This window comes from Dendrobates tinctorius, unplaced genomic scaffold (genome assembly GCF_039654945.1).
Source record: "Dendrobates tinctorius isolate UK_male_01 unplaced genomic scaffold, ASM3965494v1 ptg000011l, whole genome shotgun sequence".
In the NCBI taxonomy this organism is placed as follows: domain Eukaryota; kingdom Metazoa; phylum Chordata; class Amphibia; order Anura; family Dendrobatidae; genus Dendrobates; species Dendrobates tinctorius.
In genome coordinates, this window is record NW_027361679.1 from 22,679,398 (window position 1) to 22,751,486 (window position 72,089).

Here is a 72,089-nt window from a genome sequence, read left to right on the forward strand (position 1 = left end):
TAATTACTATGTTACTATGTTACTATGTTAAATGCTCTGGTACTGACCCCAGGCTCTCTTAAAGGGATCTCCTGTATGGAAGTTAGGGCAAATCTCTCAGCGCTCTGAATCTGACCCCAGGATTCCATTAAAAAGATCATTGGTATGCAAGTCAGGGCAAATCCACTCAGCGCCCTGGTTCTGACCCCAGGCCCCTCTTAAAGGGATCCTCGGTATGGAAGTGAGGGCAAATCCACTCTGCGCTTTGGTACTGACCCTAGGCCTCTCCTCAAGGGATTTCTGGTATGGAAGTTAGGGTGAATCCCTCAGCACTCTGATTCTCACCCCAGGCTTCTATAAAAGGGATCATTGGTATGGAAGTCAGGGCAAATCCACTCAGTGCTCTGGTTCTGACGCCATGCCTCTCTTAAAGGGATCCCCAATATGGAAGTTAAGGCTATTCCACTCAGTGCTCTGGTTCTGACTATTAGGGGAAGTAGTCCAGTGGCTCTGGCTGACGGGATGATGTGGGATATTAGGGGTAGTAGTCAGGTGGCTTTGACGGGATGATGTGGGATATTAGTAGTCTGGTGGCTCTGGCTGATGGGACGATGTGGAATATTAGGGGTAGTAGTCCTGTAGCTCTGGCTGACGGGATGATGTGGGATATTATAGTGAATGTGACTATGCGGAGTGGGCGGGGCTCTACACTCAGCTTTATATATATAGATGTAATCATTGTAGTTTGTTATAACTAACTGTAGTTAGTTACTATGCCCAGGCAACGCCGGGCTCTTCAACTAGTAATACATATTCCCTGGGGTTTATATAATATGTGCAGGGGTCTCAATCACACAGACCCTTTGCCCCATATCAAAAGACTATTACTATGAAAGACCTGTGTTGGTTGGGAGTCCTGTTAGGCTACATTCAGACTAGCATTCTGAGGCGCAGCGCAGGGCCACCGCTAAGCTCTGCCCCGGCCGCGCCTCTTCTGGTCAGCTCCTCCTATGATCGCATGACACTGCATGCGATCAGCGTACCCTATATTTAGCATTGGGTATGTTGGCCATGCGCTGATATGATTTTGCCAGCGCTGTGCTGAGCGCACAAGAACGCACGGTGTTGCATTTTTGTGCCAAATTGGCTCAAGCGCCGGCAAAATCATACCAGCGCACGGCCAGCGTACCCAACGCTAAATATAGGGTACACTGATCGCATGCAGCGTCATGCAATTGTAGGAGGAGCTGAAAGGAGGAGGCGCGGCCAGGGGCAGAGCTTAGTGGCAGCCCTGCGCTGCGCCTCAGAATGCTAGTCTGAAAGTAGCCTTAGAGATTTTGCTTGGTCGCTCACAAACTTCAAGTTACATCACCACATACAACCCTTACACTTGGAGCACTGCATCAGTACAACACTGTACTGATCTGGCAGCACAGTGGCTTGGTGGTTAGCACTGTTGTTTGCAGCACTGGGGTCCTATGTTCATATCCCACCAAGGACAATATCTTCCACTAGTTTGTATTTTTTCCCCGTGTTTGCGTGGGTTTTCTCCGGGTACTCCGGTTTCCTCTCACACTCCAAAGATATACTGATAGGGAACATAGATTGTGAGCCCCATTGGGGTTTTATCAGTGATGATAATGTATGTAAAGTGCTGCGGAATAAGATAGCGCTATATAAGCAAATGCATAATAATAACATTGGTGATTTATGATCCGGCATTTGCGTGGTTACAGGAAGACACTTAGATATGAATTATTTATTAAAAGAGCAGCGTCTTACAAATTCAGGGTCTTCAAATAGGAAGCAGATGAAATATTCTAATAATGCATCCGAGCAATAAGAAAAATGTAGGTAAATCTTTCAAAACGTGCCTGAGGCATTACCTTCAAGCAACACAACTGCAAAGTTAGTAAGTTCTCATTTTCACATTTACTCACCAACATAAGAGAATTACAATCCTAATTTATAAACCTTGTAAGTAGCACGGTGGCTCAGTGGTTAGCGCTGGGGTCCTGGGTTCAAGCCCACCAAGGACAACATCTTCAAGGAGTTTGTGTGGGTTTCCTCCAGGTATTATGCTTTTCTCGCACTACACTTCAAAGACATACTGATCGGGAACTTGGATTGTGAAAGGACAGTGACGATGAAGTCTGTAAAGTGCTGCGGAATATGATGGCGCTATAAGAGAACAAATAGTAAAACAAAATATTATTTTGGGCATAAGACCAGTGTCATACCAGTGACGGAGATAAATGCCTGTAAAAGAATGTGGAAAAAGTTATGACCAACTAAATGCTTAAGAAGGTCTCTGTCTGATGTCTGTATTTCTGGCCTCCACACTGTTGTATCTGGCAGTATGGATTCGCTATTGCACTATTCTGGAAAAAGGGTCAAAAGTAGTCATAGATCATTGCAGCGCTCAGATGGAGAAAACTAAGCATTGTGGCAGAATAAGAATAAGCTCCCGAGCTAGGAGACCTCTAAATCTTCTGAAACATATATCATTGAGGTGCTCCAGAAGGAGAGGCGCGGCCAAGATTCTAGAAGTGGTGGAAAGCACAGCTGGTGCAGAGAAGTAAAAAGGCTTCTGCAATCTGCAAGGAAAATCCAACCAATGTAAGAGAATATTATCACCTAGGGGAGATAATTAGCTACCAAAATATAATTAATAGCTTTAATTAAAATAGTGTTAATGATGTAAATAGTTGTTAGTTGGCATAGGGCTGTAAGCTCCTTACTTTAGCAATATGTAAATAGCTATAGTTTCTAATGAGAAATGTAGGTACTCTCATTAAAAGGGGTTCTAATAGTTTTGTTAATTATGAAAATCGGGTTTTCGTTATGGCTGGTAAAGCCAGTATGATCTTCACTCTAGTATTATGTTAACGTAGATAGTTACTGCAGTTCCAATGTTAATTTTGAAGATTTAGCACTAATGCAGAGGTCAGATGATTTCCTATAATAACAGTCTTGTAAACTCTCTGTTGAAATGGTATTTTTTTAACAATATTTTGTATTCATATTTTTTCAATATTGATAAAAGAAATTCCCTATTTTAAGTAAGCCAAAAAAAAAAACAGAGAGAAAACAAAGAAAATCAAAATGCAATTATTGCTATTACACTAGTTTTGGAACAATTTCAAGGGTGCCAGGTGCCATCACTTTTGGACATGATTGTATGTATATGTACAGTGGCCTGTAAAAGTTATGGCACTCCTGGTCAAAATTACTGTTATTTTAAACATGTAAACAAGTTGAAGATGAAATGATCCATAAAAAATGATCTCTAAAAGTCATAAATATAAAGATGACAAATTTCCTTTGTATAGCAATAATAAAAATATATATTTATATATATATATATATATATATATATATATATATATATATATATATATATATACAGTACAGTCCAAAAGTTTGGACACACCTTCTCATTCAAAGAGTTTTCTTTATTTTCATAACTATGAAAACTGTAGATTCACTCTGAAGGCATCAAAACTATGAATTGACACATGGCGAATTATATAATTAACAAAAAAGTGTGAAACAACTGAAAATATGTCTTATATTCTAGGTTCTTCAAAGTAGCCACCTTTTGCTTTGATTACTGCTTTGCACACTCTTGGCATTCTCTTGATGAGCTTCAAGAGGTAGTCACCGGAAATGGTCTTCCAACAGTCTTGAAGACTGCTTAGCACTTGTTGGCCCTTTTCCTTTCACTCTGCGGTCCAGCTCACCCCAAACCATCTCGATTGTGTTCAGGTCTGGTGACTGTGAAGGCCAGGTCATCTGGCCTAGCACCCCATCACTCTCCTTCTTGGTCAATTAGCCCTTACGCAGCCTGGAGGTGTGTTTGGGGTCATTGTCCTGTTGAAAAATAAATGATGGTCCAACTAAACGCAAACCGGATGGAATAGCATGCCGCTGTAAGATGCTGTGGTAGCCATGCTGGTTCAGTATGCCTTCAATTTTGAATAAATCCCCAACAGTGTCACCAGTAAAGCACCCCCACACCATCACACCTCCTCCTCCATGCTTCACTGTGGGAACCAGGCATGTAGAGTCCATCCATTCATCTTTTCTGTGTCTCACAAAGGGTGGTTGGAACCAAAGATCTCAAATTTGGACTCATCAGACCAAAGCACAGATTTCCACTGGTCTTATGTCCATTCCTTGTGTTCTTTAGCCCAAACAAGTCTCTTATGCTTGTTGCCTGTCCTTAGCAGTGGTTTCCTAGCAGCTATTTTACCATGAAGGCCTGCTGCACAATGTCTCCTCTTAACAGTTGTTGTACTGTAGAGATGTGTCTGCTTCTAGAATTCTGTGTGCAATTGACCTGGTCTCTAATCCGAGCTGCTGTTAACCTGCGATTTCTGAGGCTGGTGACTCGGATGAACTTATCCTCCTCAGCAGAGGTGACTCTTGGTCTTCCTTTCCTGGGGCGGTCCTCATGTGAGCCAGTTTCTTTGTAGCGCTTGATGGTTTTTGCCACTGCATTTGGGGACACTTTCAAAGTTTTCCCAATTTTTTGGACTGACTGACCTTCATTTCTTAAAGTAATGATGGCCACTCGTTTTAATTTACTTAGCTGCTTTTTTCTTGCCATAGTACAAATTCTAACAGTCTATTCTGTAGGACTGTCAGCTGTGTATCCACCAGACTTCTGCACAACACAACTGATCGTCCCAACCCTATTTATTAGGCAAGAAATCCCTCTTATTAAACCTGACAGGGCACACCTGTGAAGTGAAAACCATTTCCGGTGACTACCTCTTGAAGCTCATCAAGAGAATGCCAAGAGTGTGCAAAGCAGTAATCAAAGCAAAAGGTGGCTACTTTGAAGAACCTAGAATATAAGACATACAGTATTTTCAGTTGCATCACACTTTTTTGTTAATTACATAATTTCACATGTGTTAATTCATAGTTTTGATTCCTTCAGAGTGAATCTACAATTTTCATAGTCATGAAAATAAAGAAAACTCTTTGAATGAGAAGGTGTGTCCAAACTTTTGGTCTGTACTGTACATAAAAATGAGTGTATGTATGTGTGTGTGTGTTTGTGTGTATCAAGCCACGCCACTCCACGTAGCCCGGCCCACTCCACCCGCAAAGCCCCGTATAATAAATATCTTATATATATCTAATATATTCTTACCTTGTAATGTCTTCACATCCTGTTCCGTCCAGATGTGTCCGGATCTCAGAATTCCAAGTGGCGTAAGTTCACCGACCACCATATTGGGACACCCAAGAGATGGGTGTCTCAATATGGAAACTGCTGGTGGTACCAGCCTCTTGTGTTGTACCACCAGCGGAACACCGTTGCACCACATACACACACATTGTATACGCCATATGCACCACACACACACATACACACACACTGTATATGTGGCACTCCTGAGGGTTCAGTCGCCAAAGAGGTACTGCACCTCATCCAGAGATGTGGTACCCCATTCTCAGGTAAGGAGGGAGCACATCTCGGAACTCTATCACCTGCATCCCAACACACATTACACAGCAGTTTCTTCCATCTCTTCCTGCTGGGTAGGAAAGAATGTTGGTGGAGGGTAACGGGTGGAAAGCGGGAAGGATAGTGCAGAGTGAGGTAGAACGTCAGGAGGAAGTGAAAGGGAGCAGATGAGCTGACAAGCAGTTCCCTGGAAAGTTGGAGGAAACAGACAGAAAGAAGCTCCTGGAGGGGAGCAGAAGGGGTCTTAGGGGCACAAGACGAGTGGATGCCACCCGTGGGGCCCGATCCAGTAGTGGAGTCCAGGTCACAGTGGGGTACCAGCCCCAGAGTCCAGTGGAATAATCATCAGACTCAGCTGGCAAGCCGGAGGCAGAGGCATCTGTAGGTGCTTCAGTCACAAGCCACAGTTATAGAGGAGCGGTCTGATTTACTGCGGCTGCGCAGACAATTGTCTGTGTCTGACTGTGTACAGAGCATACCATTTCTCCTGGGCAGGGGAGGAATCAAAAGACAATACAGACATTACAGCAGGGGATCACAGAGAATTCATGTTGTGAGGTAAAATATTTCACTGACTGTTTTTAAACAACATTTTACCTTGTAAAAGAGAGAGGTTAGTTGGATGCAGTGTAAGGCAGAGAAGGCCTTAACAGGATTTACTGAGCAGGCAATTAAGTATTACTCCATGCAGGGAGGCAAGATTAGTACGGCAATGACGAGAATGGTACACAAACACAATACTTAAGAATAAGATATACAAAAACAAGGTAACTTATCGCTTGCAGTTCTTGCAGGGGAAAGGCTGGAAAATCTCCCGGCGGCGACGCAAATTGTGGACAATGTCACTGGCTCTGCTATGGAGGAACGAGAAGCACTGTCTCCCGATGGTGCTAATGGATACGATCTTGCTTGACTTGAGTGCGCTGGAATGTGGAAACAGTCCGTTATGAGGATTCCTCAGAAGTGGCCCTGAGCATGAGCCATGTGAATGCTCACAGATCATGGCAGCTGGTGGTTCTTTGGAGTAGTCTCTAGGCAATTTATCTGTTACCACAGACAGGACAGGGCTGTCCAAAAGAACAGAGTCAAATGATAATTTAATAGTGTCAAAGTCAATCTTATAGTCAGCACACTGAGGGATGAGTGGCGTGGAGTTGCCAGTTAGAACAGTAGAAAGGGAGTCAACCTTCTCCTGTCGCTTTACCGCCAAGTCTGACCCATTCCCGCGCTCACTCCTCCTTATATTCCCCAATCCCCCTGCTGTCCAGCATGAAGGTTCTTCCCTCCCAGAAGAAACCTCCCCTGGCAACAGTGGTGACAGTCCCGATAGTTCCAGCCTTAAAGGGCATCGGAAACCGCTAACTCTGTCTATGCTCATCTTCTTACAATCTCACAAAATGTATTCTCTGTGATCTCCTGCTGTAATGTCAGTATTGTCTTTTTCTTCCTCCCCAACGAAAGAACACATGAGGGAAGAAGACAGCACAGCGGTGGAGAGAGAGAGAGCAGTCAAGGGGGAGAGCACATGGGGTACACAGGTCAAAGAAGAGATGACATGAGAAGAGAAGACATCAGATGGGGAGAGAGAAAGTGCACAGGGGTGAGAGAGAAAGAGCACAAGATGGAGACAGCTCAAACGGGACAGCACATAAGGGGAGAGCACAGCACAGGAAGAAGAGAGACAGGAGACAAGGGGGATAGCACATGGGGTAGACAGGTCAAGGAAGAGAGCACAGATGGGAGAAGTCAGCACATGGGGAAAGAGAGAGTGGATAGGTGGGTAAGCACATGGGGGAGAGATTCCCAACGCTGCAAAGCCTGCCCCCATCGTGACATTACCGCCCTCCCGATGCAATAGCATTGGGCCTCCAACTAGTATATAATAAATATCTATTCTAGTATATATAATATACACACATGAAGGAGACCAATGTGGAATCTACACTTTTACAAAAATTAGCGTCAGACACGAACAAAGTGGCATCAATTTAACCAAAGTAGAAATAGTATAATAGGGACCGACAGGTCTTCCACTACACCCAACCCAGCAGATGGACACCCAAGGAGGACTGTTCACATTTCCACAATTTATTGTTAACATCTCCAACAGCAGCAACAGCAGGCACATAATCCGACTAAAGATATCAGTGACTACAACTATGCAAGAACAATGCAGCTCACTAAAAACTACAGCATCCAGTAACAGAAGTTGTCAGTTGTCTTTGGATAGGACATCAGGTTAGCGCTTCACTAGTGCTTTCGGAAACATTCACACCTACCCCACATACAACTCGAACACCAAGCCTAATTCCTCTTCCTCCATGATTTCGCTTTTCCCCAGTCATGTTGCTCAGATAATGTGCTAGGAGCACTCTATTAACAACTAAATATAGATTTTTTACTCTGCATAACCTCTGCACACAGCTGAATTTCAGTGGCACAAAATTAGAAGGTGAAATAGGACGTCATTGATCATGTTACTCACAGTAGAAATAATTGTTTCAGTATAGATGACGTCTGTATGACAAAGAAGATCTTCTCCAAACAATTTCAAAGGGAGATGTCCCCTACTGTATGACATTAGTAATAGAAGAATTTTTTTGGGCCTGTCGATAAAGGCCTGTGTAACATTGACTAGATGCTCCAAACAATTTTAAACTAAGATGTCCCCTTCTGCATTCGGTTATTAACTCTTGACTAGTGTTGAGCATTCCGATACCGCAAGTATCGGGTATCGGCCGATACTTGCTGTATCGGAATTCCGATACCGACTTCCGATATTTTTTCAATATCGGAAGTCGGCATCGGAATCGGAAGTTCAAAGTTGATTGACAGCCTGACGTCATCATGATGCGCGGTGTGTGCGCATCATGATGCGCCGTCATTTCGGGCCTTCCGGGGGTCTCTGCCGGCCTGCCAGGGGGCTGTGTGGACTGCCCGGGGTCTGTACCGGCCTGCCGGGGGGCTGTGCCGGCCTGCCGGTGGTCTGTGCACCCTGTGGGGGTCTGTACCGGCCTGCCGGGGGGCTGTGCCGGCCTGCCGGTGTTCTGTGCACCCTGTGGGGGTCTGTACCGGCCTGCCGGGGGGGCTGTGCTGATGTCCGGGGGTCTGTGCAAGCATCGTCCGATGGGACTACAAGTCCCATCTGGCTATGCCTGCTACCATGACAGTGATTGACACATTAGCCAATGATGGGACAGTAGTAGTCCCATCATCCGGCTAATGTGTTAAATGTTAAAAAAAAAATACTACATACATACTACATGCATGCTACATACATACTACATACATACCACATACATACTACATATATACCACATACATACTACATACATACTACATACATAACACATATATACTACATGCATGCTACATACATACTACATGCTACATATATACTACATACATACTACATATATACTACATGCATGCTACATACATACTACATGCTACATACATACTACATATATACTACATACATACTACATACATACTACATGCATGCTACATACATACTACATGCTACATACATACCAAATACATACTACATACATACTACATACATACTACATGCTACATACATACTACATATATACTACATGTATGCTACATACATACTACATGCTACATACATACTACATATATACTACATGCATGCTACATACATACTACATGCTACATACATACTACATATATACTACATACATACTACATGCATGCTACATACATACTACATGCTACATACATACTACATATATACTACATGCATGCTACATACATACTACATGCTACATACATACTACATATATACTACATGCATGCTACATACATACTACATGCTACATACATACTACATATATACTACATGCATGCTACATACATACTACATGCTACATATATACTACATACATACTACATATATACTACATGCATGCTACATACATACTACATATATACTACATACATACTACATGCATGCTACATACATACTACATGCTACATACATACCACATACATACTACATACATACTACATGCTACATACATACTACATATATACTACATGCATGCTACATACATACTGCATGCTACATGCATGCTACATACATACTACATACATACTACATGCTACATACATACCACATATATACTACATACATACTACATACAATACATTCATACAATACATACATAGACATACAGTACATATAACATAGAGTAACATACTTACCAATACTTGTCACATTGTTCCCCGAAGCCATTGTCTTTTACGGAATAAATATTAACATAACAAACCACAAAAATACTCACCCACGATCCGAAGCAGTCCACGAGTGTGTCCCACGACGATCTTGGGTAGAGAACTGCAGCATCAGCTGTTGCTGCCGTTCTCTACGGGCTGCAGGAATCCAATGACGGAAGGTAGGTATCCTTCTGCACTGTATTCCTCGGCCACTTAAAAAAAAAAAGTCCCTAGTCTCACTTTATGCCATTGCTGTGTGGGAATCGATAGGGTGCGCCGATCGCAGGCGCCGCTGTCCGCTAGTAGGCGGCGCTACAAGCAAGGGGCGGGCACGCCGGGCAGAGAGCCGGCTCGGGGGCAGAGCTACCCCCGGCCGTGCGTGCGCTTAAAAAGCGCTAAAGTGAAACCGGCCAAACAGGAAGTTGATATCACCAACCATTCCCATTTTATTTACAGTAGGTGTATCCATATAAATGGCCCACCCTGTGTTGGCTCTTTTCTTGTCATCTACAACCATTCTTTCCTCACAATTTTTTAAGCAGGCTACACTTTCACTTATGATTCTTTTACTACTGATATATTTGAAGAACAGTTTGGGATTAGTTTTACTCTCCTTAGCAATGTGCTTCTCTATTTCCTTTTTGGCAGCTTTAATTAGTTTTTTAGATAAAGTATTTTTCTCCTTATATTTTCTCCTTATATTTTTTAGAGCTTCAAGTGTGCCATCCTGCTTTAGTAGTTTAAATCCTTTCTTTTTACTGTTAATTGCCCCTCTTACGTCTTTGTTTAGCCACATTGGGTTTTTCGTATTTCTTGTCCTTTTGCTCCCACAAGGTAAAAACCACTTACAGTGCCTACTTAGGATGTTCTTAAACATTTCCCAGTTATTATCTGTATTCTTATTTCTGAGGACATTTTCCCAGTCAACCAGATTAAGGGCATCTCTAAGCTTGTCAAATTTTACCTTCTTAAAGTGTTTTTGTGACTCCCTGACATGTCCCGATAGCGAAAGACAAGTGAAACTGTACAATATTGTGGTCGCTATTTCCTAGATATCCGACAACATGCAGATTTGTTATACTGTCAGGTCTGTTAGGCCTCTTTCACACTTCAGTTTTTTGTGTCAGTTAAAGCGTATCCGTTCCTAACTGATGTGAACGGATGCCACAGGATCCGTTTTGTGACGGATCCGCAGAATTAAGAATTTTAAAGGAACCGCTGGCCGGGAAGGAGAGAGAGAGAGAGAGAGAGAATTTTTTTTTCGTCTGCCAGAAAGGATTTCGGGGTTAATTTTCTCCCTGAGTTCCTTTCTCCGGGCATGCGCAATGGAAAATGCGGATCCAACAAAAAAAAAACGTTGCAAGGTCCGTCCAGGCATGCCGGCGGACAAAAAATTTTTGGCGGATACTCACAAAAATGGATCCAACGGATGGCCATCCGTCAAGATCCGCCAGTAATGCAACTCAATGGGGAAAAAAATGGATCCGCAAAAAAAAATGGCGGATCCGTTTTTTTCAAAACCTGGCGGATTTTGACTGATGGTCAAAAACGGAAGTGTGAAAGAGGCCTTAGATAGTATTAGGTCTAAAAGTGCTGCTCCTGGTTGGATTCTGCACCAATTGTGAAAGATAATTTTTCTTGGTTGTTAGCAGAAACCTGTTGCGCTTATGGGTTTTGCAGGTCTCTGTTTCCCTGTTAATATCCGGGTAATGCAAGTCTCCAATAAGAAGGACCTCATTATGGGTTGCAGCTTCATCTATCTGCCTTAGTAGTAGACTTTCCATGATTTCTGTTATATTTGGGGGTTTGTAACAGACCCCAATGAGAATTTTGCTACTATTTTTCCCTCCATGTATTTCGACTTATATGGACTCCACATCCTCATTCCCTTCACTAATATCCTCCCTTAAAGTGGACTTTAGACAAGGCTTTACATAAAGACAAACCCCTCCTCCTCTATGATTTTTACGATCCTTTTTATTATTATTATTAATATTTATTTATATAGCACCATTGATTCCATGGTGCTGTAAATGAGAAGGGATTACATACAAATTACAGATAAACAAACTAACAATCACAGACTGATATAGAGGGGAGAGAGGACCCTGTCCTTTCGGGCTTACATTCTACAGGATGGTGGGGAAGGAGACAGTAGGTTGGGGGAGTTGCAGCAGCTCCAGTGATGGTGAGGCGGCAGCTCCAGTAGTGGTGAGGAGGCAGCGGGGATCATTGCAGGCTTTAGGCTTTCCTGAAGAGATGGGTTTTCAGGTTCTGTCTGAAAAAACTGAGTGTGGTTGATAGCCGGACGTGTTGGGGCAAAGAATTCCAAAGGATGGGGGCTATCCGGAAGAAGTCTTGGATGCAGTTGGGTGAGGAGCGAATAAGTGTGGAGAGGAGGTCTTGGGAGGATCGGAGATTACGTGAGGGAAGATATCGGGAGATTAGTTCAAAGATATATGGAGGAGACAGGTTATAGATGGTCTTGTAGGTCAGTATTAGTAATTTGAATTGGATACACTGAGGGATTGGGAGCCAGTGAAGAGATTTGCAGAGGGGAGAAGTGGAGGAGTAGAGAGGAGAGAGGTGAATTAGTCGGGCAGCAGAGTTAATGATGGACTGGAGAGGTGCGAGGGTGTTAGCAGGGAGGCCACAGAAAAGGATGTTTCAGTAGTCGAGATGGGAGATGATGAGAGCATGCACAAGCATTTTAGTAGAGTGAGGGTTGAGGAAAGGACAGATTCTGGAAATCTTTTTGAGCTGTAGGCGACAGCAGGTGGAGAGAGCTTGGTAATAAAGACTTGCTGTGTTTGGTCTATCTTGTTTTTGAAGTGTGTGGCAAAGTCCTCAGCAGAGATTAGGGAAGTTGGAGGGGGCAGCGGTGGGAGGAGGGAGTTAAAAATGTTGAACAACTGTTTAGGGTTGTGGGATAAGGAAGATACAAGGGATGTAAAGTAGGCATGTTTAGCAGAGGTGAGAGCTGATTTCAATGCAAGTGCTTGTTTGATTGCAGTGAAGTCGTCTTGTGAATGCTTTTTCTTCCAGCGCCGTTCAGCAATTCTGGATGCTTGCTGAAGCTTTTTAGTGGTGCTATTGTGCCAGGGTTGTCTATTGATTCGTCACACTCTGTTATGCATAAGGGCGGCCGAGTCGATGGCTGATGCAAAAGTGGCATTGTAGAAACAAGTGGCAGTGTCTGTGTCATGGAGTGAAGATATGGAGGACAGTGGTAGGATAGAGTCAGAGAGTGTGTGAGTGTGTAGATGTGCAAGGTTTCTGCGGTTGTGCGCGTGTTGCTGGACATGGGTGACAGGTGAGGAGGACAGGGATGAGAAAGTGAGTAGATGGTGGTCAGATAGAGGGTGAGGGGAGGTTGTGAAGTTAGATAGGGAGCAGAGATGGGTGAAGACCAGGTCTAATATGTGTCTGTCTGTGTGGGTGGTTGAGGAGGACCACTGAGTAAGTCCAAAGGATGAAGTAAGGGACAGGAGTTTTGGAAGCTGCTGACTGGTGGGTGTCAATGGGGATGTTGAAGTCACCCATGATGATGGTGGGAATGTCAGCAGAGATAAAGTAATGGAGCCAGGTAGAAAATTGGTCAATGAAGGCAGTGGTTGGGCCTGGAGGTCGGTATATGATGGCCACTTGGAGGTTGTAGGGAGAGTAGATGCGGACAGAGTGGACTTCAAAGGAGGGGAGGACAAGGGACGGAAGAGGTGGGATTGCGTTGAAGGTGCAGTTGGAAGAAAAGAGAACGCCCACTCCTCCACCATGTCTGTTGCCAGGGCGAGAAGTGTGGGTGAAGTGGAGGACGCCATAGTATAGCGCAGCAGAGGAGGTGGTGTCGGAGGGTGTCAGCCATGTTTCAGTGAGGCCAAGGAAGGAAAAATTCCGAGAGGTAAAGAGGTCGTGAATCACATGGAGTTTATTGCAGGCGGAGCGGGCATTCCAGAGTGCTCGAGAGAGAGAGAGGGAGCAGGGTGGTGGGCGTTAAGGGCATGAGTTTGAGGTTGGAAAGATTTCGGATGTTTATATTGGATTGGGAGTGGTAGAAGGGGGTAATAATGGAAGGTATGAGCTGTGGGGTTCCAGGATCAGGAGATATGTTGCCAGCAGTGAGGAGAAGCAGAGAGAGGCAGAGCAGGTGGGAGGAGGAGAGTGGGCAATTTGTTTTGTGTGCTATTAGGAGAGATCTGAGGTTGAGGAGAAGGTCAGCAGAGGAGGTCATGTGGGGTGGCAAGAGAGATTATTACTTGGTTAGAGGGTGCTGGGGTCTGTGGATAGCGAAGGAAAGTCAGGAGAAATGGAGGCAAAACCATTAGAGCATATGTCAGCATGGTAAGGGTAAGTGTGGAGGTAACAGAATGAAATTTAGTATATTGAAACAGATTTTAGGCGTACCTTCTGGTCACTTCTGGCTCATTTCTGGCATATTTCTATTGTTATCCTTAAAATGACATCCTTGTAATGACAGCTCTAGACAGACCAATGGCTCAGAATTTATAACAGTTCAAATGCGCATCAAACAGGCCAGGTGTGATCAGGAGGGAGGGGCAGCAGGGACACTGGTTACAGACACAGGATGGGATTACTTAGAAGTCAGGAAGGAAAAAAAAAGCATAGATCCAAAAGGACAGATGAAGCATTGATAGCAGACAGATACAGGGGTGATTGAGGTTCAGGAAAGATGGGTGATGATGGTATTGCGGCCAGGAGACATACCATTGATAGCAGACAGATACAGGGGTGATTGGGATTCAGGAAAGATGGATGATGATGGTATTGCAGCCAGGGGACATAACATGGATAGCAGATAGATACAGTGGTGATTGATGTTCAGGAAAGATGGGTGATGATGGTATTGCAGCAAGGGGACATACCTGAGGATGAAGCAGATCAATTGTCAGATTGATACCAATAGTGAAGCATAGTGACAACAACAATGAAGCATCTATAGCAGGGAGTTATTCTTCTGGCATATTTCTATTGTTATCCTTAAAATGACATCCTTGTAATGACAGATTGTAACCCTGTAAGTTAACTGCCCAGTCATAGCTTTCATCTAACCATGTCTCGGTTATTCACGCTATGTTATAGTTACCTGTACATAATTCTGCTTCTAGTTCATCTATCTTGTTTGTCAGGCTCCTGGAATTTGTGAGCATGCAGTTTAGAGGATTTGTTTTGTTCCAATCTCCCCCTGTGGATTGTTTTAGAAATGTTCTTACATCCCTTCTGAGTATGTTGCATCGGGTCTTCTTTGCCGCACCTCATATCCTTCATCTCTATATTTTCTGGCTTGTTGTTCAACTCTAATGTTTTTCTTCCCATCCCCTCTTGTTCTAGTTTAATGCCCTCCTGATGAGTGTAGCGAGTCTTCTGGTGAATGTGTGTTTCCCAGGTTTGCATAGGTCTAGTCTGTCTCTGGCGAGGAGCCCATCGAACAGGTAATTCACACAGTGGTCCAGGAATCCAAATCCTTGTTGACGGCACCATTGTCTTAGCCAGTTGTTCCCATCAAGGATCCTGTTCCATCTCCTGGTATCATGCCCATCTATTGGAAGGATAGAAGAAAAAACTACCTGTGCATCCAGTTCCTTTACTTTCTTCTCCAACTCTTCAAAGTCCTTGCAGATTGTCGGTAGGTCCATCCTTGCCTTGTCATTGTTGCCAACTAGGGATGAGCGAGTACTTTAGTATTCGGACTCGCTGTACTCGTTATGAGTACCTCCTAATACTCGGGTACTCGTAACCATGGTCGTCTTGCTTTTTTTGGTCACATGCTTCCACTTGTCTGCTTTTAGAGGTTCTGTGACACATTCTTCACATTCTGTGACCAATAGAGATGCTTATGTTCTGTCTAGGAAGTCTTCATTTTCTTTGATGAGTTTCAAAGTTGCAATTCTTTCTTCCAGACCCTGCATCTTTTCTGCTAAAAGGGCCAGTAGTCTACACTTCTGGCAGGTGAAGTCCAGGCTCCCAGGTCCTACTGACTAGAATTCAGGAAATCCTACAACTTACCCAAATTTGGCCCCTCCTAATTTAACTAGTTGCTATCCTTTTATTATTTAGTCCTAATGTGCCCCCTCTAGTGGGCTAACTTGAGTACTGCACTCTTCTATATATAATTGACCCATAGCACAATTAAGATATCTAACCATATACTGTATACAGAGTAGAATATTTATATTTACCCACATTTAACCGAGACGGTTGTGAGTCATAAAACAGTCTTTATAACCCCCTACATATGCAACAGGCTGCGCGGGCAGTATGCACGAGGGTTTACGGGCAGTGTGCCTCAGTCTGTACAGGCAGTATACACGATGCTGTAAGGGTAGTATGCACCAGGCTGTAAGGGCATTATGTACCGGGATGTTATGGCACTATGCACCAGGAAGTATATGCAGTATGCACCATGATGTTAGGCCACTGTCAGGTAATAGCCTTCTTTATCATACCGTTATTTGATTGTCTGTGGTCGGAATGTTCTGACCCTATTTCCTTATTCTAAACCATAACCTGTAGGACTTAGCATTAAGAAATCAGCCAGCAGAGGTATGATTGAATCTGTACCAGCCTGCGGTCAATTGCTAATTACCCTTTCCTCATTATAGGTATTGAAACCTAAATATTTTACCTATCACAGATCCCACCATATGCATTATAGGCATTTAGATTCCACCATATGAACTCTATGACACCAAATTTTGAATTAATAGCGATGTTAATCAATCATTTGTCTCAGTATCCTCCATTCAATACAAAAACAATACCATGAATTTTTAAAACATATTGTAATAATGGATTGAATCGCATGAATTTAATCATCAGGGATTATTTTTTGATCACATGGCACTTTATTTGCATGAAATTACTTAACTGAATGTTATTGCCAGGTGAAATTCTTATACCTCTTATTAATATCTTTATTATATTGTTATGTGCAACCCCGTCCGGGCCGCTGCATTAACGGTACTGGGTCACGTCGGTTCCAAGTGCTGGTCGATTCTGACCAGATGCACGTGACAGTCTTTGTCAATTGGGGTTAATAATAAAAATAATTAAAAGGTTCATGATGTCAGTTGGGATGTTTGGCCTGGTATGGTCATGCACTGATGAAGGTCCCTGGGAGTTAGGTGGTGATGGACAGTGCCAGATGATTAATCCCTTCCCAACTGTGGCTGGCTCCCAGGAGAGTTGAAGCAGGAATATAGCAGCAGAGAATAATCAGCATTAGATAGGATTATGATCAGATGGCACCTTTTACTGAAATTCTGCAAACAATTCCAGAAGCTTCCATAAGATTCACATACAGGGTTTTGGTCAGGCGTGCATGGTGAGAGTTCAGTTTCTTTGCAGAGAGGTTGTGTAGCCTTTCTGCTGCTAATTATACCTCTGGTAAAAGATTCTTTGGATCCCCAGGGGTCCAAGGTAATAAGATCCTGAATCTGTGATCCCTTCCAGTGAGAAGACAACATGAATCATGTCAGAACATTTACTTCCTCTTACAGTGTCCCTTATTCCATGCAGTTGCTGTGCTCCTGGGGAAAAACACTGTTTTGCTAGTTATATAAAAGACCGAACAGACTGTTTAGCTTAAGGCCCCATTCCACATAGCGACGCACCAGCGATCACAACATCGACACGACCTGGCAAAGGTCGTTGGTGCGTCGCTACATGGTCGCTAGTTAACTGCCAAACAGGCAGATTTACTCAATGACGCAGCAACGATCAGCGATCTGTATAACGACCTCGGCGGTCGTTGGGACCTTGTCACACAGCATCAATTGTAACGATACAGACCTCAATAGGCGTGATTGAACGTTACCTTTTCCACGCCTCTCTGCACCGATTGGTGGCCACTGCTAAGCTCTCACTTTTCGATTGGGTGACCTCATCATAAAAGACGATGTATTAGTGCTCCCATCCATTGTTCTCGAGCACTGTGGTTATATCATACGGCATTCCTGCAGCGTTCCAGTGCGAGTCCATATTGCGTTCTACGAGCCTTTTGCTTGCCTGCTCCTGCGATCCAGTGTGAGTCGCTATTGCGTTTTTCTTGGATTTATTCCTTCTGGATTTTTATACTCTGTCTTGCAAGGTAGGCATTGTTTGTGATGTTGAATGATCTTTGTGGCATTTCACTTTTCATAACTGTATTCTACATTTTTATATGCTTTTACATACAGCAGCAATTGTACTTTTCCAGCTGCGCCCGCCGCCATCGTACGCTCTGTATTGCATTTCCATTTATAGAACAGCTATCATTTATATGTAATTATTACTGTGTTCTACAATTATTTCACATAGGCATTTTATGCTTTTACATAGGCATGTTTAGCCATTTCAGTTTTCCTTCCGCGCCCACCCCCGCCATAACTCTATTATACATCGAGGTCATGCTAAAACACAAGCTAATGGAGGGCTGCTTTGGCATGGGCAGCCATTTTAGTTTTCCTGCCGCGCCTACCCCCGCCATAACTCTATTCTCCCTTGAGGTTATGCTAACACAAGCTAATGGAGGGCCGCTTTGGCATGGGGAGCCATTTTAGCTTTCCTGCCACGCCCACCCCCCGCCATTTTAGGATCTTAGCTGCGTTTACATTTGTAGGTCATCTGTGTACTATATTTAATCGTAATTCGATTATACTTTTTTGTAATGCTGTTACATAGGAATGTTTGGCCATTTCAGTTTTCCTGACGCGTCCACCCCCCACCATTTTAGGATCTTTGTTGTGTTTCCTTGTATAGGTCAGCTATCTATAATATGTAATCCTAACTGTATTCTACATTCTGGTCAAGCTAAAACACTTACAAGCTAATGGAGGGCCGCTGTGGCATGGGCAGCCATTTTAGTTTTCCTGCTGCGCCCACCCCCGCCATAACTCTATTCTATATTGATGTCTTGCTAAAACACAAGCTAATGGCGGGCAGCTTGGCTTCTAAGTGTGTACATACGCTTTTGCATGGTCAGCGATAGTAGTTTTAAATTTAAAAAATGTTACATGTATTGGGCCGTTCTCACTGTTTCCTTTTTATTATTTCAGATGTCCGAGAAGCAAGACTTTTTGAGGGATTTCATTGTACCGCTCCCTGCCTTGCTTGTGGAAAATCAAGTCGGCTGATTACAGCAACAAGATTAAAAAAAAGGAGGCATATCAGCAGCTGGTTGAACTGTCCAAAAAGCACAATCTAACTGAGGTGGTGGATGAGGCAGTGGTGAATAAAAAGATACAGGGCCTCTGCACAGTTTTTAAAAAAGAACTGAACAAGGTGGAGAAACCTAGCAAGTCTGGTGCCGGAACGGAAGACATGTATGTGCCCAAACTTTGGTACTATGATCTTCTGGCCTTCACAAGGGACCAAGAAGTACCCAGAAAAATGATATCAATGTTGGCACCAGACCCAGAGATCCAGCCGGACTCCCCTGTCGGAGATGTAAGTACCTTATTTTCTAGTAATTAACATTGTAATGTTGGATGTACATGCCATATTTGAATAGAAAATTTCAATTTTACATGATAAATTTAGCAGATTGCAAAACTTATCCCTTCCTGTACAGATAAGTATACTACTTAACCTGTTTAGGCCTACTCATTTTTCATACCGTGGAATGACATTTAATATCCATTAATACTAGTCCCGTCCTCACATTTTCCAGTTAACAAGAACGCTTGTGACTGATGATCGTGATATCCTATGCAAACGCTTTGCTGTATTTGGGTGATCTTGTGTGATGAACAATAGGTTTTGGTTTGTGATTTAACAAGCGTTTTCTGTTCACGCAGGAGCCTGAAGAAGCTGTCTCAACACCTCCGTCAGTCACACATGACGATGACAGCATGGCAACAATACAAGAGGAGGAAACTATAGAGCCACCATCTACATCGGTACCGCGACGACTAACATATTCTGGATGCGAAAGGAAGGCCCCCACCTCGGCTACACCTGAGTTTCTACAACTGGCCAAAAAAGTACTAACAGCGCCGCAGACCCAACCACAAATTAGCGGCTTTGCTCACTATGTAAGATGAAAAGCTACAGACAATAGAGGCAACACAACATGTTCATGCTGAACGCGTAATGCTTGAGGCCTTGAGTCAAGCAGCTACAGGAAAACTTTGTGACATGTCTGGTGTCGTGGACAGACATCATTATCCGCTGTACTCATGGGCACACAATCAAGAGCCTCTAGAAACAACTATGAGGAGGGGGATAGACCCTCAGAAAAACACGAACCTTGCTCCCCCTCCTTTTTTTATACTCCACCAAGACAACGTTGTAATGACAATGAAACATGTTATTAACAGTTGTAGTGGTGGTAATATTTTGTTTAGTTTTATGTTGTGTTGTGTATATTTTTTTTTACATATTTTTTAGTCTAATAAAAATGTTATTTTTCTTCAAAATTGTGGTCTGCTTCGTCAATAATGGTTACACTTATATGCTGCCCAAGTAAGCCATTATTTTGAAATAACACGACACTGCTGCGTTTATAAACTTGAAATATATATATATAATTTTTAAATAAATATATAATACTAGATTATGGCCCGATGCTATTGCATCGGGAGGTTGCGATAGCATCACACCCAGAGGCGTATCTAGGCTTTCTGGCACCCGGGGCAAGAATTTGGTTCGGCGCCCCCCCCCCCCAAAAAAAAAGTACATATGTGACTTACACACTTAGCCATGTACCCACGAGCTGCTCTCCCTAATGCTCTCAATGTTCAGTAAAAAACTGAAAGCAGGAAGAGAAGCTCGTTGTCACAAGACCACATCTATGAAAATCGCATATGAGTGAAGTGTCCGTGTGATGACACTGGAACCTGCAGAGCTGAATCCTGACATTGGAGCTTCTGAATTCTCACAATGAATGCACTGCACACTTTTAGGATTCTCCCTTGCCGATGTACAGTCATGTCAGCACAAGTATGTGATTTGTATACTTCTGGCCACATTCCAACTAGACGTGCCCGGCCTCGCTCCGTTCATTTTCATTGAGTGAGGCCACACATGTCTAGTCAGCATGTGACCGCATGTATGTAAATTACCAGCACGAGAGAATCCTGACAGCGTTCAGTGAGCACTGTGAGAATTCAGACGTCTGCAGTCACATAGAATGACTGCAGACTCAGCACAAACCTGGACATCCCCTTTAATGTTCCTAACAAATAAAAACATGAGAATTAGTCAGTATCACTAATAATATTTACATCCAGGTACCTTATAGATGACATCGTCTCTGCAGTCGTTCTCCTTTTCTTCTTCTTGTCCAGACCCCATGATGAGTTTTCTCATCCACATCTCGTCTCTGCAGACTTCCATCTTCTCCGGTCTTCTGCAGCAAATCTTCACACGATGCCCTTAAAGATAGAAGTGTCATTATAATGCTCCCAAATAAAAATATCTGCAATATACTGTCACCTCACACTATTCCCCTCCCTCCTCATACTGTCTCCTCTATCATCCTCCTGTTCACCATACTGTCTCCTCATATATTTACCCCCTCACTCTCTATACTGTCTGCTCACACATACTCCTTGACTCCCCATACTGTGTCTGCACACATCCCATCACCCTCACTCCCCATACTGTGCCCACATAAATTCATCCGTTCGCACCCCTTACTGTCTGCACCCATCCCCCATACTGCTTCCTCATATATGCCCTCATACATACTCTTCATTTTGTGTCCTCAAATCTCCCCACACACGTTAAATACCATCCCCACTCCAAATCCACCACACACATTAAGTATCCCCCATCCCCACTCAATAATCCCTTGTCCCTACTCCCAAATCCACCACACACATTAAGTACCCCCCATCCCCACTCCAAATCCCCCCACACATTAAGTATCCCCATCCCCACTCAATAATCCCTTGTCCCTACTCCCAAATCCCCCCACACATTAAGTATCCCCCATCCCCACTCCCAAATCCCCCCACACATTATGTACCCCCACCCCCACTAATTAACCCCATCTCCACTCATTAAACCCCATACATTAACCCCCCTACACATTAACCCCCCCACTTATTAACTCCCATCCCCACATTAACCCCCATAGCCACTCATTAACCCCCACACTCATTAACGCCCCACTCATTAACCCCCATACCATGGGCAGCACGGTGGCTCAGTGGTTAGCGCTGCAGCCTTGCAGCGCTGGGGTTCTGGGTTCGAATCCCACCAAGGACAACATCTGCAAGGAGTTTGCGTGGGTTTCCTCCGGGCACTCCGGTTTCCTCCCACACTCCAAAAGACATACTGATAGGGAATTTAGATTGTGAGCCCCGTCGGGGACAGTGATGAAAATGTGTGCAAACTGTAAAGCGCTGCGGAATATGTTAGCGCTATATAAAAATAGAAATTATTATTATACTTTAACCCCCCCACTCATTAACCTCATCCCTACATTAACCCCCATCTCCACTCATTAACCCCCATCTTCACTCATTAACCCCCTCACTTTAACCCCCATCTCCACTCAATAACCCCCCACTCATTAACCCCCATCCCCACATTAACCCCCTCACTTTAACCCCCATCTCCACTCATTAACCCCTGACTCATTAACCCCCATCCCCACTCATTAACCCCCCACTCATTAACCCCCATCTTCACTCATTAACCCCCCCACTCATTAACCCCCATCACCACATTAACCCCCTCACTTTAACCCCCATCCCCACATTAAACCCCATCTCCACTCATTAACCCCCGACTCATTAACCCCCATCCCCACTCAATAACCCCCCCCACTTACTAACACCCCCCCATCTCCCATCTTCGGTGGTTCTTCAGCTCCACAGAGGAGCACACTTACCACCAGCGTTTGCTCTGGGCGCCGGGGAGTGACGTCAGCAGCGTGATCACATGACATGATCACGCTGCTGACGTCGCTCTGGCCCGGCGGTCAGAGCTTCAATTGTACAGGCGTCTGTATAGACGCCAGTACAATTGCTGCCTGGGAGCCGGCACGGCCTCCTTCTCTGCGCCGGCTGTCAGCTTGACAGCTGACACAGAGAACCGCCGACTCACAGGACGGGGGGCGGCAGAACGCAGCCGCCGGGGGGGAGACACTGCGGACCGCTGCATTAGGCGGCCCGACTGCGCCCCCCTGCTGGCTGCGCCTGGGGCATCTGCCCCGGCTGCCCCCCCCTGGATACGCCACTGATCACACCTCTTGCCATGTTAACCCTCAACACACACATTCCTCAACACACACTCCTCTCACCTTTCACCATCTCCACTCACTCTTTCACTCCACATACGACCCCTTCTCTCACTCCGTCTCTCATACTCACACCGTCATCGCCGCTGCTCCACGATCCCCGACATCTTCTTCCGCCGGCGCCATCCTGGATCCAGACGTTGTCCATGCCGGCGACATGTTCTTGCGGCGACGCCATCTTGAGTATCGTGAAATCCCACGATAGTCAAGATGGCGTCGCCGGAAGAACATGTCGCCGGTGTGGACGACGTCGGGATCCAAAATGGCGTCGGCGAAATCTCGCGAGTTTTCGCCGACGCCATTTTGGATCCCGACGTCGTCCTCGCCGGCGACATGTTCTTGTGGCGACGCCATCTTGAGTATCGCGGGATTTCGCCCATCCAAAATAGCGTCGCCGCAGGAACATGTCGCCGGCGTGGATGCCGTCAGGATCCAAAATGGCGTCGGCGAAATTTTGCCGACGCCATTTTGGATCCCGACGTCCTCCACACCGGCGACATGTTCTTGCGGCGACACCATCTTGACTATCGCGGGATTTCGCAGATCCAAAATGGCGTCGCCGCAAGAACATGTCGCCGGCGTGGAGGACGTCTGGATCTAGGATGGCGCCGGTGGAAGAAGATGTCGGGGATCGTGGATCAGCGGCGATGACAGCGTGAGTATGAGAGACGGAGTGAGAGAAAGGGTTGTATGTGGAGTGAAAGAGTGAGTGGAGATGGTGAAAGGTGAGAGGAGTGTGTGTGTTGAGGGTTAACATGGAAAGAGGTGTGCTGTGACATCACCGGTTACAACTGGACGGAAGTGGTTACAACCGGAAGTTGCTTAGGGCATTTATTATTATAGATATTTATATGAAAGTTTTAACTTTTTTTTAACAAATGAGTACAAACATTGTTGTAGGCCCGCCAAGAATCTCTCCAGCATCACTTCGTGTTGGTCAATAGCAGCCAGAGTCGCAGCCATCGCTGCCCTCATCCGCCGGTGAGAGATGCCAGCAGGTCCTTTGCAGTGGGGATTTCTGCAGATGACATGGTAAAAGTAAACCAGTCAATTCTGTAGAAACATCAAAATAAAGGTACATGGTTGCTGTTTTAATACTTACGGTTTTGTGGTGGCTCTGTTCCCTCTGATGACGAGCTCATAGCCCACCCAGATTCCATGGCACCACCAGCTAGGGGAAACAAGCAAATATAAATATTACACAACAGCGCTCCATTCTTTCAAAACACAAGGATCCAGTACAACTTGTTTTCAGCTTATAATATGTGCTTTAATTACCGGAAGGAGAGCCTACACCAATGTCACGGAGTGATACTGAAGATAAACCCGCATGTGGCGGCGGACTGGCAGCTGGCGAAGGGGTTGCTGCAGGGGAAGTTGGAGCTGCGGGATCACCAGGAGATGGTGGTGCTGAAGGTGGTGCAGCCGGAGACGGTGGAGCAGATGGTGATGGTGGTCCTAGACATAGGAAAAACATTATATTGATGTCATTAGGTTACATGTTTTTGAATATCCTTTTTTTTCAGGAACTTATCAATATGTGAGTTGAGAGCTTTGAACCCTCAAGGGCTTTGCAGAATGTTACAACATAGAGCTGTAAAATTGCAAATTTATACGAAACAGTGTCCCCATTTTGGAAAATCGACCCCCCAGGATTAGATTCTAGATGTGTGGTGAGCACTTGTAACCAAGGGTGGTTTGCCCGTTCATGACCGGGCCAATTTTTACAATGGATCCCAGTGATTCTGACATTGTTTTCTCGTGACAAATTGTACTTCATGTTTGTGTAAAAATTTACTTCATATAAATAGGCTTTTTTTTGAAAAATTTAATATTTTGTGACAATTTGCAAAATTTGTGAATTTTTTTAAATTTGATTTTTTTTATGCTCTTACATCACAGAGATATGGCACACAAGAAACTGAATAAGTAACATTTCCCACATCTTTACTTTCCATCAGCACAATCTGGGAACAAAACTATTTTTTTAGGAAGTTATAAGGGTTAAAAGTTGACCAGTGATTTGTCATTTTTACAACAAAGGCTACTTTCACACTAGCGTCGTGCGACGCACGTCGCAATGCATCGTTTTGAAGAAAAAACACATCCTGCAAAGTTGCCCGCAGGATGCGTTTTTTCTCCATAGACTTACATTAGCGGTCGTGTTTTGGCGGCCGTGACGCACACAAAAACATTACATGTAACGTTTTTTGTGCATCATCTCCGCCATTTTTGTCCACGCAAGTGCGGCCGAAACTCCACCCCCTCCTCCCCGGACATTACAATGGGGCAGCAGATGTGTTGTAAAACTGCATCCGCTGCCCCCGTTTTGCACAACTTTCACAACGTGCGACGGTACGTCGCCCCGACGCAGGGTGACGGCCGTCGCACGACGCTAGTGTGAAAGTAGCCAAAGCTGTGCCAAAGATTGCAAGATGAGTAGTGAAATCCTCGCCTGTATTCGAGTACCGCTAGTACCGCATTACTCGCCGAGTACCAATTCCTAACGAGTATACTTGCTCATCCCTATTTATAAGTTATTTTTGCATCTCCACAACATGACGTTTTCAGTGGTACCATGTTTATTTATATCCATCTTTTTGATCACGCGTTATTGCACTTTTACAAAGCAGTATGATGATACCACTTGGATAATTTTTTTTTTCTCAGCGTTCACAGAAGGGGTGACAATTGGGGGACACTTTTAGAGGTGGTATTTTATCGGACGCAGCGATAACAGACTTTTTTATTTTTTGGTTTGTTTTACTAGTTTGCTAACATTTGAAATGGTATTTATAGGGGAATTTTTATGGGATTTTTTACATAATTTTTATTGGATTTTTTATTAAATGTTTTGTTAAAAAAAAAAATGTTGCTTGTCCCTTTATTTTATTTTCACTTTCACTTTCGGTATAATACATTACCATGCACCAGCATTTTTATGCATTATACCAATGCTGAAGGTTGATGACACCATGCTGCGTGTTTTCACGCTGTGAGACTGAGTTCACACGTGGTGTTTTTTTTGCGTTTCCGCGGCGGTTTTAACCGCGCGATTTTGCCGCGAAAACGCAAAAAATAAGCATCTCATGCATCCCTATGGGATTCCGCAATGCTGTGCTAATGCTGCAGTTTTTACTGCGGCGGAATCGCTTTGCGGTAAAAAACGCAGCATGCTCATTAATTTGCGGAATCGCGGCGATCCCGCACCCATAGGATTACATTGTTCCGCTTACTTCCTGCATGTGGCTGTGCCCACCATGCGGAAGGTAAGCAGAACATTTGCGGATGGTACCCACGGTCCGGAGGAGAGGAGACTGTCCTCCGGGCTTTGGGTACCATATCCCTGTAAAAAATAGAATTTAAAATAAAAAATATTGTTATTCTCACCTTCCGGCGTCCCGCGCAGCATTCCCACCCTTCTCCACGCTCCCGGTCCCAGTAAGCCTTTGCGAAAATGCCCGCGATGGCGTCCGTTCTAGCGGGATCGCGAAGTCTCGCGGTCATTTGCGCGACGTCATCGTGAATTACCGCGAGACATTGCGATCCCGCGAGAACGGACGTCATCGCGGGCATTTTCGCAAAGGATTACTGGGAACGGATGCGCGGGACGTCGGAAGGTAAGAATAACACCATTTTTTATTTTTTTTTACATTCTATCTTTTACTACTGAAGTCGCATAGGCGGCCTCAGTAGTAAAAAGTTGGTCACACTCGTCAAACACTATGTTTGACGAGTGTGACCAACCTGTCAATCAGTTCTCCAAGCGATGCTCCAGATCGCTTGGAAAACGCTAGCATTTTGCAAGCTAATTACACTTGCAAAATGCTAGTTTTTCCGCGGGAAAATCGCGGGAATTTAAAATGCGATTCTCCCGTGGAATGGAATTCCGGAATTCTCGCGGTAATTTCCGCGAGAGTTCCGGTACGTGTGCACTTAGCCTGACAGTTCAAACGCAGAACGTGCACAGTCTGTTATGGTGCGGTAAGTAACCTCCTGCCCTGACAGACTGCACGTCCATTGACATTATACATACACTGTGGTCCAAATTATTATGCAAATGATATTTTTCTATGATTTTCCTAAATAGTCAGTACAAATGACAGTCATTCTAATAAAAGTCATCACCCGTTAGAGTATACATCAAATTTTATTGAAGAAACCTCCCAATGATAGCAGTATAATCTCCAAAATGAATAAAAACTCAAATTGCACTGTTCCAAATTATTAGGCACAGTAGAATTTCTAAACATTTGATCTGTTTTACAGAACTGAAAATGTTCATTTGTGGAATTTGCAACATTAGGAGGTCACATTCACTGAACAAAAAAGCTATTTAACTCCAAAACATCCTAACAGGCCAAGTTACATGCTATCATTGGAACCCTTCTGTGACATCACCTTCACAATTCTTGCATCCATTGAACTTGGGAGTTTTTGGAGAGATTCTGCTTGGATTTCTTTGCATGAAGTCGGAATAGCCTCCCAGAGTTGCTGTTTTGATGTGAACTGCCTCCCTCATAGATCTTTTGCTTGATGATACTCCAAAGGTTCTCTATAGGGTTGAGGTCAGGGGAAGATGGTGGCCACACCATGAGTTTATCTCCTTTTATGCCTATAGCAGTCAATGACTCAGAGGTATTCTTTGCAGCATGAGATGGTGCATTGTCATTCATGAAGAGGATTTTGCTCCTGAAGGCACATTTCTGCTTTTTATACCATGGAAGAAAGCTGTCAGTCAGAAACTCTATATACAGTACTTTGCAGAGGTCATTTTCACACCTTCAGGAACCTTAAAGAGCCCTACCAGCTGTTTCCCCATGATTCCAGCCCAAAACATGACTCCTCCTCCTCCTTGCTGAAGTCGCAGCCTTGTTGGGACATAGTGGCCATCCACCAACAATCCATCTGGACCATCTAGGGTTGCTTGACACTCATCAGTAAACAAGACTGTATGAAAAATAGTCTTCATGTATGTCTGGACTCACTACTACAATTTCTGCTTGTGAACACTTTTTAGGGGTGGCTGAATAGTAGGTTTATGCACCACAGCAAGCCTTTGAAGGATCCTACACCATGAGGTTCGAGGGACTCCAGAGGCACCAGCAGCTTTAAATGTCTGTTTGCTGGTTTGTAATGGCTTTTTAGCAGCTGCTCTCTTAATCCGATGAACTTGCCTGGATGAAACCTTCCTCATTCTGCCTTTATCAGCACAAACATGTCTGTGCTCAGAATCAACCACAAATCTCTTAACAGTACGATGGTCACGTTTAAATTTTTGGGAAATATCTAATGTTTTCATCTCTTGACCAAGGCATTGCACTATTTGATGCTTTTCAGCAGCAGAGAGGTCCTTTTTCTTTCCTAAATTCCTTGAAACCTGTGCCCTGCTTAATAATGTGGAACATCATTCTTAAGTAGTTTTCTTTTAATTGGGCTCACCTGGTAAACTAATTATCACTTGAATTTGAGATTGATTTCAGTGATCCAAAGAGCCCTGATACACAATACCATCTATGAGTTTATTTGAAAAACAAAAAATTACATCTTTATGACACTTAAATCCAATTTGCATAATAATTTGGAACGCAGTGTAGACAACATGATAAAAAATTTTTAAAAATCTTAGCATAAAAAATGAATGTCAAGCAAAAAAAAAAAAAAAAAAAAAAGGCCTGCATTTCTTTATGCACATACAAATTTACAGCTCTTGTTTGGCAAAACAAACACAACAGAACTTCGCTATATCCGGTCAACAACACTCACCCCGTTCCCTTTCGTTTTCAGTGTGGATGCTGGCGAGGCGCTCACTGGATCGAAAGCGCAGGTCTGCAAGTTTTTTGCGGATCTGGGTTGTGGACCGCTGTATTCCGATTCTGCATTGAAGGCTTCTCCGTATTTTTTGGAGTACTTTTTTTTGTGGAGCATAGGACGGTCGTGCCTGACACAGTCATATTCCTGTGCATCCAATTCACGGACAAGGAAGCGCACCTCAGCTTCCCACCACGGACCAGAACGCCATTTTCTTGCTGCTATGTCCACCAGGCCGCATTAACGCTGCCCACCAGAATGTCATGACGTCACGACGCACGCTAAACGGCGTTAGGGAAGCAGATGCGTCCTATAATTCATAACAATGCTCATCGGAGACGCAGATGCATTCGCAAGTATGTCTAGCCATTACAAAAGCTATATATTGCTAAAGATTTTCTTTATATATATTCTCACGGACTCTCCATCATACGCATCACTCCTTTCTCCCCATCACACCCATCATTACCCTTCTCCCCATTACTCCCCTCTCCCCATCACACCCATCGCTCCTCTCTCCCCATCGCTCCCATCAATATCCTCCCCAGCTCTACTCTCTCCCCATCGCTCCCATCATTATCCTTCTCCCCATCACTCCTCTCTCCCCATTGCTCCCATCATTACTGTTCTCCCCATTACTCCTCTCTCCCCATCACACCCATCACTCCACTCTCCCCATCGCTCCCATCATTATCCTTCTCCCCATCACTCCTCTCTCCCCATCGCTCCCATCACCAGCCTTCTCTCCATTACTCCTCTCTCCCCATGACACCCATCATTCCTCTCTCCCTATTACACCCATCATTATCCTTCTCCCCATCACCCCTCTCTCCCCATCACAGCCATCACTCCTCTCTCCCCATCACACCCATCATTATCCTTTTCCCATCACTCCTCTCTCCTCATCGCTTTCATCATTATCCTCCTCCCCATCACTCCTCTCTCCCCATTGCTCCCATCATTACCCTTCTCCCCATTACTCCTCTCTCCCCATCACACCCATCCCTCCTCTCTCCCCATTGCTCCCATCATTATCCTTCTCCCCATCACTCCTCTCTCCCCATCACAGCCATCACTCCTCTCTCCCCATCACACCCATCATTATCCTTCTCCCCATCTCTTCTCTCTCCCCATCGCTCCCATCATTATCCTTCTCCCCATCACTCCTCATCTCCCCATCGGTAAACCGTGCAACTAATAACAATATGGAAGAGGCCAGGAGCCATTTGGTGAGCTGCATTTCTTCCTACATGTTCACAGACTTACCAGTGGAAAAGCCAAACTTCACATGCCACAGATGCAAGCTTGTGTCCCTGTTGGAGGAAATGTTGCAAAATCTAGAAGAGAGGTTAGCTACGTTGAAGATCATTAAGGAAGGTGAAGAGTTCTTAGACAGAGCAGAATTATCTCTTCATGTTACAGAAAGAGAAGAAATGCAAAGTGCACCTGAAGAAACAGAGGAGAAATGGAAGCAGTGTCTGACTGTGGTGCCAAGGACCCACCAGTAAAACTGACTTTGGGGGACCCACTTTTCACCTGTATACAAATATTACACTACCCTCATTCACAAATTTACCTATATCTCTATATAATAATAAACTGGGTAGTTTGGTTACTGAATGATGAGATGCTGCTTTTTTCTGTACAGAGTAAATCATGTGAATTATGCAAAGTACTGCCCATACTACGGGGTTGAGGGCCCACCGGGGGATTGCCCTGTTACCCTATGGGCCAGTCTGAGCCTGAATGGAAACATGTGACCCAGAGAAGCAGGAGGATCGGGAGGCAGTCAGCGCCCATACTGCTCAGGAACCAGTACCACGCTCTTACACAGGAGAACGATGAAGAAATACATCAGGATAAGACTTTGCCCACAAACAGCAACCTTGTACGCCTTCAGAATCCTCCTGGATGGAGAAAGAAAAATGTTGTGAAGAAGAAACAGAGAGTGGTGGTCATGGGGGATTCCCTGTTGAGAGGAACAGAGGCCGCTAACTGCAGACCGGATATAACCTCAAGAGAAATGTCTTCCAGGTGCAAAAATTAAAGATGTGTCTGACAGGATATCAGGACTCTTCAGACCTACAGATGACTATCCATTTCTGCTACTACATGTGGGGACAAATGACACCGCAAGAAACGACCTGGAAACCATCTGCAGAGACTTTGAAAACTTAGGTAGGAAAGTGAAAGAACTGGGAGCGCAGGTGGTCTTCTCTTCCATCCTCCCAGTGGATGGCCATGGAATAAGGACGTGGAATAAGATTCTGCAGGTGAACAACTGGCTACGTCGATGGTGCCGTCAGCAAGGATTTGGAGTGAATTACCTATATGATGGACTACTTGCTAGAGATGGGGTGCATCTTACGAAGACTGGAAAACAAGTATTTGGAAGTCGCCTTGCTATACTCATCAGGAGAGCTTTAAACTAGAACAATGTAGGAAGGGAAGCAAAAGGCCAGAAAAAGCCATACACCAGGCAAATGCTATTGAGAACTCTGCTATTAGAAGTGGAAAGGAAGAACAAATGCAATACAATCTAAACAATAAAAATTATGGCGAAAGAGAAATCAATCACAAACTAAAATGTTTCTATACTAATGCACAAAGCATGGACAACAAACAAGGAGAATTGGAACTACTAACACAGGAAAAGAGAATGGCCGGAGTGAGCCTCCCAAGCCCCCCATAGGAGGCGTGGGAGGAGGCCATCATGATGGGGGGGTGGAGGGTTTATTGGGGGGAGCTGCTAGCAGGGAGGGGGAGCCAAGGGGTATTTAACTGAGGGGCGGGGGTGTGCCAGCCCTCTGTTCCCGCTTCCACAGCAGCAACGCAGTCAGGGATACTCACCGGGATGCTGGAGTGGAGGACGCTTTGAACCGGCTGCGGGCCGCAGCACTGTTGCAGCCGCCTGGGTGGCTGGAGAGTCAAGTCGCCAGCCTGCTCCCTGGACCCTCCGGGCAGGCTGAGGTGAGGGAGCGCAGAGCTCATCGGGTGAGGCCTCCGGAACGACTCTCACCTGACACCGCTCCCCGGGCCTCGCGTCACCGCAGGAGCCCCTCCCGGGACCCTCCAGGGAGGAATCCACGGGTGCGGCGAGGCCCGGCCCTGCGGCGGTGTCTGGGCCTCCACCTCGGTCTAGGAGGGGGGCAGAGCCAGCGCGCGCCAGGCAGCATGTCTCTCCTGGAGCTTCGGGGGGCCGCGGCGGTGATCTGCAGGCCGCGCGGCCTGCCTCCCCTGCTACTTTGATGTTAGCCGCCGGCAGCGTGGCAGCCTGCCGTGCGGCAGGGCCTGTTCCACTGTCCCCCAGCAGTGTGGGGGCATCAGATTTGGCGGGGGGGCGCCGCAGTGCTGGGCCCGCGGCTGCGCCTGCCCCGGAAAAGGTGACCGGGGCTCTCAGATCCACCGCGGCAGATGTGACGGGCAGCACGGCGGGGTCAGTGCCTGCTGCGAGAAGAGGAGGAAGAAGGACACTGTCGGGCTCCCAATTACCGTGGGGGGCCCAGGACGACCAGCGGCGACAGCACGGCACACGGGAGGAGCCAGGCATCATCTGGTTTCGGGGTGCCGCAGCCTGGGTCAGTCCAGGGGCTCAGGCCTCCCACCCCGTGCCTCCCTGCTGGGAGCTTCGAGGGTCAGCAACACGCCGGCGAGTCCGCCACCGGGAGTCGTGAGGGTCTGGAGGCTTCAAGGGATCCTGGCTTTCCGGCTGGAGGGCACACAGCCCCCTCGCAGCCTGGTGAGTATGCTTCTGTGTCCCCTGTGTGTCATCCGTTTGGGTCATCATCAATGGTAGAAAGAGGGCCCTTAGCTGAAGCTAGTAGTGTCAGGGTGGGGGCAGGGTTGAGCAGCCCAGGTTCGGCTGGGGGTGTGTGTGGTATGCTTGCGGATGTGCGTAATTTGCTGTCACGCTTAGAGCAGGGCTTGGGCGGGTCGTCGCCCGTAGCAGCTTGGGTCGTGGCGCAGGTTGGGGGGTCATCCGGCCAGAGCGGGTCAGAGACGGGCCCCCGCTCAGGCGAGGCGGTGTCCGTGTCGGTGCAAACTGAGAAGGAGAAGGAGTGTCGTGTGCATTTGGATGATCGGGCACATGGCGAGGTGTACGTTTGCCTTGAAGGTTCGTTGGGTGCTCACTTAAAAAAAGAGGTGAAGGAGCGGATTTGGAAGGATGAATTTGTCGAAATATTTTCGCTGCTGCCTCTTGAGAAGTTTAATTTAGATAAAAGCAAAAAAGAGGACAGCAAGAAAGAGGAAGAAGAAAAGCGCAGGTGGCGTCTGATTCCTCAGACGTTTGTGAATTGGCAACAAGCTTTTGCCATTTTGGCAAACGTTATCGGGGAAAAGGCCCCTGACAATTGTTTAGCGCTGTTTTGCTACTTGGATGCGATAGGCGAGGCTTACAGAGTGTATGGCGGCCAGGCGTGGCTGAGGTATGATGAGCAATTCCGTCAGAGGAAGGCTGTGCGTCCGGCTATTCGCTGGGACCGGAAAGATATTGGATTGTGGATGCGGGTGATTGCTCAAAATAAGTTTGGGAGCTCCTTTCATGGGGGGGCTGGAAGCACCGTCCAGAGTAGCGCCGGTTCTTCGGGTGGCGGAAGTCAAGGGCAAGCAGGAACACGCAAGGCGGGGGTGTGTTGGCAGTTTAATGACGGCCAGTGTAAGTTCGGGGCCAGTTATAAATTCAAACACCTCTGCTCTAATTGTAATGGCGCCTCACATGGAGCGTCGAAGTGTTTTAGGAAAGGGAAGCCCAGAACCGGGGGTGGTAATTCACAAGGGGGAGACTCCGGTGAATCTGGAAAGGATGGTTCCCTATCTAAATCGGTACCCGGATAGGGAAAAAGCGGGGTTGCTGTTCGCAGGTTTTAGGGATGGTTTTTGTATACCGGGTCCTCCGTTTGAGATTCCGTTAGTTTTAAAAAATTTGCGCTCAGCTATGGAGCATTCCGCAGTAGTTTCGGAGAAACTCCAAAAAGAAGTTTCGTTGGGCCGCATGGCAGGCCCTTTCATTTCTCCTCCTTTTCCAAACATGGTGGTTTCCCCTTTGGTGGTGGTTCCGAAGAAGGAGCCGAATAAGTTTCGGCTTAGTCTTACCCACGGGGGAGGTTGGTTAACGACGGTATTGATCCAGAGATTTGTTCGGTGGTATACTCTTCATTTCACGAGGCGGCTCAGTGGGTGCAGAAGTGTGGTCGTGGGGCCCTTTTGGCGAAAACAGATGTCGAATCCGCTTTTCGTCTGTTACCGGTTCACCCTGAGAGCGCGAAGCTGCTGGGATGTTTTTGGGAAGGCAGGTTTTTTGTGGATAGGTGTTTACCTATGGGTTGTTCGTTGTCATGCGCATATTTCGAGGCGTTTAGTTCTTTTCTCGAGTGGGTCGTGCGTGATGTTTCCGGTTTCGATTCGGTTATTCATTATTTGGATGACTTTTTGTGTGTTGGTCCGGCGGATTCTTCGCGTTGTTTCAGGATTTTGAAAGCCATTGAGTGTGTGGCGGAGCGTTTCGGTGTCCCGTTGGTGCCCGGTAAAACGGAGGGCCCTAGCACATGTCTGTGTTTTCTGGGGGTCGTCATCGATACAGTTGAGTGGGAGTTCAGGTTGCCCGAAGACAAGCTGGCGGATTTGCGGTTTGAAGTGGTGCGAGCACGTCACTTGAAAAAATTATTGTTACGCGATCTTCAGTCGTTGTTAGGGAAGTTGAACTTTGCTTGTCGTGTTATGCCGATGGGGCGAGTCTTTTCGCGTAGGCTGGCTAGGACTACTACGGGGATTCGGGCCCCCCACCATTTTGTTAGATTGTCGTCGGAGCTCAGGGCTGATTTGGCGGTCTGGGAGTCTTTTTTGGAGAAGTACAACGGTCGTTCTTTGGTAATGGATGAGGTGGTTGGTAACAATGCATTGGATTTGTTTACGGACGCGGCTGGCGGGATAGGTTTTGGTGCCTATTTCAGAGGACAATGGTGTGCTGTTCAATGGCCCCAAAATTGGGTCTCTGGTGGTCTGGTGCGTAACATTATGTTGTTGGAGATTTTTCCAATACTGGTGGTGGTTCATTTGTGGGGGCAGGATTTCAAGAACCGGCAAGTGCGTTTTAATTGCGATAACATGGGCGTTGTGAGCTCGATTATTGGCCTCCCGCGTCGTCCCCTCCAGTTGCTCGAGTGTTACAGCAATTGGTGCTATTGTGTTTGTCTTTGAATGCCCATGTGACTGCGAAGCACGTTCCTGGCATCAAGAATGAGATAGCTGACTCTCTCTCTCGTTCGCAGTGGGATCGTTTTCATTCTTTGGCTCCGGATGCAGAGATTGAGGGTCTAACCTGTCCAGAGGAATTGTGGAGGGTGGCTTAATGGCCGCGGAGGCGCTGATTGAATCATCTCTGGCACCAAAAACTTGGGAGGCGTATCGGACAGTGTGGCGGATGTGGGAGGAGGTCCTTACGGCTGGCCAAACTAGTTGGGCCGGGCTTGACCAGGAGGGAATGTTGTTGGCTTGGTTAGGGCGAGGTGCGAGTGAGGGATGGTCTCGTGCAAAGGTAACGCGCTTATTAGCGGTTTTGTCTTTTGGTTTTCGGTTGCACAGGAGCAGAGATTTGACGAAGTCATTTTTGGTCAAGCAGGCGGTAAAAGGTTTTTGCCGTTTCAGAGGTGGGGGCGATTTAAGAAGGCCGGTGTCGTTCAATTTATTGGAGCAATTAGGACGTGTTCTGGAGTCGGCTTGTTCGGTCCGATACGAAGTTTTGTTGTTTCGCCTGGCTTTCTCGTTCGCATTTTTTGGGGCTTTGAGAGTGGGGGAGCTTGTGTCTCCTAACAAAAAGTCGATGGGTGGCTTATTAGCCAGGGATGTGGTATTGACTTCATGGGGTGCGGAATTTTGGCTGCGGCGGTCCAAAATGGACCAGTCCGGGAGAGGCCGCCGAGTGGTGCTGGGTGGCGTGTCGGGTTCCTTTAATGTGTCCCGTTCAGTGTTTGCGGAGTTTTTGGGAGCTTCATGCCAGTTTGAGCGGTTCTTTGCTGTGCCACGCAGACGGGGGCAGTTTGTCTCGGTATCAGTTTGGCGCAGTTTTTAAAAAATCCATTCGGTATTTGGGATTGGATGACTCCCGCTTTGCTTCTCATTCATTCCGGATAGGGGCGGCGACCGAAGCGGCTGTACGTGGTCTGGGTCCGGCTTTAATACGGCGCATTGGCAGGTGGAGGTCTGATCGGTACCACAGTTATGTTCGTCCTTAATTTCGTAATGGGGAGGGGGGTAAGGGTGGTCTTGATCATCGGTCGCATAGTAACCTGGGTGGTTTGGTGTTTAAATTTGTTGCTGCAGGTATATTTTTCTGTTAGTGTTGCTTTTCTGTTTCAGGTGCTGAGCCGCTCCTGGTCTGGATTTTTGGTCACTCATTCGTTTATTGGGGAACATTGCGGGCCAATGTCAGGAACGAAGGTAGACAGCTGGGGATTCCCAGGGCCATGGCGGTGGTACGGTGGCTCGGTTTCAGGGGCCTGGTGTGGCAAAGGGTGTTGCCGAAGATCCATGAATGCGCACAATTGGACCGGGCACCGGATATTCTCGTTATTCACGCTGGGGGTAACGATCTGGCGACTCGGCCGTTTCAGGAGCTGGTCAAGGACATTAAGCAGGACTGTTAAGGTTGTGGCTGTTATACCGGGGGGTCACTATCGTGTGGTCTGAGATTGTGCCACGCAGGCGCTGGCGGTCCATGAGATCATTGGAGAAGGTTAATCGGGAAAGGATAAAAGTCAACAGGGCTGTGTCAGCTTTTATTGTCAGGAACGGGGGAGTTGCCGTGACTCATTTTGACTTGGAGAAGGGAGAGGGTGATTTCTGGTTGGTGGACGGGATTCATTTAAATGCAGTGGGTTCCGATATTTGGGCCCTCGCCCTTCAGGATGGCATCGAGAGGGCCGTCGCTTGGCGGGTTGGGAGGGTCTTGGGTCGTTGAGGTGTTCAAGGCCCCCTCATTGTGGCGGTTTTGGAGGAGGGGGGAGTCCTTGAAGTCGGTGGAAATTAGTGTTGGAGACTCTGTGTGTAGGGTCTCCTCCGTTTAAAGGTATGTTGGTCGTGATCTGGTGAGAGGTGGATGGGGAGTTTCCGTCAGAAGTGGGCGGATCTCCAAGTAGTTAGTGGACAATATTTATTGGTGTGCTGGTGCTCCTGAGCCTGTGGGGTAACAGCTGGGAGCAAATTAATGGGGCTTGTCCACAATATTTTTGGACTACTTCACCATGATCTTGTGGCTTCAAGGACTCCCCCTTTCAGTGTTCAAGTCATTGTACTTATGTTATTTATGATACGTGTTTATTGTTATTTTGTTGGTTTAATAAAAGGCTGCTGTGGCCATAAAATTCCAAAGGAAATACTTGTGTCCGTGTCTTAGTGGGCGCCGGTAATGGGGTGGTGGGGTTTTATGATCACACAGGGGTGACGGGGGAAGGCATAGTTGCTTGGTCTCCCCTGAGGTAAACTGCTCGACAATACCAACGTCAAGAGAATGGCCGGAGTGAGCCTCCCAAGCCCCCCATAGGAGGCGTGGGCGGAGGCCATCATGACAGGGGTGTGGAGGGTTTAGTGGGGGGAGCTGCTAGCAGGGAGGTGGAGCCAAGGGGTATTTAACTGAGGGGCAGGGGTGTGCCAGCCCTCTGTTCCCGCTTCCACAGCAGCAACGCAGTCCCACCCTCCCTCCCTTTTTTATTGCACAGCTGGGTGGGTTATTGTATTTGGGTCATGGCGGTTTTGGAGGAGAGGGGAGTCTTTGAAGTCGGTGGAAATTAGTGTTGGAGACTCTTTGTGTAGGGTCACCTCCGTTTAAAGGTATGTTGGCCGTGATCTGGTGAGAGGTGGATGGGGAGTTTCCATCAGAAGTGGGCGGATCCCCAAGTAGTTCGTGGACAATATTTATTTGTGTGCTGGTGCTCCTGAGCCTGTGGGGTAATGGCTGGGAGCAAATTGATGGGGCTTGTCCACAATATTTTTGGACTACTTCACCATGATCTTGTGGCTTCAAGGACTCCGCCTTTCAGTGTTCAAGTCATTGTACTTATGTTATTTATGATACGTGTTTATTGTTATTTTGTTGGTTTAATAAAAGGCTGCTGTTACCATAAAATTCCAAAGGAAATACTTGTGTCCGTGTCTTAGTGGGCACCGGTAATGGGGTGGTGGGGTTTTATGATCACACAGGGGTGACGGGGGAAGGCATAGTTGCTTGGTCTCCCCTGAGGTAAACTGCTCGACAATACCAACGTCAAGAGAATGGCCGGAGTGAGCCTCCCAAGCCCCCCATAGGAGGCGTGGGCGGAGGCCATCATGACAGGGGTGTGGAGGGTTTAGTGGGGGGAGCTGCTAGCAGGGAGGTGGAGCCAAGGGGTATTTAACTGAGGGGCAGGGGTGTGCCAGCCCTCTGTTCCCGCTTCCACAGCAGCAACGCAGTCCCACCCTCCCTCCCTTTTTTATTGCACAGCTGGGTGGGTTATTGTATATGGGTCATGGCGGTTTTGGAGGAGAGGGGAGTCCTTGAAGTCTGTGGAAATTAGTGTTGGAGACTCTTTGTGTAGGGTCACCTCCGTTTAAAGGTATGTTGGTCGTGATCTGGTGAGAGGTGGATGGGGAGTTTCCGTCAGAAGTGGGCGGATCTCCAAGTAGTTCGTGGACAATATTTATTGGTGTGCTGGTGCTCCTGAGCCTGTGGGGTAACGGCTGGGAGCAAATTGATGGGGCTTGTCCACAATATTTTTGGACTACTTCACCATGATCTTGTGGCTTCAAGGACTCCGCCTTTCAGTGTTCAAGTCATTGTACTTATGTTATTTATGATACGGGTTTATTGTTATTTTGTTGGTTTAATAAAAGGCTGCTGTGGCCATAAAATTCCAAAGGAAATACTTGTGTCCGTATCTTAGTGGGCGCCGGTAAAGGGGTGGTGGGGTTTTATGATCACACAGGGGTGACGGGGAAGGCATAGTTGCTTGGTCTCCCCTGAGGTAAACTGCTCGACAATACCAGCGTCAAGAAATATGATGTCATTGGAATCACTGAAACTTGGTGGGACGATACACATGATTGGAATACAAGGCTAGAAGGATACAACTTATTTGCAAGAAACACACTTGATAAACGAGGAGGAGGTGTCGCACTGTAAGTTAGAAATGCGTATATCTGCACGGAGATTGAAGCTTCAGAGACTGGGAGTTCTGTAGAAACTGTTTGGGTAAGAATACAAGGAGAGGACAATGGAAAGGACACCATTGTAGGAATTTACTACAGGCCACCTGTGCAAGCTGAAGATATGGATGAACTCTTTATGCATCAAATGGCCAAGTTCTCCAAAAAATATGACATAGTGGTCATGGGAGATTTCAACTATCCTGACATTTGTTTGGAATCTCTCTCAAGCAAAACTAACAGGTCAAGGATATTCTTATCCTCTCTTGCTGACAACTTTATCATCCAAAAGGTAAGGGAGAAAACAAGGGGAACTGCTACCTTGGATCTAATCCTTATAGACAGGGAGGAAATGGTTGAGGAGGTAAAAGTGGCTGAGACCCTGGGAGGTAGCGACCATGCTATTTTAGAATTTTGGATAACTAGAGGAGGAAGACCTGTGAAGACTTAGACGTCAAGGTTAGATTTAAGAAAGGCAGATTTTAAGGGACTCAGAAAGAGAATTGGAGGGATCCAATGGCTGGATATCCTTAAAGACAAAAATGTACAGGAAGGCTGGGAAATCTTGAAAAATGAAATTCTCAAAGCACAATTGTTAACAATTCCGAAAAGAGGGAAGAATAGGAAGCATTTAAGGAAACCAGGATGAACACAGAACTTAAGCACATGCTAAAAAGGAAGAAAGAAATGTTTATAAAAAGGAAAGCGGGAGGCATATCTAAAGAAGAATATAATGCTGTCTGCAGAACCTGCATGGCACAAATCAGATTATCTCAAGCTGACAATGAATTGAGGCTTGCAAGAGACGTCAAAAGCAATAATAATGGATTTTGGGGATATGTCAAAAGAAAAAGAAAATTCAAAGATACTATAGGATTTTTACAGGATGAAAATGATGAAATGGTAAGACAGGATGTTGAGAAGGCCGAACTTTTAAATTCCTATTTTGCATGTTTTCTCTCAGAAAGGAAATGTAACATCAACTGTTCTTCACTGTCCTATTAAGGGAATAGAAGAATCCAGGATATCTATAAGCAGAAATATAGTGAGGAAACACTTAGCTAACCTAAATGAATTCAAGTCTCCAGTTCCAGATGAATTACACCCCAGAGTACTGAAGGAGATAGCAGAAGAAATTTTTGAACCCCTCTCCATAATCTTTGAAAATTCTTGGAGAACAGGAGAAGTCCCAGAAGACTTGAGAAGGGCAAATGTTGTTCCTATCTTCAAAAAGTGGAAGAAGGAGGACCCAGGCAACTATAGGCCGGTGAGTCTGACTTCTATACCAGGAAAGATCTTTGAACAAAATATTAAACAACATGTATGTAAGTACCTAGATAAGAATGAAGTGATTAAACAGAGTCAGCATGGGTTTGTAACTAATAAGTCATGTCAGACTAACTTAATTTCCTTCTATGACAGAATCACTGATTGGGTGGATCAGGGAAATGCTGTATAGTATATCTTGACTTCAGCAAAGCATTTGACATCTCAGATACTACTTATTGAAAAAATGACTAAGTATGGAATGGACAAGGCAACTGTTAGGTGAATTCATAACTGGCTTTGTGATTGGACCCAAAGAGTGGTCGTAAATGGCTGTACATCCAGTTGGAAGAATGCCTAAAGTGGGGTACCACAGGGCTCTGTCCTGGGCCCTGTGTTGTTCAACATCTTTATCAACGGTTTAGATGAAGGGATTGAGGGTAAACTGATTACATTTGCTGATGACACAAAGCTAGGACGGATAGCTAATACTAGAGAAGAGAGAGAGAGGATTCAAAAAGATATAAATAGACTGGAGCAGTGGGCAGCAACTAACAGAATGGTTTTTAACAGGGAAAAATGCATAGTACTACATCTGGGCAATGAAAATGAAAAAGCATATACAGCATGGGAGGAATAGGGCTAAGCAACAGCACATGTGAAAAAGACTTGGGTATACTAATAGATCACAGACTGAATATGAGTCAACAGTGTGATGCAGCAGCAAAAAAGGCAAATGCAATTCTAGGATGTATTAACATAAGCATACAGTCTAGATCACGTGAAGTCATTATTGCCTTCTACTCCTCTTTGGTCAGACCTCATCTGGAATACTGTGTCCAGTTTTGGGCACCACATTTTAAAAAAGACATCAACAAACTGGAGCAAGTTCAGAAAAGAGCGACCAGAATGGTGACCGGTATGCAAACCCTGTCTTATGAGGAAAGGTTGCAGGATTTGAGAATGTTTAGCTTGCACAAGAGAAGACTGAGAGGAGACTTAATAGCTGTCTACAAATATCTCAAGGGTTGTCACAGTGTAGAAGGATCATCTTTATTCTCATTTGGACAAGGAAAAACTAGAAGCAATGGGATGAAACTGAATGGGAGGAGACACAGATTAGATATTAGAAAAAACTTTTTGACAGTTAGAGTGATTAATGAGTGGAACAGGCTGCCATGAGAGGTGGTGAGTTCTCCTTCAATAGAAGTCTTCAAATAGAGGCTGGACAGACATCTGTCTGGTGTGATTTAGCGAATCCTGCTTTGAGCAGGGGGCTGGACCAGATGGCCCAGGAGGTCCCTTCCAACGCTATGATTCTATGATTCTAGCCTTCTCCCCATCACACCCATTATTAGCCTTCTCCCCGTTACTCCTCTCTCCCTGTCACACCCATCACTCCTCTCTCCCCATCGCTCCCATCATTATCTTTCTCCCCATCACTCCTCTCTCCCCATCGCTCCCATCAATAGCCTTCTCCCCATTACTCCTCTCTCCCCATCACTCTTCTTTCCCCATCGCTCCCATCATTATCCTTCTCCCCTTCACTCCTCTCTCCCATCACTAGCCTTCTCCCCACCACACCCATCATTAGCCTTCTCCCCATTACTCCTCTCTCCCCATCACTCCTCTCTCCCCATCACACCCATCATTAGCCTTCTCCCCATTACTCCTCTCTCCCCATCACACCCATCACTCCTCTCTCCCCATCACACACATCATTATCCTTCTCCCCATCACTCCTCTCTCCCCATCATTATCTTTCTCCCATCACTCCTCTCTCCCCATCGCTCCCATCACTAGCCTTCTCCCCATCACTCCTCTCTCCCCATCACCCCCCTCTCCCCATATAGATATACTACAGAAAGACAGGATATAGAGTGAACAATGGGTGCATAGCTGCGTGCACGAGCCCTTATTAGTGAAACAACAACAAAGAATTTGTAAAGTAAAGCTTAATTTTTATTAACAGAAATTATAACAAATAATCATAAACCAATCTATAACTGTGATCTGTAGCCCACTATATATGATGCTGCCAAGTCACAGCACCAGGAATGTTAAAGTATTGACAATACTTGTCTTGGCAGGCCTTCGCATCGTCCTTGTTTCTGCCGTGACTGACTGGTTGAAGTCCTGCAATTGCAAGATCATTTTCACGCCATTCTCTGAGCACCACGTCACCATTGCTTTGGCTGTCCGAGTCCACGAAGCCAGGCGGACTGTAAGCAATAGCATCGCGTTGCCAAAGAAAATTGTGCAGCGTGCAACAGGCCAAAACAACAGAGTCTGTTGATTCCAGCTTCAGGTTTATTGGTGTGTGGATAACTCTGAAGTGGTTGGTCATAATTGGCGTTAACAAGGGCCATCAGGATGACGCTGAAATAGCCCTTGTAGTTGTAGTAATACGATCCACTGTTAGGTGGTTGCGTGAGCCGCACATGTTGGCCGTCCAAAGCCCCACCACAGTTGGGGAACTGCCAAATCTGCTCAAAATCAGATGCAATTTTTTGCCATTCCGCCTCCATTTTGGGAAACGGCATGTAGCTCCATAGACTGCAGACAATTGCCTTGCATGTCTCTGGAATTAAAACGCTGAGCAGGGACCTCGAAACAGCTGCAGAAAATTGCAAGTCTTGCAGTGAGCGTCCGGTGGTCAGGAATCGCAGCGTGACTGCCAATCTTTTGTGTGCCAGGACAGCAGCATGCATCGCTGTATCCTTACGTTCAATAAGTGGCCTCACACTTTCCAGTAAGAGTTTGAAGGATTCCTCAGACATCCGCAGATAGTTCCGGAAATCATGAGGATTCTTCTCCTGAAGCTCTCTCACTAGTTGCCAGTGGGAGAATTTGGACCTCTGCTCCAGCCATTGTCTGGTCCACATGTGACGCTTTCGTTTGGACCGCCTCTCTTTCATCCGTGCCTCTTCTTGGCGATCTCCCTCCATCAGTAATGCAGCAACCACACTCTCCGCGGTGCTCATGTTCATGATGTGCAAACTGCAAATTAAAGGTAAAGATGAGAGAAGTTTATAAAAAAAAATTACGCAGTTGTTATAATTGGACATGGTTTATTTTAACATTGTATATAATTGATAGCTGACATAATTAGTACAGGAAACGCTACAAAGAGCTTAAAATGGCGGAGGCGGAAAAACTAAAATGGCTGCCCATGACAAACCGTATGCACACACATAGAAGCCAAGCAGCCCTCCATTAGCTTTCAAGGGTAATAGCATAAAAAAAATGTAGAATAGAGTTATGATTTCAAATAACAGCTGGCCTACAAAAGGTAATGCAGCAAAGAGCCTAAAATGGCGGGGGTTGGGCGCGGCAGGCAAAATAAAATTGCTGGCAATTCCTATGCTAAATGCCTCAAAAATGCCTAAAGGATTTGTTGAATAAATGCAGGATCAAATATAACAAATAGATTACCTATACATGTAAACACAACAAAGATCCAAAAATGGCGGAGGTGAGCGAGGCAGAAAAAAATGGCTGTTCATGGCAAAGCGCATGAACATATATTGAAGCCAAGCAGCCTTAAAACCATGACAAAAAAAAATGGAGTTAAAAAGAAACGCAACAAAGATCCTAATGAGACATCACAAACAATTCCTACCTTGCAAGATAGATCAAAATTCCAGAAGGTATAAAATCCAAGAAAAAGCGCAGTAGCGACTCAGACAGGATCGCTGAAGCAATAAAGTATCCTCGTACAACGCACTACTGACTCGCACTGGAACGCTGCAGCAATACTGTATCCACAGAGCGCTCAGGAACAATGGATGGGAGTTGCAGTTATGTTGTCTTTTATGACGAGGTGGTAGTAGTGGCCACCAATCGGAGCTGAGGGGCGTTCTAAAGGAAAACCTAAGACCCGCCTGCGCCGCAGAGTTTTGAGTCGCCAACGAGGTTGCTCGTCATTGATAAAGGGCATCAAACACAGCGATTCAGGGTGGACCAGCAGGACGCCAACAATTAAAAAATGGCCCAGGACGTTCGAGCACGATCAGCGACATTGCATGTCACAGATAGCGAGATCGCTGATGATATCGCTGTTGCGTCACTAAATCGGTGACGCTTAAGCGATCTCGCTATGTGTGAAGGGGCCTTTAGACTCTGGAAGTCTCTGTGCTCCAGTGACTGATACCCTGCCTCTTGCAGCTTGTCCTGGCAGAGAGTACAGTACATGCTCCTCTCTTCTGCCTGCAGACCTCCATCTTGCTACCTCTTCCCACATCTTCACTTCTTGGCTTATGGCAAGCTATTAGAAGAACCTCCTCCCTGAGGGATGGTGCACACTTCCTGGTATAGGTAAAAGTGCACAATCAATCAGTAATGGTTCAGGTAAAATGTGTGGATGCAGTTTCTCCAAGCAGAGAAACCAGCTTTCACCATAGCTTGCAATACATATACAAGTATATCATACATGCAGGCATTTTGTGGCGCTACACTACCTATAGTGGGTAGGTAAGAATGCACTTTTCTGTTTTTTATTTTTAGCTTGTCTCTTACATTTGAAGTGTACCTGCGACAAAAATTACAGACCTCTCCATTCTTTGTAGGTGGGAAAACTTGCAAAATCAGCAGTGTATCAAATATAGTGAGGAGAGAATAGTGAATTATTCAGGTTCGGGAAATTCGACATGAATAATTTCTGATATCCGTGTATTCGTACTGAATAACGAATCCAATGCAAGTCAATGGGAAAGCTGAATATTTTTCTGCTGGACCCAACAAACAGGTCTGGGGGCCTGGGTAAAAAGTTAAAAATGGATGGGAAAGAGCTAAAACCGTAGCGTAGCTGCCAGGGGGGCAGAGGGGGCGGTGGCCCTGGGCCCCACCCTGTGAGGGGGCCCACCGGAGCTATGCTTAAGTGTTCCATTCTGCAGCAGAGCAGGGAGAATCGATTTCCCTGCTCTGCTGCCCAGCAGCTACGTTCACATCTTCAGTGCTCACAGGACTAGAGTTGAGCGAAATGGGTCGAACAATTTCAAAAGTCGCCGACTTTTGGCAAAGTCGGGTTTCATGAAACGAAACCCGACCCTAGGATGAGGTCGGCCACGAGGTCGGCGACTTACGCGCCAAAGTCGCGTTTCAAAAGTTTGTTTTGCGCTCTTTTTCAGCCAATCAGGATCCACGGACACTGTGGGCAACGTGATGACATAGGCAGGGGTCACCACCATCTTTCAGAAGGGCATGCAAGTGATTGGCTTGCTTTGGTGGGCGTCACAGGGGGTATAAAAGGGCGTGCACGCCGACCGCCATCTTACTTCTGCCGATCTCAGTATAGGGAGAGGTTGCTGATTCTGTAGGGAGAGCGTTAGGCAGGGAAGAAGACAAAAAAACTGCTTCTGCTGCTAGCAATTTGGCCTGCACAACACATCAGTCACTGTGTGTGCAGTGCAAGGGGAGGCTATATAGTGGTGTATCAGTGGTGTTGGTTGTTGGGCTGCCTTCTAAGGCTTCCTGACATTCCTGCATTGCTGTTTACCCACTGCTCCGCAAGCTGCTTTTTTAAAAGCAATCCAATCTCCCTTATCCTCTAGTCACTTTTGTCACAGCTGTGCCATCGAGCCTGTGACATAGCGCTCAGATATCAGTGGGCCTCACACAATCCAAAAGTGTCCAGTGTCCAAAAGTGTGTGCAAAGATTCAAAATCTCCCTTATCCTCTAGTCACTTTGGTCACAGCTGTGCCATCGAGCCTGTCACATAGCGCTCAGATATTCATTGGGCCTCACACAATCCAAAAGTGTCCAGTGTCCAAAAGTGTGTTCAGAGATTCAAAATCTCCCTTATCCTCTAGTCACTTTGGTCACAGCTGTGCCATCGAGCCTGTCACATAGCGCTGAGATATTCATTGGGCCTCACACAATCCAAAAGTGTCCAGTGTCCAAAAGTGTGTGCAGAGATTCAAAATCTCCCTTATCCTCTAGTCACTTTGGTCACAGCTGTGCCATTGAGCCTGTGACATAGCGCTCAGATATCAGTGGGCCTCACACAATCCAAAAGTGTCCAGTGTCCAAAAGTGTGTGCAGAGATTCAAAATCTCCCTTATCCTCTAGTCACTTTGGTCACAGCTGTGCCATCGAGCCTGTCACATAGCGCTCAGATATTCATTGGGCCTCACACAATCCAAAAGTGTCCAGTGTCCAAAAGTGTGTGCAGAGATTCAAAATCTCCCTTATCCTCTAGTCACTTTGGTCACAGCTGTGCCATCGAGCCTGTGACATAGCACTCAGATATTCATTGGGCCTCACACAATCCAAAAGTGTCCAGTGTCCAAAAGTGTGTGCAGAGATTCAAAATCTCCCTTATCCTCTAGTCACTTTGGTCACAGCTGTGCCATCGAGCCTGTCACATAGCGCTCAGATATTCATTGGGCCTCACACAATCCAAAAGTGTCCAGTGTCCAAAAGTGTGTGCAGAGATTCAAAATCTCCCTTATCCTCTAGTCACTTTGGTCACAGCTGTGCCATCGAGCCTGTCACATAGCACTCAGATATTCATTGGGCCTCACACAATCCAAAAGTGTCCAGTGTCCAAAAGTGTGTGCAGAGATTCAAAATCTCCCTTATCCTCTAGTCACTTTGGTCACAGCTGTGCCATCGAGCCTGTCACATAGCGCTCAGATATCAGTGGGCCTCACACAATCCAAAAGTGTCCAGTGTCCAAAAGTGTGTGCAGAGATTCAAAATCTCCCTTATCCTCTAGTCACTTTGGTCACAGCTGTGCCATCGAGCCTGTGACATAGCGCTCAGATATCAGTGGGCCTCACACAATCCAAAAGTTTCCAGTGTCCAAAAGTGTGTGCAGAGATTCAAAATCTCCCTTATCCTCAAGTCACGTTGGTCACTGCTGTGCCATCGAGCCTGTCACATAGCGCTCAGATATTCATTGGGCCTCACACAATCCAAAAGTGTCCAGTGTCCAAAAGTGTGTGCAGAGATTCAAAATCTCCCTTATCCTCTAGTCACTTTGGTCACAGCTGTGCCATCGAGCCTGTGACATAGCGCTCAGATATCAGTGGGCCTCACACAATCCAAAAGTGTCCAGTGTCCAAAAGTGTGTGCAGAGATTCAAAATCTCCCTTATCCTCTAGTCACTTTGGTCACAGCTGTGCCATCGAGCCTGTCACATAGCGCTCAGATATTCATTGGGCCTCACACAATCCAAAAGTGTCCAGTGTCCAAAAGTGTGTGCAGAGATTCAAAATCTCCCTTATCCTCTAGTCACTTTGGTCACTGCTGTGCCATCGAGCCTGTCACATAGCGCTCAGATATCAGTGGGCCTCACACAATCCAAAAGTGTCCAGTGTCCAAAAGTGTGTGCAGAGATTCAAAATCTCCCTTATCCTCTAGTCACTTTGGTCACAGCTGTGCCATCGAGCCTGTCACATAGCGCTCAGATATTCATTGGGCCTCACACAATCCAAAAGTGTCCAGTGTCCAAAAGTGTGTGCAGAGATTCAAAATCTCCCTTATCCTCTAGTCACTTTGGTCACTGCTGTGCCATCGAGCCTGTCACATAGCGCTCAGATATCAGTGGGCCTCACACAATCCACAAGTGTCCAGTGTCCAAAAGTGTGTGCAGAGATTCAAAATCTCCCTTATCCTCTAGTCACTTTGGTCACAGCTGTGCCATCGAGCCTGTCACATAGCGCTCAGATATTAGTGTTCCTCACACAATCCAAAAGTGTCCAGTGTCCACAAGTGTCTGCAGAAATTCAAAATCTCCCCTGTCCTATAGACACCTTGTACCTTGTTTTACATTACTATATAGTTTGTTGGATTTTGTCTACATTTCTACCAAAAATGAGGAAGGCTGGTGGAAGAGGCCGTGGAATTGGGCGGGGGTTGGCAGCTGGTAATGATGGTGTTGGTGGTGGATCTGATGGTAGTGGCAAGAGCAAAATAGGACCGAATGCAGGAGGTGTTGAACCTGCGTCATCGTCTGGCTACATAAGGCCTCGAACGCTTAGTTTTCTAGGAGTTGGCAAACCGCTTTTAAAGCCAGAGCATCAGGAAAAAGTTTTGTCTTACATTGCTGACTCAGCCTCCAGCTCTATCGCCTCCTCTTCTTCAGTCGTCATTGGAGGCTCATGTTCATGAACCACACCTTTCCTTGTGTCCTTCACCCCAACCAAGATTGAAGGATGACGCAGGCCATACTACTGATTACTCCATGGAGCTGTTTTCACATACCATGCCTGGATTATCAAGTCAAATGGTGAATTACCCAGGCCAAGATGAATCTGACATGGAGTGCACTGATGCACAGCCGCTGATGGATGATTCTGCTGGTACATTCACTCAGAGCACTACATTGTCCTCGCAGTGTACAGAGCCAGATTCTGACCCTGATGAGACTCAGGTGCCCCTTCCCGCACACTATACCACCATACACGGTGACACAGAGGAAGGTGCACATGACATAGAAGAGGAGGTGATGGATGACCCAGTTGTTGACCCAGATTGGCATCCATTGGGGGAAGAGGGTGCTGCTTCCAATAGCTCAGATGAGGAGCATCCACAGCAGACATCGACATCGCAACAGCTGTTATCTGGCAGGCCCGGAGCACTCCAAAGACAGGTTCCGAACATCAAAAGAGTTGCTGGACAGCTTGTCCAGAGGGTCAAGAGATCACAGCGTGCTAGGCCGCAAAATGTCTGCCAAAGTAGGAAGAGTGCAGTGTGGCACTTTTTTGAACAAAATCCTCATGATCAGGCCAAGGTTATCTGTAAGAAGTGCGCAAAGACCTTTAGCCGAGGGAAAAATCTGAAAAATTTGAATACCAGTTGCATGCTTAGACATTTAACCAGCATGCACTTGCAAGCGTGGACACAACACCAAACCTCAAGTGCCACATGTGCAACTGATCACAACGAAGGTAGTCAGCAACGCTACATTGTTTCCCCCACTGTAAGCCCACCGGTTAGCATAGCAGCAAATGTTGAGGTGTCGTTGCAAGGCCACAGCAGTCAGGGAATCCCACTGTTATATCAACGAAAGACTGATTCTAGGCCATCAGAAAGAACACCAACTCCATCACCATCATCAACCCTCTCTCAGTCCGCCCTGTCCACCGCTACTTCCACCATATGCAGCTCTCAAGTCCAGCTCACCCTCCCAGACACTATGAGTAGGTCAAGAAAGTACTCAGTCTCTCATCCGCGTACACTGGGTTTGAACGCCCACATTGCCAAACTAATCTCGTTTGAGATGATGCCCTTTCGGTTGGTGGAAAGCACAGCTTTCCGCAAACTCATGGCCTATGCAGTACCACGCTATGACCTACCCAGTCGCCACTTCTTCTCTCGCAAAGCCATCCCAGCCCTCCACCATCATGTGAAAGACCGCATTGTCCATGCACTCAAGCAGTCAGTGAGCGGAAAGGTGCACCTCACAACTGATGCATGGTCCAGTCGGCATGGCCAGGGCCGTTACGTGTCCATCACTGCGCACTGGGTTAATGTGGTGGATGCAGGGTCCACAGGGGACAGCGGTGGTGGGACAGTGCTGCCTAGCCCATGGTATAGGAAACAGTTGGCTGTAGGCGTTCGACCCTCCTCCTCCTCCTCCTCCAGAAGCGAAAGCTCGTCCACAGAGCGCAGTCGTACGAGTACTCCATCTGCAACTGCCACTGTTGCACACGATGTGTCCCCCTATCGAGCAGCTAGTGGAAAGCGTCAGCAGGCTGTGTTGCAGATGATGTGTTTGGGCAACAGACACACCGCCGAGGTGCTGGCCGAGTACTTGAAGCGACAAACTGAGTCATGGCTGGGCAGTGTAGATCTTGAGGCAGGCAAGGTAGTTAGTGATAACGGCCGTAATTTTGTGGCAGCCATAGCCCTTTCAAAACTCAGCCACATACCTTGCTTGGCTCACACCTTGAACCTGGTGGTGCAGTGCTTCCTCAAAAATTATCCGGAGTTAACAGCCCTGCTCCAGAAGGTGCGAAGACTGTGCGCGCACATCCGCCGGTCGCCTGTACACTCCGTTCGTATGCAGAAGCTGCAGCAATTGCTCCACCTTCCCAACCACCGCCTCATTATCGACATTGCAACAAGGTGGAACTCCACCCTGCACATGGTGGAGCGGCTGTGCGAGAAGAGGCAGGCCATAATGCATTTGTGGGAGGATACACGGCCAGGCACTTTGAGAGCAGACATGGAGTTGACAGGTGTGCAGTGGTCGAAGCTGAAAGACCTTTGTAAAGTCCTTCAGTGTTTTGAGGAAAGCACACGGCTGGTAAGCGCAGACGACGCCATCCTAAGCATGAGCATCCCACTTATGCGTCTGCTCATGCAAACTTTGACGCACCTTAAGGAGCAGGCGTCTGCAGCCAATGTTGATGAGGAGGAAGAGGAGGAGGGAATCCTTGATGACATTCAGCCATTGTCTGCTCAGGGACCTCTCCTGGACGAGGTGGAGGAAGAAGAGGAGGAGGAGGATGATGATGGGGATGATTACTTAGGGGAGGAGGATGCATCTCGTGGGGCAAGTGAAAATGTTGGCGTGGCAAGGTCTGGTACAGGGTTTGTGCGTGACTGGAGGGATGTGGATTTGCCAGAAAGTGCTCCTCCACCCAGCACTCGCAGTGCATCATTGACACCGGGAACATTGGCCCACATGTCAGATTATGCCTTGCAGATCCTAAAAAGGGACCCCCGCATTGCCAAAATGATGAACGATGACGACTACTGGTTGGCCAGCATCCTGGATCCACGCTATTAAGGCAAATTACAAAACATCTTGCCACAGGAGAACCTTGACCTAATATTGGCTAATAAACAAGCAACTCTGGTAAATCGGTTGCTTGAGGCATTCCCAGAACACACAGCAGCGGTGATGGTTCTCACACGAGCCGTACGGGCCGGGGGCAGCTTGGCAGAGGTGTTCGTGGTGCACACAGCAGAAGTGGCGTTGGAGACAGGGGTTTCATGACAATGTTGTGGACTGATTTTTCAAATACCGCTCACACAACTGGTAATACTGCATCGATGGAAAGTGACAGGAGACAGCAGTTGTCAACTATGGTTACAAACTACTTTTCCTCCCATATCGATGTTCTCCCACACAGGTCATTCCCCTTTGACTATTGGGCCGCTAAACTGGACACCTGGCCTGAATTGGCCCAATATGCCTTACAGGAGCTCGCTTGCCCAGCTGCAAGTGTGCTATCGGAAAGAGTCTTCAGTGCAGCTGGATCAATCCTGACAGAAAAAAGGACCCGTCTGTCAACCCAAAATGTGGATGATCTAACCTTCATTAAAATGAACCATGCATGGGTTTCCAAGGATTTTGTCCCACCTTCCCCTGATGACACATAGGGTGACAGAAAAATGGCTTGCTTTGGTCCACCTCTTCCTGGGACTTCACCTATTTCGCCTTTTGCATCAGCTGAATGTCCAACATCAACATATGCCACTTTCTAAAATTCCCTAACTGTGCTGCCTCCCCCCCATGGCCGGGGTCACCACCTAGCGCACGACACCGTGCGAGTGCCGTTGCCCTGGACAGGTGGGTAGGCCGACTCTTGGGCGCGGGCACTGGCACAGGGTCCCTCATAGTGCAATCAAGTGTCTCTGACGGTGGTGGTGCACACCCGCCGTCAGACACACCGCTGTACTATGAGGGGCCCAGTGCCAGTACCGACGCCCACGAGTGGGCCCCCCTTGCTTGGGCAGGGCCCCAGCATTTGCAATCTTTACCTCTCCCTGCTCCTCCGCTGTGTAATCTGGGCCGTCAAATCCATACTGTGCCTGACACCGTCTGAGCCTGCCTCCTGAGACATATATTTTGAATGTGTACGCTATCCATACATGTTATCCGGGGATACGGTACCCTTTCTAACCTTTGTGCAATCACGTGCAATCCATACTGGGCCTAACACCGTCTGAGCCTGCCTCCTGAGACATATATTTTGAATGTGTACGCTATCCATACATGTTATCCGGGGATACGGTACCCTTTCTAACCTTTGTGCAATCACGTGCAATCCATACTGGGCCTAACACCGTCTGAGCCTGCCTCCTGAGACATATATTTTGAATGTGTACGCTATCCATACATGTTATCCGGGGAAACGGTACCCTTTCTAACCTTTGTGCAATCACGTGCAATCCATACTGGGCCTAACACCGTCTGAGCCTGCCTCCTGAGACATATATTTTGAATGTGTACGCTATCCATACATGTTATCTGGGGATACGGTACCCTTTCTAACCTTTGTGCAATCACGTGCAATCCATACTGGGCCTAACACCGTCTGAGCCTGCCTCCTGAGACATATATTTTGAATGTGTACGCTATCCATACATGTTATCCGGGGATACGGTACCCTTTCTAACCTTTGTGCAATCACGTGCAATCCATACTGGGCCTAACACCGTCTGAGCCTGCCTCCTGATGTATAGACATATATTTTGAATGTGTACGCTATCCATACATGTTATCCGGGGATACGGTACCCTTTCTAACCTTTGTGCAATCACGTGCAATCCATACTGGGCCTAACACCGTCTGAGCCTGCCTCCTGAGACATATATTTTGAATGTGTACGCTATCCATACATGTTATCTGGGGATACGGTACCCTTTCTAACCTTTGTGCAATCACGTGCAATCCATACTGGGCCTAACACCGTCTGAGCCTGCCTCCTGAGACATATATTTTGAATGTGTACGCTATCCATACATGTTATCCGGGGATACTGTACCCTTTCTAACCTTTGTTCAATCACGTGCAATCCATACTGGGCCTAACACCGTCTGAGCCTGCCTCCTGAGACATATATTTTGAATGTGTACGCTATCCATACATGTTATCCGGGGATACGGTACCCTTTCTAACCTTTGTGCAATCACGTGCAATCCATACTGGGCCTAACACCGTCTGAGCCTGCCTCCTGAGACATATATTTTGAATGTGTACGCTATCCATACATGTTATCCGGGGAAACGGTACCCTTTCTAACCTTTGTGCAATCACGTGCAATCCATACTGGGCCTAACACCGTCTGAGCCTGCCTCCTGATGTATAGACATATATTTTGAATGTGTACGCTATCCATACATGTTATCTGGGGATACGGTACCCTTTCTAACCTTTGTGCAATCACGTGCAATCCATACTGGGCCTAACACCGTCTGAGCCTGCCTCCTGAGACATATATTTTGAATGTGTACGCTATCCATACATGTTATCTGGGGATACGGTACCCTTTCTAACCTTTGTGCAATCACGTGCAATCCATACTGGGCCTAACACCGTCTGAGCCTGCCTCCTGAGACATATATTTTGAATGTGTACGCTATCCATACATGTTATCCGGGGATACGGTACCCTTTCTAACCTTTGTGCAATCACGTGCAATCCATACTGGGCCTAACACCGTCTGAGCCTGCCTCCTGATGTATAGACATATATTTTGAATGTGTACGCTATCCATACATGTTATCCGGGGATACGGTACCCTTTCTAACCTTTGTGCAATCACGTGCAATCCATACTGGGCCTAACACCGTCTGAGCCTGCCTCCTGAGACATATATTTTGAATGTGTACGCTATCCATACATGTTATCCGGGGATACAGTACCCTTTCTCACCTTTGTGCAATCACGTGTAATCCATACTGGGCGTGAGAACGGCTGGCGAGCTTTTAAGCAAGCTACAGCACCTGTGGTTTGCACACGTAAGTTTTTCATTTTTTCAGGAATGACGGTTAGGCCTAATTCCGGAACTGCGGTTGACCTGCACTTACTGGGAAATCATTGTTCGCGGGTAATAATAATTGTAATCAGTGATCCCCATCACTAACGTTGTTCAGCAGGTTATCTGCACCTGTAAGCGACAAACGCTGGCCTTTTCAGTGTAGCGCACATGCAGCCACGGACATGTAAGGGCATGACACACCAGTTATTGGCCAATCTCATGTGCCAGAGCCTCAAGTGTCCCTCTAGTAAGCCGGACTCCGACCGCGGGGCATGACGGAGTCTCGTTCGTTAACGGAATTAAGCTTGCAATGTGTGCATCTGTTCTGTAGCTGGCATGGTTGAGGTTTCCCAGGTGGAGTCGAATTTAACCGTAGGCTCCACTCCTGGTGGTGCCCTTCTGGACATTCCTTTAAGGTTCAGCTTTGCAACCATACTGCCCACGTAAAACAAACACTTTGCCTTCATGAACGCTGTTTGGAGGGTCATGACTCGTGGGAATAACGCCTCCCAATCAGTTAACCTGCTAGAGAGATCCTTCGTTGCTCCCAAGCATGACATCACACTCCCTAGGAAGAAGGTAATGCCACTGTGGCGACCGTACTCCTGGGGGCGACACAAGTGCACTGATGCCCAGCCACTGCTCGATGAATCTGCTGGTACATTGACCCAGACCACTACATTCCCCTCGCACGCTACCCGGCCTGAATCTGACCCTGATGAAACTCAGGTTACCCTTCCCATATACAGTTCCATCTTACACGGTGACAAAGAGGAAGCTGCAGATGAAAGTGCAGGTTCGGCCCACCCGCCATCAGACACACCACCGTACAATCAAGGGCCATGTGCCAGTGCCGTCGCCAACGAGTGGGCCCCCCCTGCTTGCCCAGGATCACAGCACTTGCAAAGTTGAAATACTGTACAGTGAGATGGAAGATGGGGATGACGAGGAGTCTAGACTAGTACAGGGATTCCCTAGCGAGGAGACTTATCTGATTGTTTTCAATGTTGGGACAGCAATTTTTGGGGAGCACTATACTCTGGAGAATGATAGATGGGGCCCACCATACACTGGAACATTCCAAAGGTGGACATCAGACACTGGAGCAGAATTTACAGGGCCCATTATACACTAGAGCATTAGAAATGGGGCCCATTATGTTTGGAGCATTATTTGGGCCCATAAGACAGTGGAGCTTCATCCATGGGGACCAACATATACTGTAGCATTATGTGGAGCTCATCATATACTGTTTCAAACATTATATGGGACCAATGATTCTGTATGGAGAAATAGATGGGCCTCGTCATGAGATGTAAATAGTGAGGTATTTTTCATTGTACTATACCGCTATTTCTCTGCCGTATCGGAGCATGATGAGTTGTGGTATGTGTTAAAGCGGCGCTCTTTCGCCCAGGGCACATGAAAACCTGCAGCCAGCCCCCCCCCCCACAACTTTAGCCAAATAACCCCCATTTTTCAGTGCGTAACTTGTATTATGAAGTTAATTAAGGTTGACAAGCTTAAGTAAGAAGAAATGATGCTTTTGGCATTCAAATGGGCACTGTAGGTGTGTTTCCTGTCCTCCTCTCACTGCCGACTTTTATTCCCCATTGACTTACATTGGGTTTCGTGTTTCGGGACGACCCCGACTTTTCCCTATAATCGGACGATCTTGCTCGACCCGACTTATGGAAAAGTCGGGTTTCACGAAACGAAACGCGACCCTAAAAACCAAAAGTCGCTCAACTCTACACAGGACCTGTGATGAGGTCAAAGGAGGGGAGGAGTCAGGGGTCATATGATCAAGGGCCTCAGTGTATGCAGGACGCTGCTGTCTGTGCTGGTTGTCATGGTGCTGAATGAGGGAAGATTATGTGTGGGGTCAGGAAGAGTTTACAGGGTGGATGTAGCAGAGCTGTGTGTGTACAAGGTGCCAAGAGCAGAGATGTGTACAGAGCAGAGATGTGTACAGAGCGGAGATGTGTGTGTACAAGGTGTACAGAACCATGTGTGTACGGAGTGGAGTCGCGTGTGTATTTGGTGTACAGAGCGGAGCCGTGTATGTACGAGGTGTACGGAGCGCCGCGTGTGTACGAGGTGTATGGAGTGGAGCCGCGTGTGGATGAGGTGTACGGAGTGGAGCCACATGTGCAAGGTGTATGGAGCGAAGCCGCGTGTGTACTTGGTGTACAGAGCGGAGCCGTGGCTGTACAAGTTTTACGGAGCGGAGCCGCGTGTGTAAGAGGTGTATGGAGCGGAGATGTGTACGGAGCAGAGCCGCATGTGTACGAGGTGTACGGAGCGGAGATGTGTACGGAGCAGAGCCGCATGTGTATGAGGTGTATAGAGTGAAGATGTGTACGGAGCAGAGCCGTATGTGTACGAGGTGTACAGAGCGGAGATGTGTACGGAGCAGAGCCGCATGTGTATGAGGTGTGCAGAGCAGAGATGTGTACGGAGCAGAGCCACATGTGTACGAGGTGTACAGAGCGGAGATGTGTACGGAGCAGAGCCGCATGTGTATGAGGTGTACAGAGAGGAGATGTGTACGGAGCAGAGCCACATGTGTACAAGGTGTATGGAGCGGAGCCGCTTGTGTGCGAGGTGTATGGAGCGGAGCCGTTTGTTTATGAGGTGTACGGAGCGGAGCCAGCGGGAGATCACCTTGGACCTGGGGATGTCAGCCATGTGAGCGGATCATGATATGTCCTGCACCGCAAGGCTCAGGTGAGCACTACAATGGGAGCCGGGCTGCTAAAGTATCTTTCTTTCTTTCTCCAATGTAGCCCCCTTCATATGGTATAATACAGCCCCCCAAATAATATAATGTAGCCCCTTCAGAATATAATGCAGCCCCCCTCATAGGGTTCCATGGTGCCCCCTCATGGGGTATCATGCTGCTCTCCCTTGTATGGAGTATCATGCCGTCCCCCTTATATGGGGTATCATGCTGCTCCCCCTCATGTGTGGTATCATACTACCCCCCTCATACGTGGTATCTTGCTGCCCCCCCTCATACGGGGTATCTCGCTGCCCCCATCATACAGGGTATATCATGCTGCCTCCTCATATGGGTGTCATGCTGCGCCCCCCTCATACACGGCATCATGCATCCAGGACTCACTAAATAAATAATAATAAAAAAAAACTATACTCGCCTCTCCTCCGCACTCCCAAGCTGATTTCGGCGATGGCTCTGCTCCGATGTCAGGAGCTGCGCTGAAATAGACTTGCACACAGTGGGGACACAATGATGTGACGTCATCGCGCACCCGCTGTGTGTCAGAGGAAGAGGGTAATGATGGGAGAGGGAGCCTCATGTCACGCTCTCTCGTCCATCATTGCGGCGCGAACAGGCTTTGGCTTCCTGTCACCTGCTGCTGCTCTGCTGGCACGGGGACCCCCCATAGCAGCTGCTGGTGTGCTGCTATAAGAGCAGCAGGGACCCTAGGCAGCTGGCCCTATATGCCAGTGGGTGTCAGTGCCTGGGCCCACCGGAGAATCCTCCGGTGGCCCAGTCCGACCCTGAATGTGCACACTGTTTTCTAGGGCACTTGCACGAGGCATTACTATATTCTAGAGAGTTGCTTTAGAATTTATAGGTCACACAGAACCACACAATAGGTGCAGTAATGGGTACACATATGGCAGCAGCGGCTCAGCATTGGGGTATCAGGTGCAGTAATAGGGACACATACAGCAGCAGCGGCTCAGTATTGGGGTATCAGGTGCAGTAATAGGGACACATACGGCAGCAGTGGCTCAGCATTGGGGTATCAGGTGCAGTAATAGGGACACATACGGCAGCAGTGGCTCAGTATTGGGGTATCAGGTGCAGTAATAGGGACACATACGGCAGCAGCGGCTCAGCATTGGGGTATCAGGTGCAGTAATAGGGACACATACGACAGCAGCGGCTCAGCATTGGGGTATCAGGTGCAGTAATAGGGACACATACGGCAGCAGCGGCTCAGCATTGGGGTATCAGGTGTAGTAATAGGGACACATACAACAGCAGCGGCTCAGCATTGGGGTATCAGGTGCAGTAATAGGGACACATAAGGCAGCAGCGGCTCAGCATTGTTGTATCAGGTGCAGTAATAGGGCAACACAATAAACAAATTACAATAACAGAATATGTAGGTATTGAGAGTAGAAATTTGACCTTTGCACAATGTACAAAGATTTCCAAATATTAACCCAATGGGTCTATATCATACACGCTGAAAAAGACGCCATCATGGGGACATCACAATACACTTTGCAGTTATTACAAGACGTATATAAAAAAGTCATCATTTTCTTTTGGTTTAATAAATAACATATCTTGATCAAGCAATTGTGTGACTGGCGCAAAGCCTGCAGAGATGCGTAAAAGTGACTATTTTTGTCTAATTTTCATGAGTCTGCTGTGGCCGTGTGTAATAAAGCTGATATCTTAAAAAAAAATTGCCACACATTGCAAGACATAGTGAATTTGTACATAACACCTCTGTGAGGATATTTGTCAAAAATAAAGACAGGGAATTTTTTCTCATAAGCATAAAGCATTCAAAATGAGAAAAGGTGACGTTAAGGGACATGGAAGTGGTGATGCCTGCCAAGGCCATGCTACAGATCAAAAAGTGACTGGATATCGCTCTAGCTTCCTGTCAAAATGTGGTCAGCGTGCTTCACCACTGAAGAACCCAGACAAGTGCGAGGATGTTGCTGGCTGAATGTGGGTTGGCTCCAGTGTGTTGACAAGCAGCACCACAAAGTCTTCCACACGGTCCTAACTCAGTAGCCAAGAGGCTGGGCCTCTGAATCCTCAACCTGGCCCTCCTTCCTCCCACCATCAAGAGTCCCAGGAAACATATGACCCCAATGATGGCCACTCTGCGGAACCGTTTACGTTCCCTTGTAATTTTTCAGGCCTCTCAATGTGCACCATTAAAGAGGGTCATGAGGAGGTGAAGTGCAGTGATGCCCAAACATTTGAGCACCCACAGCAAGGAGGAAGCCACATTGGGGAAGGTCAATTCATGCCTGAAGAGGTGGAGGATAATCATGACGCATAGTTGCCATCACGTCAGCCTAAAATCACAACTCAGAAAGAGGATCAGTTTGAGGAATTGGAAGATAACAGTCGATGATGAGGCCACTGATCCAATCTGGCACGGTGGCACGCCTAGGGATCACAGCAGTGCAGACAAGGATAGATCCGTAGCACAAAAACAGGCAAGAAGAGGTATTGGTTTGACTAGAGGGAGAACTCGGTGAACTGTTCCACAGAGCCCCACACACTCGGCTAGATAACAGGCCGAGGGTGCATTTTCCCCATGTATGGCAGGTTTTTTCTGAAATTCTTTCAGATAAAACAACTGTAATTTGCATCATCTGCAAAACCAAGTTAAGAAGAGGCAAGAACACTGCCAACCTGAGCACCACCAGCTGGCAAAAGCACATAGCAGTAAAGTGGAAATGTTACTGCTTCGACTTGTGGGAACTGGGTCTTTCCAAGAACTCTTGGCAGTGGCAGGCCCACGGTACTTGATTCCCATCAAACACTATTTTTCCCGATGTGCCGTCAACGCGTTACATAAGCACGTGTTACATAATATCAGCTGTGCTCTGGCCAACACACTCACAGGTAAGGTGTAATTTGCCACAAACACGTGATCAAGATCTTGTGGACAAGGATGCTGCATTTCTCTTATGGCACACTGGCTGACCCTACTTGTGCATGGGACAGAGTCAGAGGATGGGACATCACACATCTTATCCACACCAAGAATAGCAGTCCCAACTTCCATCGGGGTTTCAATCTCCTCATATTACAGTTCATGTCTCTCCTCCTCCTCCTCATCGAAACTAGACTCCCCATCATTCCCCAGCTGGGAGGTCTGCAGCACTGCCTTAGCGAAGTGGCAGCATGCTCTGCTTAAGATCATCCGTTTAGGTGATAAAGCTCACAAAGCAGCCGAGCTGCTGAAGGGGATAAAAGAGCAAATCAAAGAGTGGCTCTCCCTGCTGAACCTCCAACCAGGTCAAGTTGTAATAGGTGTAACATGGTGGCGGTTTTAAAGCTCGGCAAGCTGGTAAACACGTTCCATGCATGGCCCACGTGCTGAACTTGGTTGTACAGCATTTTTTAAAAACGTACCCTGACTTGACGGACCTACTTGCCAAGGCACGGTATGTCAGCGCACATTTCTGAAAGTCATCTCAGGCTTTCGCTGGACTAGCTTCGCTGCAGTAGTGCTTTAATTTGCCTCGTCACCGACTGATTTGTGACCTGCCCACAAACTGTAGTTCAACATTTCATAATGATAATAAATACGGTAATAATAATTCTATTTCTATAGAGCCAACATATTCCGCAGCACTTTACATTTTAGAGGGGACTTGTACGGACAATAAAAGATATTACAGAATAACAATAATCACATAAACAACAGCTACCAAGAGGAATGAGGGTCCTGCTCGCAAGCTTACAATCTTTGAGGAATTAGGGGAGACACAAAAGTTGGATTGTAACCACTGCTTTCATTGTTCTGACCAGCCATAATGTAAGAAATCGGGTGTTTATGTAATTCTGCATGAACCGGTTATCAACCAGTACATGTAAAAGTAGAGACACGGAGGGCTATTAACCCCTTTAACCCCGAGGGTGGTTTGCACGTTAATGACCATGGCCAATTTTTGCAATTCAGACCACTTTCACTTTTGAGGTTACAACCCTGGAACGCTTCAATGGATCCTAGTAATTCTGAGAATGTTTTTTCGTTCCATATTGTACTTCATGATAGTGGTAAAATTTCTTTGGTATGACTTGCGCCATGTCTACTTTACATCAGCACAATTTTTGAACAAACTTTTTTTGGTTAGGAAGTTATGAGGGTTAAAAGTTGACCAGCGATTTCATTTTTCCAACAAAATTTACAAAACCATTTTTTGTTTTATTTTTAGTGACCACATCACATTAGAAGTTCCTTTGAGAGGTCTATATGAACGAGGATACCAAAAAGTGACACCATTCTAAAAACTGCACCTGTCAAGGTGCTCAAAACCACATTGATGAAGTTCCCTTCAGGTGCTTCACAGGAATTTTTTGAAAATAAAAAAAAATTTAACTTTTCTCACAAAAGATTGACTTCAGATCCATTTTTTTGTATTTTTACAAGGGTAGCAGGAAAAAATGAACCCCCAAATTTTTTGTAATTTCTCCTGAGCATGCCGATACCCCACATGAGGGAGAAACCCACTGTTTGGGTGCACGGCAGAGCCCGGAAGGGAAAGAGTCCCAATTGACTATTTGAATTAAAGCAAAATTTGCTGGAACAATTGGTGGATGCCATATAGCGTTTGGAGAGCCTCTGATTTGCCTAAACAGTAAAAATTCCCCATAAGTTACATCATTTTGGAAACTAGACCCCTCGAGGAACTCATCTAGATGTGTGATGAGCACATTGAACCCTCAGGTGCTTCACAGACGTTTATAACGTTGAGCCATAAAAAAATAAATAAAATAAAAATTCCCCACAAATGTTTTTAGCCCAAAATATTGCATTTTCATAAGGGAAATAGGAAACATTGCACCATACAATTTGTTGTGCAATTTTTTCCAGAGAACAACGTTACCCCATATGTGGGGGAATGCTACTTTGGAGGCACAGTGCAAAGCTCGGAAAGGAAGAGGTGCCATATTGGAGTTCAGATTTTGCTGGTATGGTTAGAGGGGGTAATGTCACATTCACAGAGCCCCTGAGGTGCCAGAACAACAGAAACCCCCTATATGTGAACTCATTTTTCAAACTATATTCCCCAATGAATTCATCTAGGCTATGTCACATTGACAGAGCCCCTGAGGTGCCAGAACAACAGAAACCCCCTATATGTGAACTTGTTTTGCAAACTACACTCCTGAATGAATTCATTTAGGGGTGCAGTGATCATACTGACATCACATGTGCCTCACAGAGTTTTATACCACTGAGCGGTGAAGAAAGAATAAATTACATTTTCACCACTAAAATGTTGTTTTAGCCCCAAGTTTTTAATTTTTCTAAGGGCTAATAGAATTTTTTTTTTACAACAAACTGAGGTCCATTTTTTCCCGAGTGTGTCAATACCCTACATGTAATCTGGAATTATTTTTCAGGCACAGTGTAAAGACCAGAAGGCAAGGAGCGCCAGATTTTACTGTTATGGTTTGCAGGTGCCATGACCAACTGGGAGAGCCCATGAGTTGCCAGAACAGTGACCCCATTTTACAAACTATACCTCTCAATGAATTCATCTATGGATACAGTGATCATACTGACACCATGGATGTGTCACAGAATTTTATACCATTGGGCAGTGAAGACAAAATAACTAAATTTTTACCACCAAAATTTTTTTACCCCCAGATTTTACATTTTCACACAAGTGGGTAAAAATTACACCTTTATTTGTCCCAAAATTTATACTGAACATGGCAATACCCCGTCTGTGGTTGTACAGTACTACTTAGCCATACAGAGAGACTCAGGAGGAAGGGAGTGCTATTTACCTCCTGGAGCCCAGATTTTCCTAGAACAGTTTGCAGACTCCATATACAGAGCCACTAATTGCTAGAAGAGCAGAATCCCCCCCTCAAGTGACTCCATTTGGGAACCTATACCCCTTGAGAAGTTTATCTACAGGTGTAGTGACGACTTTGCCTCCATGGGTATTTTCCAGAAACAAGCAGCAATGATTGTTAACAAGTGAAAATTGCAAACTGCCATTGTAGTGATCAGTACACTAATACCTAGAACATTGCAGTCACCTGTACAATATGCCCATCCCATGCTTCTGGAGGCAAGCACCCGTAAGTTAGGTGGGCTCTCATCACTTCAGAGATGCCAAACATGGATGCATTATGTGGTTTAGGCCAGGATCACACATGCGAGAAACTCGGACGAGTCTCACATGTTAATGCCCGGGAGCGGAGCGTGTGGCTGCATGTATTGCTATGTGGCCGCACGCTGTGATCCGAGTGTCGGCTGCAGTGCCGGGTATTAACATGCGAGACTCGTCCGACTTTCTCACATGTGTGATCCCGGGCTTAGGTTCACTGTGGGGTACAGAAGGGAGAGGGGTACTGGATTGGGGAGCGGAGAATTTGCTGAATATGTTTTGGCAGATGAGGAGCTATTTTGCTTTTCCAGAGCCTTTGTGCTACCAGTAACATGGAAGTCCCCTATATTTCCTTTAACAGATGACGGACCTGAGCCAGGCCTTTTTTTTTGTGGATTGAGTTGAAGCTTTTATTGGGAACATAACGTTTGGTATCACATTTATCTGGTGCTCTATGCTGAGCACTTACATCAGGGTTTCCATCTAAATCTCCTTGTGACATGATTCAGATGAAACATCCGAGGGATCCATTCGCTGTAGGGAGGCAACAGAGATACTCTGGACTCCATCTGGCCTCTGTTCAGCGGTGTCCTTCTCAGAAGTGGACAAAACTGTGGCCGATGGCACTTTTATCCAATCCTGAAAAAAGACAGACACACACGGCATCCACAGTGCCTCCATCTGCTTCATTATAGGGAATTTTCCATCAGAGGTTTAGTCTGAATCATGTATTTTAAAGATTTACATGGAAATTCCGGTGTAAGAGCCCAACGCAAAGCGCAGGATAAATGTGCACCGAGCCTTACTGTGATCCTTGGGAGGCAGAATGGAAAAAATCAACAGCATGTGAAGAATTCGTTTTATTTTTTACGCTGTTCCTCATGCAGTATAAGTGATTAAGCGACTTTATTCTTCGATTACAGCAATACCAGATTTATACCATTTTTTTATGTTTGGCTGCTGTCACACACTAAAAGACTTTTTTATTGCAAAAATTATTTTTTACTTCTCCACATTTTGAAAGCTATAATTTTTCTATATTTTGGCCCACACAGTCATGTGATGGTTTATTTTTTTTTGCGGGACGAGTTGATGTTTTTATTGGTGACATTTTCAAGCACATGATCACTTTCTATTCTGATTTTTGTGAGGCTGAATGAACAAAAGCCAGCAATTCAAGAATTTCTATTTTTTGGGTGGGGGGTTTATGCCGTTCTGTGTGTAGTAAAATTGATAATGCAGTTGTATTCTTCGGGTCAGTATGATTACAGAGATACCTCATTTATTTTTTTTATGCTTTGGCATTTTTATACAATGAAAACGAGTTTATAGAAAAAATAATTATTTTTGCATTGCTCAAAGCCCTCTTTACATTTAGCGATGCACCAGCGATCCCGACCACGATATGACCCAGTCAGGATCGCTGGTGCATCGCTAAATGTTTGCTAGTGAACTTCCAAACAGGCAGATCTCACCAGCGACGTAGCGACGCAGCAGCGATCGATACTTACTTTTCAGACGCGGCGATGATGACGTCATCCGCTCGCGTCCATGCATCACTCGTCAGCGCCAGCAGGAAGCAGCCGACGAGAAATGGACCTGGACGATCTCGCGTGATCAGCGATAGCCAGCAGGGGAGCCGGTCGGAGGTAAGTATCACACATAGCGATATCGCTAGCACTATCAATGCTGCGTCACAAAATCGGTGACGCTTTAGCGTTAATGCTAGCGATATCGCTATGTGTAAAGCCCCCTTTATTCTGAAAACTATAACTTTTATTTTACCCCTAATGGAGCTGTGTGACGGCTTATTTTTCTGCAGGACAAAATTAAGTTTTCAGCGGTACCATGTTTATTTATATCTGTCTTTTTGATCGCATTTTATTCCACTTTTTGTTCAACGTTATGATGATAAAGCATTGTTTTTTGCCTTTTTTTATGGTGTTTGCTAAAGGAGTTAACGAGAGGGACAGTTTTATAGGTCTGGTTGTTGTGGATGCGTTGATGCCAAATATGTGTACTTTTATTATTTTCTTTGCTTCTTTAAATATTTATTTTAGAGATATCTTTTGATTTTATTATTTTTGATTTTTTTAAATATTTTTACAATTATTTCAATTTTTTAATTTTTTTTACTTTTTTACTTTGTCTCAATATGGGACAATCATTTTTTGCAGGCTGATCGCTTCTAGAGCATGGAGATGAAGCGGAATCTTCATGCTGCAGAAACTGCCAGCTCTGCACTGACAGACAAACTTGTTCATCATGGACTGGGCATGATCATCAAGTTTGCTGGGTCTGGTGAGCTGGATGTCATCAAGCAGTGGGGTCTCCGATCCAAAAGGCAGAGTGGCTTGGCATGGCTGTGATGGGGCCAGAAGTGCCCACAGCCTTAAAGCTTTTTCATTGACTGCACTGCAGCCTTTCAAAAACCTTTATTTGGCTCGCTAACCTGAACAGTAGCATGGATTTCTTCTTAAAAAGTCCCTATTTAGGGTTCAGCACCAAACACTAGCTGTCCAGTATGAACATCGAACTTTACCTTTTGGGTTTGCTTATCCCTAGCATCTAATAATGTTATGGCATATTCAGCGGCAGGCATACGCAGTATCCCCTTTTCAAGAACTGTATTTGGTCAATGTGTAATCCCAAAGCAATCCGCCAGTAATTAGAAGATATGAAGACGTTTGTTACTTCATACTTTTGTGTGCAATTTAATTGACAGAAGGAAACTGCTTTTAATTTGACAGTAGGCTCCTTTACTTCTTGGGCCCATGTACAGCTGACAAGTTGCACTAATGGTACTTCAGCCTATGTGTATAATACTAGGCTATATTAGACTTTTAAGACCAGGTTGGTGGTCCGACCTCTAGGAGAAAAGTGCTGTATTCTTTGCTGCAGTTGTTTGGTCCCACATTTACTTTTGCCTTATGTGAGGGACGTCAAAGATGTCTCTCCACTTCTAAAATGTGCCCCCACCCTTGGGATTCCACAGGATCATTGTTTTCCTTTAATTAAACTCCAGGAACAAGCCATTTGAAGCTCTGTGTCTAGCACTTAGCACAAGGCTGTGAGATCTAGTGCAGCTACAGCAAAAACTGGATTCCTTTGTCTAACTCAAGCACCACAGGTCACAGCAAGGCTCTGAGATATGGAATCTAGAAAAGTTCCCATAATAACAGAATGCAATATTTCTGAGCCTAGCCTAGCACATTCTCAGAACCGGCATTCCTTCCTCCAGACGCACGTGCCCAGCAGCCACCTGTAGACCCCTGTATTATGGAGTTATGAAGCATAGTTACCAGGGATTACATACGGTAGGCATATTTGGTCTCCCTGCACAGATAAAATCCAGCAGAATCCAGTGGCACCGTTGCCGTTCCTTTCAGAGCTTCGGGCGGAAAGTTATGAGACTCCACGGTTCTGGACAGGAAATCATACTCTCAGATATGAGAGGAGAGAGGCTGCACAAGTCCATGGGTGGGCACAGAGTGTGGGAGGAAGCAGCCTAGGAGATAAGAGGCAGCTCCTCACTTTGAGCTTCGTTTTCTACTGGCAGTAGGATCCGTTACCAGATGTGGCCAGGAAAGCCCGTAACTAAGATTTGGACCTGTGATCCATCAGCACCTCCCTGTGGTCACATGCTACATAACATGGTAATTGCAACCTATCTATACCCTATCCTTGTACTGCACTCTTGATTTTATAACTGTATATTGTTCTGTAAATATATACCTGTATATTTCTAGTGCGCCTTTCGGCGATTAAATATAAAACTAATCTTGGCTGCTCTTTTATCTCGATGCACAAATGCCCATGTTCGCACGCTCTGTTCGTTATTATATGCTATCCGGGTTGGTTTCTGACCTGCTATAAGCCCACTGACGTACGGGGCTTATTTAGATCGAGGAACTGGTGGCAGCAGACCGTACTGTTTTAGTGAGGAACTCTGGCAGTGATGGCCGGGAGGTTTATATATATATATATCCCCATCTTGGACTGGAAATATAAATCCCCCTCACTGGGAGCACCTCAATAACTCATACCTATAAGGGAATCCTTTCCAGTGACTATTTGCCCTCGGTGCATTTCCCTGACTGATCTGGGGCAAGTGGTGGTGCCAGAGATGCGATCCCTGCTGGGTCTTTCTCTCCCCTCCCCCGAGGTGAGCGAAGTCGACACCCCCTTCCCCTGTGTGATCCGTCACACCTTATTTTTCCACTGCTTTGCGGGATGTAACCAAGCAGCAGAACAGAGCATATGTACATTACACCAGTGCTGAAAGGATCTGACTAGAAAAATATCACTGAGAGATACTCAAAGCCAAGCAATCCCTCACAAAGTACATATACAATGTAATTTATTTATTTTTCTGAAGACATTCTCTTATGAACATTTAAAACAGAATATAAAAGACAAAGAAGAACAAATTCATATTAAGCTCTTTTTACTATGACAGTCTGATCTGGGACCTAGAAGCACTTCGGGGGCCTTATAGCCACAGTAAGCACTGAGATGCTCAGGCAGGGTTGCTTATTTATATATTATTACCGGTAATTGTCGGTTTAATAATTTAATAAAAATTCATTATTTATTCATTAAACCCTTAATAACTTAACACAAGCATTTCATAACCACAAGGAAAGTGTCAGTATTTATTCAGTTACAAATCAATTATGTTGGTGGATAGTACTGTCTCGTGCAGAAAATATTGAACATGCATCAGAATATTTTGGATTTTGCTAAAATGATTACATTTTTGTGATATCCTCCATCATACATTCAGTAGCTACTAAATTAAATAGGTTTTACTTCTATTATTATTATACACCATAGAATACACCCTCTGTATTTACCTCCTAGATCAGTCACCTGACTTAAAAAATTATGCATAACCAATGCAGTCACCATAACTGGGGCGTACACTGATCAACTGCATCCTTTACTGTTTTGTCTGAAAAGAAGAAACAGCTAATGTATCTGAAGAACCAAGAGCACCCCTCTTTATTAGGAGGTGCTGCTAAAGAGTTGTCAGTAAGAGCAGGTGGGAGAGGGTGCTCCCCATTTGAAATCATGGTGTACTGGTATATAGGAGAGGGAGTCTCCATCCCTCGGATGTAGAGGTAAAGGAATGTTAGCGTGATCATCTGTGCAGTAGTGGTGGATGCAGCTAAAAATGGTGAAGGAGGTCTGTTTCTTGAAGGTATTGCATTTGAGGATTTAACCAGTAGAGTGGAACTAAAGCAGAGATTGCTGCTGCAGGAGAAGGACAGGACATGCCATGTGATGACAGAAAGTCTCCACTATTTCAAGTGTTGCCAATGAGGGACAGTCATCAAAGGAAGCTGATGTAGACAGAAGACATACACATGTGGTAAAAATTATTTGATTTAGGTCATTATCCTGTTACAGGACCCATTATCTGTGACTGAGTGTTAGCACCGCACACGGCAAGGCGGAATTCCCTGGAGTGGACCCTCTGGACCGTGGCACCAAGGGGCCCCGGACGAGCAACCAGGTGTGACCGACCCCTATACAGGGACCGTTTGGCGCAAGTCCAGAGACTCGAATGCCACAGCAGCCGGAACCAAGAGGGGCTGCTCGGAATGGATCACAGAGCGGTAGACGGAAAGAAGGACTGCATAAGGACGGCTGGAACAGACACCGGTAGCCTAGAATAGAACAGGACAGCAGGTTGAGGCCTGTGCAGGCAGGGCTTGAGGCTGATGGCAGGTACGGACTTGGGTAGGCAGAGCTGGAGCAGGTACGGAGACAGGACTGGAACAGGCACGGACACGGGACTGGAGCAGGCACGGACACAGGACTGCAGCAGGTACGGACACAGGACTTGGAGCAGGTACGGACACAGGACTTGGAGCAGGTACGGACACCGGACTTAGAGCAGGTACGAACACAGGACTTGGAGCAGGTACAGACACCGGACTTGGAGCAGGCACGGACACAGGACTTGGAGCAGGTACGGAGACAGGACTTGGAGCAGGGCTGGAAGCAAACACAGAGATTAGGCAGGGAGCCTGATACCAGGCGAGAACACAGGGCCTAAGGTGCTGCAAGAAACAACCACGGTCAGGCGCCTCCACTAGGGGAGGGCGGCCTGATATGGCTGCCGCTGTGCCCTCAATGGTCCGGCGGCGCAATCGGGGCAGGGCACCGCCGGAGACCAGCTCAGCTGTGAAGAGCCGGCCGCTGCCTACAGCGCATGTGCGAGGCCCGCGGTGACGTCACCAGCCGCGGGCCGGACGGAGAGAGACGCCGATGGCGGGGCTGGAGGGAGCGCGGCTGCCGGGCGAGGTAAGTATAGCCGCGCGCACGGGGACGCCGGCCTGGAAGCGTAACAGGGGGATCGGGGGCCGTGATGGCAAGACCGGGGGCCGTGACAGTACCCTCCCCCTTAAGCCGCCCCCTGCTGCGGTTGGCAAAAAATTTCCTGAGAATGTGGGGGGCGTTGATGTTCTCCCGGGGCTCCCAGGATCTCTCCTCAGGACCAAAACCCTCCCAGTCAACAAGGAAAAAGGTCCTCCCTCTAATTCTCCTCATGGCGAGAATATCCCTTACCTCGAAAGTGTCATCTGAGCCCACCGGCTGAGGGGCTGGAGTAAGTGAAGGATGGAACTGATTCAGGGCCACAGGTTTCAGGAGAGAGACGTGGAAGGTGTTCGGGATACAGAGCGAAGCAGGCAACCTCAACTTGTAGGCGACTTCGTTGACTCGTTCCAGGATCTCTAAAGGACCTATGTACCGGGGACCCAGCTTGTAAGAGGGTAGTTTTAGTCGGATGTACTTGGATGAAAGCCAGACCTTATCCCCAGTGTGAAACGGTGGAGGATCCAGCCTCATCTTGTCTGCGTGGTTCTTCATTCGCTCACTGGCCCTTTTGAGGGCGGAGTTGGTCTCAGACCAGATTTCAGAGAATTCCTGGAACAGGGAGTTGGCTGCCGGTACTTCGGAGGTTGGGGTGACAGGAAGAGGTATGTTAGGATGTTTGCCGAATACCACAAAAAAGGGCGATTTAGTAGAGGGTTCGCCGACATGATTGTTGTAGGTGAACGCCGCCCAAGGAAGCAGATCAACCCAGTTATCCTGGTGGGCGTTGGAAAAATGCCGAAGGTATGCAGTCAGGGTCTGGTTAGTTCGTTCCACTTGCCCATTGGTCTGTGGATGATAGGCAGATGAAAAATCCAAGGAGATATCCAGAAGTTTGCAAAGCGCTCTCCAAAATTTAGCCGTAAACTGTACTCCATGATCAGAGACAATTCGTTGAGGTAGACCATGTAGTCGGAAAATCTGATGGACGAAGATCTTGGCTAATCCGGGTGCGGAAGGAAGGCCGCTTAACGGAATGAAATGCGCCATTTTAGAAAAGCGGTCCACCACCACAAAAATCACCGTACAGCCAGACGAGCGGGGCAGGTTCGTGATAAAGTCCATGGCGATATTCTCCCAAGGCGACTTCGGTACCGGCAAGGGAAGCAGCAGGCCAAATGGAGGACGACGGGATGTCTTATTCCTAGCACAGGAGGAACAGGAGGCGACGAAGTCTGCCACATCTTGATGAAGAGTGGGCCTCCAATAATACCGCGTTATGAGAGCCAGGGTCTTCCCAATTCCGGCATGACCAGCCACTTTGGAGGAATGCCCCCACAGAAGAACTCTCCTCTTGACGTTCTCTGGCACGAGAGTCTTGCCCGGAGGTGGAGAAAGCAGAGACAACGGAGCCACTGTGATTATCCTCGTAGGCTCGATAACATGGGAAGGTTCCTCCCCAGACTCAGTTGGTTGAAAGACTCTGGATAGAGCATCGGCTTTAGCATTCCTGTCTCCAGGGCGGAAGTGCAGCTCGAAATCAAAGCGAGCAAAAAACAGGGACCATCTAGCCTGTCGAGGATTGAGTCTCTGGGCGGTCTGGAGATAGGCTAGATTTTTGTGGTCAGAGTAAACAACAAATGGGTGAACTGCTCCTTCCAGAAGGTGACGCCACTCCTCCAATGCCAATTTGATGGCCAAAAGCTTGCGGTCGCCAATCGAATAGTTACACTCAGCAGGCGAGAAGGCTCTGGAGAAGAATCCACAAGGGCGTAGGCGGCCCGAACCGGTCCTCTGGGATAAGACAGCCCCGGCACCAGTCGAGGAAGCGTCCACCTCCAGCACGAAAGGCTTGCTGCTCTCAGGACGGATCAACATGGGAGCCGTGGAAAAAGCCTGTTTTAGCGACTGGAAGGCCTCTTCGGCTTCGGGTGTCCAAGAGTTAGCAGAGATCCCCTTTCGGGTAAGGGCCGAGATCGGCTTGGAGAGTGAGGAAAAGTGCGGAATGAACTGCCGATAGTAGTTGGCGAACCCCAAAAACGTTGAATGGCTCTTAAGCCAACGGGGCGAGGCCACTTGAGAATGGCGGACAGTTTCTCAGGATCCATCTGCAGCCCGGCATTGGAGACGATGTAGCCCAGAAAAGGCAGTGAGGTATGCTCTAACAGGCACTTCTCCATCTTGGCATATAGACGATTCTCTCGAAGACGCCGAAGAACAAGGCGGACAGTCCTCCTGTTTGATGGAAGATCTGAGGAGAAGACCAGGATGTCATCCAGGTATACTACGACACAGGAGTACAGGAGATCCCGAAAGATTTCATTGACGAACTCCTGGAACACCGCCGGGGCATTGCACAGACCGAATGGCATCACTAAGTACTCATAATGACTGTCACAGGTGTTAAAGGCGGTCTTCCATTCATCGCCGGCACGGATGCGGATGAGGTTGTACGCCCCCTGAGGTCCAATTTGGAGAAGATGCGTGCCCCTCTGAGACGGTCAAACAACTCCGGGATAAGAGGGAGTGGGTACCGGTTTTTTATAGTGATGTTGTTCAATCCTCTATAATCAATACATGGGCGCAGCGAACCATCTTTCTTTTTAACAAAGAAGAACCCGGCGCCTGCAGGCGACGAAGACTTCCGAATGAATCCCTTGGCGAGGTTCTCCGTGACTTTTTCAGACATGGCTGCGGATTCTGCAGGGGACAGCGGGTAGATCCTGCCCATGGGAGGAGTAGAACCTGGGATTAGCTCGATCGGGCAGTCGAAGGACCGATGAGGTGGGAGGACCTCCGACTCCTTCTTGTCGAAAACGTCTGCATAAGCCCAATAGGCTGAAGGAAGCCCAGAGAGCTCCTGAGGTGGGCGGACAGGAACCACTGGATGAATGGGATTCAGACAGCGACCATGACACGGATCTCCCCAGCGCAAGACCTCCCCGGTCGACCAGTTGAGTACCGGCTGGTGTGTCC

General features: G+C 46.6%; 1 long non-coding RNA gene across 1 annotated transcript; it reads right to left on the reverse strand.

Annotated features, from left to right (window-relative positions):
* Positions 1-23,788: 23,788 nt before the first annotated feature.
* LOC141099866 (uncharacterized) lies at positions 23,789-24,393 on the reverse strand. The gene is made up of 3 exons (XR_012234556.1): positions 24,225-24,393; positions 24,049-24,117; positions 23,789-23,964 (listed from the first exon to the last, which is right to left on the reverse strand). It is a non-coding gene; the product is annotated as an uncharacterized lncRNA (long non-coding RNA).
* Positions 24,394-72,089: the final 47,696 nt, after the last annotated feature.